Below are 72,089 nucleotides of genomic sequence, written 5' to 3' on the forward strand. Positions count from 1 at the left end.
CGCAAAGTTACCTTTCCTATCCTCTGTCTATTTAGTAAGTCTGGCCTCCCTTTGCTGAAACCTGTTTCATTTCTGCGTTTGTGACTTTCATCTTTACTCACAGTCAATATATGTGGGGGGCTTCCTTTACCTTTGGGGAATTTCTCTGAGGCAAGGTAGGCTTTATTTTCTATCTCTAGGGCTAGATAGTTCTTAGGCTGTGACGAGGCGCCTAGGTCTGGTCAGGAGCGCTCCACGGCTATTTCTAGTGTGTGTGATAGGGTTAGGGCTTGTGGTCAGCAGAGCTCCCACATCCCAGAGCTCCTCCTGTATGAGGTTTAACTATCAGGTCATTCCGGGTGCTCCTAACCACCAGGTCATAACACAACTCTACGCTCCACCCCTCAAACTGTCCACAATCCCACCGCTCTCTCTTGGGAAAACTCCACTTCTCACCTATCACACATTAACATTTCCCATCACCAGATCACACATATAGCCGGCAGCTTTTGTTTTGGCCAAAAGATTTTTTATGCCGCCACCATTACACGGTAGACACTTTTGGCCGGGCCCTACTCTACTGTAACATATTAAATATTTGTTAAGATATGCAATACAATTTAGGTATATTTTTATTTATGATGATGTGTGCAAAACTGTAAAGCGTTGCGGAATATGTTAGGGCTATATAAAAATAAAGATTTATTTATTTATTTTTAAATTTTTAAAATGACCAATAATATCACATACAAGGAACAAATACCGCAACACCATGTCCAGACTACATATTACCACCAGTGACTGAATAATATCACATACAAGGAACAAATACCACAGCACCATGACCAGACCACATATTACTACCGCACCATGACCAGACCACATATTACCACCACATAGTGACTGAATACTACAATTCTGATCAGTAATAAAAAAAAGCACCATACTATCACCATAAGTGCCAGTATTCACAGGAGATCTGTACTTAGTATGCAGTATCTGTGTACAGATAATACAGTGATCACTGGTGACATTACACACAGGAGCTCTGTATATAGTATACAGTGTATAGTGTCAGTGTATAGGTAACACTGACTCACCAGTGACGTCTCTAGGTGAAGTCCTTCATCTTTCATCCAGCACAGACCGCCATCACTTCATCCAGCCAGGACTCGTCTCTGCAGGAAATAACACAGTTATCTCAAGCTCCGCATGTAGAACACATTACTTAATTTTTCCCAACTTCTGCATTACACATGAAGAAAAAGAGGCGACATAGTATCACTGTGCACAGTAACAGGACCGCCCCCTCATTTAAAACAGTATCCTCAAAAAAAATAAATAAATACATCACTGCAGTAATAATATCCCTTAATTAGTCCCTATGGTAATAATATTCCCCATCCTGGCCACCGTGTGTCTCATTCCTGCCGTCAGCCATATGTTCTCCCATCCTGCCCTCATGTCATGAGTATCCATTCTGCCCCATATGATCTCCCCATCATGACCCATCTGTCTCCATCATATCCATCCTGCCCCATGATCCTGCACGATCTGTCTCCAATTCTGCCCCCAGTGTCTCCAATCATGCCCCCATGTCTACAATCCTGCCACTTGTCTCCAATCATGCCTCCTGTGTCTCCAGTCATGCCCCCATGTCTTTCATCCTGCCCGTGTCCAGCATTCTGCCCCTGTGTCCAGCATACTGCCCATGTCCAGCATACTGCCCCTGTGTCCAGCATTCTGCCCCTGTGTCCAGCATTCTGCTCGTGTCCAGCATTCTGCTCCTGTGTCCAGCATACTGCCCCTGTGTCCAGCATACTGCCTCTGTGTCCAGCATTCTGCCCCTGTGTCCAGCATCTCTGCCCGTGTCCAGCATTCTGCCCCTGTGTCCAGCATCTCTGCCCCTGTGTCCAGCATACTGCCCCTGTGTCCAGCATACTGCCCCTGTGTCCAGCATACTGCCCCTGTGTCCAGCATTCTGCCCGTGTCCAGCATAATGCCCCTGTGTCCAGCATCTCTGCCCCGGGCCCCCCACCCCGGATCACCATTCTCAAAAAAAAGTCCTTAACTGGCCGTGCTCCTGTGGCGGGCGAAGCTCCCTCCCTCCAGTGCCTCCACGCAGGTGAAGGACGCACTCGCCGGCGGCTGACAATGACGTCAGATGCCGGCGAAGTGCGACTGCGCACTGCGGCCGCTCAAGTCAGTTGCCAGCATCCGACTGGCTGGCGGCAGCTGTTAACTATTGACGTGTGGGCACGGGCCCGCACGTCAATAGTGTGCCGCAGCGCCTGCAGGGGGGGCCTGGTGAGCAGATGAGATGGGGCCCAATGCGGGCCCCCTCTGCCCACCTGGTCCCATATGCCAGTCATGGCTGTAATGCCCTGATGGCAGCCCTGTTTGGCCGCATCAGTTTTCCACAGTTTACGACGGATCCGTCGATCCATCGGATTGAGCCTGACGGCAAAAAACTGATGTGTGAAAGAAGCCTTAGATGTCGTGTTTCCAGCAGCTAAAATTCTGACCTTGATCCATTTACTGACCATTATCCTGCATAAGAATTTTGTCCCTACCCATACATCCTGGTTCTCGGCTATATGACTATCCTTCCTGCCAGCCTGCATCACCAGTCAGCAGCTGCTCCAACAACTTAACACAACCAGGATCTCTTTACTTCCCTGGGAACTGTTGAAAGAGACAGCACAAAGCCTGTCCATACTTGCCTTTTAAAAGCTGGCACTCAGCCACCAACAGTGGCCCCATTACAGTATGGTACCTAATTTTGACCTTGTGTTTCCCTATGATGCTTTTTAGGGGTATCATAGGAGATTTCAAATATTTATTGCTAAACAACCTGTAAAGGAGTGGAAGATGGCTGATACCTGCTGAAGAATTTTTCTGTATGACATAATACTTTATTTGTATATAGCTGCATGATATTTTATTTTTGCATTGAACTGACGCAAAGCTTTATGATTTTATTGTTACTGCTATAGCTTATGGTGATCCTTTTTATTTGAAAGCAAGGCCTTGCCCCAACTTTTTTGAGCATGTTACTGCCAACAATTTCTAATGAGTTAATTTTTTCAAATGATATTGAAAATGCCTAACTTTCGCTTTCTGATCTATGTCCTATGTTCTGTTGTGAATAAAATAAGTCTATAAGATATTTCCAACTTAATATGTGGTTGCACACCCTTTGGAATAAATAACTGAAATCAATCACTTCCTATAACCATCAGCAAGCTTCTTGCACCTCTCAGCTGGAATTTTGGACAAGACTTCTTTTGCAAACTGCTCCAGTTCTCTCATATTTGAAGGGTGCTTTCTCCCAACAGCAATTTTAGTATCTCCTCCAAGGTGTTCAATGGTAATTAGATCTGGACTCATTGCTGCCAGTTCAGAAATCGCTAGCTCTTTGTTTCCATCCATTTCTGGGTGCTTTTTGAAGTATGTTTGAGGTTATTGTCCTGATGGAAGACCCATGACCTAGGACACAAACCCCGCTTTCTGACACTGGGCACTACATTGCAACCATTATTTGGTTATCTTCAGATTTCATGATACATGGAAGACAGTCAAGGCACCCAACGCCAAAGGCAGCAAAACAATCCCAAAACATCTTTGAACCTCCACCATATTTGACTGTGGGTAATGTGCTCTTTTCTTTGTAGGCCTTATTCTGTTTTCGGTAAACAGTAGAATGATGTGTGTTACGAAAAAGCTCTCTCTTGATCTCATCTGTCTACAAGACATTTTCTCCTCCCCCATGATTATTTCTTGGCATCAGACATCTCAGCAAATCAGGTGCGATGATGTCACTGATGATGTCTGAGATTCAGAGTTCTTGCTGCAGATACCAGTGCATTGGGGAGAAGAGGAGGATAGATGAGTATTGTATTTACATTTTTTTAGAACACTGTGGGGCTAGAATACCATATGGAGGACTATGGGGTGCATTATACTATACAGAGGACTATGGGTTGCATTATGGTGTATGGACTATGGGGTGCATTATACTAAACAGGGGACTATGGGGTGCTTTGTACTGTATGGACTATGGCATGCATTATACTAAATATAGGAGTATATACTATATGGGCTATGGGGTGCATTATACTATACAGAGGACTATGGGATGCATTATACTGTATGGACAGAGAATTATGAGATGCATTCTACCATACAGAGATCTATGGGGTGCTTTGTTCTCTATGGACTATTGGGTGCATTATGCTGTATAAACTATAGAGTGCCTTATACTGTATGGACTATAGGTGTATTATACTGTATGGACTATGGAGTGCAGTGTACTGTATGGACTATGGGATGCATTTTACTGTATAGACAGAGTGCATTTTCTGTATGGACTATGGGGTGCATTATACTATACTGAGGACCATGTTGTGCATTATACTATATGGAGGACTATGGGGTACATTATACTATATGGAGGGCTATTGATAATGCATTATGCTGTATGGACTATGAGGTGCATTATACTGTATGGAGAACTATGGGTGCATTACATTGTATTATTATTATTTATTGTTATAGCGCCATTTATTCCATGGCGCTTTACATGTGAGGAGGGGTATACATAAAAAAACAAGTACAATAAGCAATCATACAGTGTGAAGGTTTGTGTGGGGTCCAACATACTGTATGGAGGGCTGTCAAACAGGCTTAATGAGAGGGGAAGAGGTATTGCATTGTATATTAGTAAAGTGTATATATCTCCACATAGATCCAAACTGTTTGGGTAAGAATACATGGAGAGAAGAACTTGAAAGGACTCTATTATAGGTGTTTATTATAGTCCAACTGGACAGACTGAAGGTATGGATGAACTTTTTTTTTTTTTTTTTTTTTTTACATCAGATGTCTTTGTTTTCAAAAAAGTACTACGTAGTGATCATGGGAGATTTTAGTTATCCAGATATTTGTTGGGAATCTCTCTCAGGCAAAATGTAATGAGTCCAAAAAATTCTCATCTTCTCTAGCTTACAACTTTATCTTTCAAAAGGTAGAAGAATGAGAAAGAAGATCTACCTTATTGGACCCAATTCTTATCAACAGTGAGGAAACAGATGAAGAAATAAAGGTGGCTGGGAATTTAGGTGGCAATCACGCTATCCTCAAATTTTGGATTAAAGGAAGAGAAAGACCCACGAGGACTCAGACTTTAAGGTTGGACTTCAGAAAGGCAAATTTTCATGAATTCAGATAGAGGGTGGGAAAGGTCCAATGGCTGGATGTTCTAAAGGACAGAAATGTCAGAGAAAGATGGGAGTTTTGGCTAAATTAAGTTCTTATTACACAATTCGTAACAATCCTGAAAAGAAGGAAAAATTGGAAACATTTAATGAGACCAGAATGGATGAACACAGAACATAAACACTTACTAAAAAGGAAAAAAAAAGAAATGTATATGAAAGGGAATGAGGGGGCATATCTAAAGAAGTATATAATGTTGTCTGCAGGGAATGCAGGGTAAGTGTTAGAAGAGCTAAAGCCAGTAATAAAGTGAGGCTTGCAAGGGAGACAAAAAAAAATCTTTCTGGAGTACAGGAGAAGTACCAGAAGATTGGAGAAGGGCAAATGTTGTCCCCATCTTCAAAAAGGAAATACGATGGAGCTAGGAAATTACAGTCCAGTGAGCCTTACATCTATACCAGGAAAGATATTTGAACAAATTACTAAACAGCATGTATGTAAGTACTTGGATAAGAATACAGTAATTCACCAGAGCCAGCATGGGATTGTAGCAAGCAAGTCATGCCAGACTAATCTAATTTCCTTCTATGATGGAATCACTAACTGGGTGGATCAGGGAAATGCTATAGATATATGCTATAGATATATATCGACTTCAGCAAAGCATTTGATAAAAGTATGTCATACTATCCTCATTGAAAAAATGACCAAGTATGGAATTGACAAGGCTACGGTTAGGTGGATTCATAACTGGCTTTATGATCATACTCAAGGAATGGTAATAAATGGTAGCACGTTCAATTCAAAAAGTGTTTCAAGTGGGGTACCACAAGGGTCTGTCTTGGCCACAGTGTTGTTCAAAATTTTTATAAATGATCTACATAAGGGACCTGAAGTTAAACTGATCAAATGGACAGACGATGCAGAGCTATGAGGGATAGCCAACACTAAAGAATACAGAGAAAGGATTCAGAAGGATATAGATAAGCCTCAACAATGGGCAGCAACTGATAAAATGGTATTTAACAGGGAGAAATTCAAGATTCTACATCTGGGCAAGAAAAATGAAAATGGGAGGAATGGAACTAAGCAACAGCATGTGTGAAAAATATGGATACACTAGTACATCACAGACTGCATGTGAGTAAACAGTGTGATGCAGCAGCAAAAAAGGCAAACAGTTCTGGGATGTATTAAGATAAAGTATATAGTCTAGATCATGTGAAGTAATTATCCCCCTCTACTTCTCATTGGTCAGACCTCATATAGAATACGGTGTCCACATTTTTGAAAACACATCGAAAAACTGGAGCAAGTTCAGAGAAGAGCTACCAGGATGGTGAGCGAACTGCAAACCAGCATATGTCCTACGAGGAATGGATAAAGGATCTGGGAATGTTTAGCTTGAAAAAAAGACGCTAAGAGGATACTTGAAAGCTGTCTACAAATATCTGAAGGGATTTTACAGTGTAGAGGGACTATCCTTATTCTCATTTGCACATAGAAACACGACACGAGAGGCAGTGGAATGAAACTGAAAGGGAAAAGATACCGACTAGATATTAGAAAAAAAACATTTTGACGGCGAGGGTGATCAAAGAACTCCTTTAATGGAAGTCTTCAAACAGAGGCTGGACAGATATCTGTTTGAGATGGTTTAGTGAATCCTGCATTGAGCAGGCAGTTTGACACGATGACCCTGGAGGTCCCTTCCAACCCTAACACTCAATGACTCTCTTATATCTATAAGTCAATATTGATTGACTGCACCATCCTTGATTGGGGTACACACAATAAAATGATTCTATCAAGTCAAACATACAATCATACCTATGGACAGCAGACTTTACAGCCAAAGGAATTGAGATGATTAATATGGAGGTATATAAGGAACATTGTGATAAAATGAAATAACTTCTATTTACTCATCGTCCATTGTTCCATCTTAGAAACACATAGGTTTTTATTATTCTAAAATATAATTTTGGACATTTAAAAGTGCAACAGTTAACGCATCTGTGGAGTACATCACAGTCAAAACACATATAACAAAGGCAGTGATACAGCTTAACATAATTGTTTGGCAGTATTTAAGGACTATATTGTAATAAAATATACAGATTGATGTATAACATCACATTAGCTTACGTCCTTCATAACAGAGTAGGACTTTTTGACGCAAAACCCATTCAAAAGTATAAATTCCTGTTTCCTGGAGCATATGGGATTGCATTTTCCATGATAAAACAATATGGCAGTACTTTTTCCAATTACTACAACAAATAACGTTATAATAGCTGGTGGAATGTACAACGAAGTCACAATCCGAACACTGTTACATAAAAATTCATTTGGTCCTTTTTTTAACAGGTTCCTTGAACCATTTTCCAGTTTCTATTGTATATCAGCTGGATTGTATTATAAGAACCTGTATTCACATGTGGTTAATGATTAGAAGTATCTGTTTAATAAACTGCAAAAACGTATACAATTGATCGTATATGACATACCCATATGTGCAAAGTATGTATCACTGCTCCTCTTTATGGTCATTGTAAGGCTACGTTCACATTTGCGTTGTGCGGCGATGCGTCAGCGACGTAACGCACAACGCATGCAAAACGCATGCAGGGTTTTGTGATGCATGCGTTCATTTTTTTGCATGATTTTTGGCGCAGAAAAAACTGCATCATGCAGTGTCCTCTGCGCCCTGACAGTTGCGCCACAATGACGCATGCGTCACAAAACGCAAGACAACGCATGTCCATGCACCCCCCATGTTAAATATAGGGGCGCATGACGCATGCGTCGTCGCGGCTGCACCGCACAACGCTAATGTGAACGTAGCCTAAGGTAGCACAATTTTTTTATTTTTAGATATAGTAAAATTCATTTATTCTAGCAACCTGGCGTCCTGATAATTGATCACAAAACTGCAAAACAATCTGGTAACCGTAGAATTGTTAACCAATTGTGAGACTCTCGTTGCTTTTTTCATGTCCGCATTGCACTATTGTCAGCCTTGGAGGTTGTCTATAAATACATGTAAGTTTTATGCATGAATTGATGACCATCTCAATAACCAAAATCAGGTCTGATAATACTAGACTAAAGGAATTTTACCAAATGTTCTTTTTAGAGTCGATAAAAAAATATAAAAAATAATACTGATAACTGTCCTGCTGTATTTTTAAGAACCACAATAACATTTTCAAAATGTTCTCACATTTTAAACCACAAATTCTGGACATTTTTTTTCAATAACCTCTTACTAATAAAAATATAAAAGGTTTATATAACACATTCATCATATTCATTAATTGACCTAGGCTTTTTTTTTAAGTACCCATTAAGGTCATAAAGATTGGAGATCTCAAACCTTTGTAGTAAATGCTCCTGTCTATTGCTATACTAGCTATAGATTCTCGAACAGTCGATGGAGAATAATCCAGTCCACCTTATAAAATGACATATCTATGTAGTTAAGGGTTTAAAATACTATGCTAGAACAAATCACGATCTATTCCCGCTGTTTTTCCTACGGAAGGGGTCAATACTTTACTGCTAAATCAAAAGTCAGTTCTGTTACATATTATTCTGCTTTAACCATTATTTAATCTGTAAGAAGTACCATATTAATGCACAAAAAACACCCACAGGTTCCCGTTAGTTAAGGTAGTCCTTAAAGTCAGTTTGATTAGAAATAATAGTATTGATGATTTACAAAAATAATCGAGTATTAATACTGATATTTGTGTTACTTACACAAAACAACATTAAGGATGGTGCCAATGGCGATTGGGGCATTGACTCGCCCTATTACGCTTATATTTGCCTGTTTGAAGAAATGCATATTTTCTGAGATGTCTTTAGTCCCTTTAAGTGGTTCAAAACGTCTTTGACAATTGTATAACAGCAGCTCCTGGTACAAAACATAGCACATAGAAATCCCGAGTGGTCTCATGAAGTCAGTCCAAATAACACGTCCATTTCTTCATTATTTACATACATACATTGATAAAATTAAGCTGCAGGTTGGTTTCTGTTGGAATCAAGAATGCCCTGGAAGTACAAAGCCACTGTTCTCAATTTCGTCCACAAATGTAAAATATATATATAGGAAAAATATATTGAGATGCTATGATGTACCGTTTGATAAAAATGCACTGGAAACAGTCTAAAAATGCAGCTTCTAAAACAGGCAATATGTCCTTGCTGGTACCTGTGCTCTTGATGAATGGTTGGCAAGGCAAACTGCCCAATCTCATGTTGTCCATTGCAACAAAGTGGTTTTTTTTGAGTAAAAAAATAGAATCCTTGGACTTCACAGTCTTTTCTGTATCATTTCATGATGCGGTTAGTAAAATGACTTCAGAGACATGCATCTTAAAGGAAACTGTCCTCAACTAGATCTGATGAATCTATACCAATGTCATCCATCATCTCAATGTCTTCAATGGTCTCGTCCTCTCTCTTGACAAATGTGGAGCTGCTGGATCCTGTCTCAATTGCACTTTCATCAGATGTTTGGGAGCTGGAAAAGAAGAAGAAATGTGGAAATAAATAAAAATAAATACAGAAATGTTTGATAAATGAACATGATAAAGCAGTTGATACATGCAAGTTTAGGAATCTCGATTTGTGCATCTTCAAGATTCACTTTTTGAATATCAGTTTGTAGGACACATGTTAGACACGCGATATATATGGCTGAATTTACCTTTAAGCATAGTTGGCCTGTGCCTATGGGAGGCCCTGTGGGGTGAGCACTGCTAGAAATGTACATACAAACACAGTGATCCGGGTATAATGCTATATGAGGAGTGCTAGCTAGGCATTAGCATTGGCTACAAGGCTAATAGATTTCGTGATAAAAGGTACTGCTTTATTTTGTAAGAGTAGACTGACACCACTACCACTGATACACGAGATATAACATTTTATATGTGTATTGCACTGATAATAGTAGATTCTGTTTGAGGCTAAAGCAAAATTGTATTCTAGTTACATGTAAACTTGTATTACACCCAAGCGTCTATATGTTTAAAATCAGCCACAAAATCATCCAATAACTGTAGTTAAAGTACCTGTGCCTGTTTCTCTTGCCGGATTCATCTTCTGAAACTGGGTCAATGTCTGGCAGGGGAATGATGTAGCCACTATCAGCACTAAGTCTCTGCTCATCAAAGCCACTTTCTCGGTCCTTCATTTTGTGCTCATTTTTATAGGTCACACCGATATACGAATTGTCACTGTCGCTTCTCATACGAGTGACGGCAGGATGGTCACTTTTTAAGAAGTCATGGAGAACTTTCTCATAACACTATAAAGGGCAAAAAAAAAAAACCACAATTATGAGACTGCATTTTTAATGTCTAAAAATGTAACCTCTAATGCCAAATGCTATACCATTCAACCATTAAGCCTTGTATCTTCTTCTTAGCATCTTTCCAGTAGTGTAATTGGCAGTGAGTGGGGTTAGAACCAGGACCACTCACATGGTGGGGCCCAACCTGAACAACCACCAGTCATGACATGTCAATCTTCATCTGGTATTCCCGACACAGCTTTTGATTATCCACTGCCGACCCAACGATATTTGTACATCACACCGCAATTCGTCCATCTCTATCTAAAGCTGTAATGTAATCTTTTAATGTGTCCTGCAGGACTGGTATCTACCACCATATGTCACCATACGGTGGTGATATCAGTCTAGGTCGAAAGTTGCTCATTTTCTACGATAAAGTGGATAAACCAAGCCATTTTTCATTTGGTTAAGCTTTTAAAGTCTTCCATCATGATGAGAGGCTCCATAAGTGTCCAGCAGCAAAACACCCCTCCATTGATGGAACATAAGTACAAATGGTGATAATGACAGTGTCAGAATACAAGGCTGTTGTACAGCCAAGATATGCAGTCTTATTAATGTAAGTCATTCAGTTGTGTTTTAGTTGCATCATACTGAAATTTGTATGTGATGCTACAATAAGATATATACCAAATTTCTGACAATACATTGGCTCAGGAACACATAAAATGTTTTATGTTAACACTATACAATTTCTATATTATGTAACACTATAATATGTAACTGCAATTATCCCCAAGCCCTGGGCTAATGAAAGGATCAGGTGTAATATGGGCTGACCAAATAACCATAAGATTCCAAATGTCTATGTCCAGATTATGAAGTTTTTATTCCTAGTTTAGTTTACCGAACATCATTTACAGAGTAGCATGCCTCCAAACATCTTGATTTCGACATTCACAACATATGACAAGGACTTAGAAATAGTGAAACCCCGGGCCCCATAGTCTGCCAAGCACTACTTGTTCTTTGGCTTGGATTGATGTAAAGAACAATATAAACCATTATCCATGGGATAGATCATTACCTTTTTGTATTCCCCAGGGAGGAGGCTTTCAGCTATTTCACTCAAATGATAAAACGAGGGTCTCTTCTCTGGCTCACTGTTCCAGCACTTCACCATAATTTCATATCTACAGACACAGAACAACCATGTTGTAGAGATGTATAATTATCACAAGGACTATGGAGCTGTCAGCCTGGTGTTCAGTGGAAGTATCTACTTACACTTCATGAGTAGCGTGATCAGGCTTTGTCATTCTGTAGCCACTTTTAATCTTGTTATAGAAAGTGGAGTCTACAACCATTCCTGGGTATGGGGTGCCACCTAGAAGTAAAGGACATTGTAAAGGCTTTTCGGCAAGTGTGTGACAAATTGTAAAACAGATTTAGAAATGCTGCACTGAAGAAAAAGTCACACAATGAGGTGTAGGTCAATTTGGATAAATGTAACCCAACAACTCATCATACCATATCATAAACAAGCAAAAACACCATCTTCTTACACGAATCATCACTATCTACTCACCAAGAGAGAATATTTCCCAAAGCAGAATACCGAATGACCACACATCACTCAGAGTTGTGTAGAGGTTATCAAAAATACTTTCTGGTGCCATCCACTTCACCGGGAGGAAAGTCTGTGTAGAAGAAGACATCATGAACTTAATGTTACCCAGAGAACACCAACTGTTTGCACACAAATATTTCAGTTTTATGACCAGATTCAATAAACTTTGGGAGTAGTTCTGTACAAGAGTTTTAATGGCATGAATGATTTAGGGTCTGCAGATGAATGACATGTAATTTACTGTACTTTGAACTATGTACACCAGTTATTTCTGTTCTAAAATGAAATGTGGTCATAGTAATGATACTGTTCCCTCTATGTTACATCGTAAATGATGGGTAGCCATGATACCTACACTGCCCTTTGATACGTAATTGGAATCATGCATGATGTCTCTAGCTAGACCAAAGTCACAGATCTTCACAATTTTCCCTTGTGCCAGCAGGACGTTGCGAGCTGCCAAGTCACGATGTACGCACTGCGGGGGCATAAGCAACAACGAGATTAGGGACTTTATATTATAAGGTACACAGAGGATTTCACTTTGTGTACTGTACTTACATTCTTAGATGCTAAAAACTCCATGCCGCGGGCAACCTGGTATGTGAAACTGAGTAAATCCAGTAGAGTCAGGCCCTCAAAGCCATCATCCGACAGGAGGTTTTTCACTTCTATAGAAAGGAAAGCGATAAAGGTCATGGACACAATTTTTGGAAAGTGAAGCTTTATTTACATATGGTTTGCAGCATCTCTTCTATAGCTATCTAATCCATCACATATCTGTCTATCTCATTTATCTATCATCTATCTATCCTTTCTGTCACTCTCATATCTATGTATCCATCTATTGTAACTTTTTCATATCTGTAGATCTATCTATATCTGTCACTCGCTTATATCCATCTGCCTAACTATTTTTTTTTTATCTGTAACTCTCTCGTATCTGTCTAACCAAAAAAGAAGGGCTCATACACATTGAGTCGAAATGTTGCATTGCTTCCTTCCTTTTTTGGTTAGTTATTTATGTTTTTTTTGTAATCTTCTAAAGGCATGCATTTGGCAGCACACTACTATTGCTGCTTAATTTTTTCTATTTTTATCTATCTATCTATCTATCTATCTATCTATCTATCTATCTATCTATCTATCCATTATCTCTCTATCAATCTAGATATATAAAAAGTTGAAAAGCAGCACTAGCAAGCAGTATGTGAAAAATGGGTGCCAGACCTTCCAGGCATAGACCGATCCTCAATACACCTTGAACCGAAACGTCGTAGGAGCCCATATTGTCTTAAAGACCACTATATTTTTTCAAAGGAGTGCTGTCTTCATCTTTTTTGTACTATCTATCTATCTTCATATCTACAGTATATTCTTCAAAATATAAAACATATGCATTAATTTTCATCTACATAGAATTTACCTGCCATAGGTTTCTTCTTGTAAGATGCGGGTCGATCATACAGAGATCTCTGAATGTCAGAATATTTGGAAGCCTCATTCATCTCTAACATAGGCACATATTGGGTGGTGTCCGCCTGCTTCATGTCCATATAGTCACCATTGTTTTCAAAAGATAAAATCACATAGCTGAAATGTAAAGTAATATACTTTTGGAGTTGCTCACCTGGATTGAAAGGCCATACAGAGAGATTATATCGAGTTACAGATTTCCTGTTTTAATTGACTTAACATATAATGTTGGGAGAAATCTGAGAAGCCCCAATCTACTGAAAAGTGCTCCTAGTGAAGCCAGCATAAATTAATAGTGCACGGATCATATCTTACCTCCTTGTGCTCTCATCGACTGGGTTCAAACTAAAGATATCAAGATCTTTCTTTTGCTTTTCTGGGTGTCGACTTTGAAAATTGTCCCGATTCTTGTGCAGATAATTCACCAGATCTCCATAAAAGCAGTATTCAGTAATGATGTAAATAGGTCCTGGAATATAATGAGTCTCATGTTATAAATAAGACTTGTATTAGAACGTTAGTTATTGTGGAAGATAACACACCAGTAGTTTTATCACTACATCCACAATCACGGGAGTTTTATTTATTGTCTTTGTAGCAAGGCAAAAACCAATGACCAGTATTGGGGACCTAGAGGGACTAATACGAGGGGAGAAATGGGAGGAGGCAATGATGGGTTTCTAGGGCAATAAAGGTAATAAATGTAAGTAGTTATTTCCATCTGGACAATGCCCGGTTGGGAGGACACTAGACCAAGATCCAACTTCCACCTCTATCTACTATGAGAAGGTACCACCTGTATGTATATGTCATGACCCAGACATCAGCTCTAATCGCTGATGTCTGGGTCATGACATATACATTCAGGTGGTACCTTCTCACAGTAGATAGAGGTGGAAGTTGGATCTAGGTCTAGTGTCCTCCCAACCGGGCATTGTCCAGACATCAGTGATTGGAGCTGATGTGAATCAATTTGCAGTTCCCGGTTAGATTACAGACAGGACCCTTGGACAGGAGCCCTACGAACCGCTTCTTACTTTATGGCATCCATGTGTTTTCTTTTGTTTAGTGGCTAATCTAGAGAGCCTGGGATGACGTCAAGTAAGAAGCAGTGCTCCGGACTCCCATCCAGTGACTACAGATTATAGACATGGCCACTGGATTGGGTCCTGCAATTCGATTTGCACCAACTCAGCTAGGAATAAAATCTGCTTTTGCGCTAGCTTTCCGTTGTCAAAAAAGTTGAAAATTATGTTTCACACCAGTTTTGCAAGAAAAGTTGCGACTTTTACCTTATTTTCCACCACTGTTTACATATTTGAAAAGTGGGAGTGGTTAGCTATGCAAATAAGCTAAATTCATGATTTACAAATTTAAAAAACAGTTGCAAAAATGTCACAATTCTCACTCCAGTAGGGTGTGGCGAGTAGAGATGCACCAAATTCATTGTTCGACACTTTGATAAATTTGGGGCAAATAAAGGTAATGCAGCCCCAAGAAGGGATGATTTTAATAAAAATTCTTCTCATGATGAAACCCCTTCATGAAGTATTTATGTAGATTATACAGTCATTACTTACCTGACTTAGTACAAGCTCCCAACAAGTTCACTATATTCAGATGAGCGCCGAGATGAGTCATTATCTTGAGTTCAGACATAAGAGCTTGTTTCTCACTTGATCTAGCAGTCGCTGTTGAGAAAAACACAAATCCATAGAGTTAAACTAACTCCAGAAGAATTAGGCTAATGGCCGTACTTCTCAAACTGAGCCTCGAAGGCAAAAGTGAGGCTCAGGGAACCTGCGGTTGTGTGAATTAATTCTAATATGAATAGTAAAATAGATAGATAGATAGATAGATAGATAGATAGATGATCGATAGATAGATAGATAGATGGATACAGAGAGATAGATAGATGATAGATAGATTAATATCAGATAAATTGATGCAAGATAGAATCAATAAATATATAATTTGAACCTACGCTTCAACATTTTAACAGCTACTTTCATCACAGGCTGCGAACGGCTAAGTCCATATGCAGTGCCTTCTACTACTTTGCCAAAGGCACCAGATCCGAGGATTCGACCTGCATAAGATTAAATCATGTACATTAATTAACACTAGAAAATCACAGGTAACGCTACTTATGCTAAAGAAAACAATGTATTTTAATAAAATTTCATTATTAAAAAACTCTCTTACCGAGAACAAGTCCATCTCTTTGAAATTCCCATCGGGAATCATAGGGAAGTTGCATTGGGTCTACGTATATATATTCATGACCGTCAGGGCTAATTGACTCTATGACTCTCCATCTAATTTCATACCTTGGTTTCTGAAAAATGAAAGAAACATTTTATGTTTAATAGTCAATGATATCAACTATGTGCAGGGTGTATAGATAGATCGTTAGATAGATAGATAGATAGATAGATAGATAGATAGATATTAGATAGATAGATAGATAGATAGTTAGATAGATAGATAGATAGATACATAGATAGATAGATAGATAGATAGATAGATAGATAGATAGATAGATAGATAGATATTAGATAGATAGATAGATACATAGATAGATAGATAGATACATAGATAGATAGATAGATATTAGATAGATAGATATTAGATAGATAGATAGATAGATAGATAGATAGATAGATAGATCGTTAGATAGATAGATAGATAGATAGATAGATAGATAGATAGATATTAGATAGATAGATAGATATTAGATAGATAGATACATAGATAGATAGATAGATAGATACATAGATAGATAGATATTAGATAGATAGATATTAGATAGATAGATATTAGATAGATATTAGATAGATAGATAGATAGATAGATATTAGATAGATAGATACATAGATAGATAGATAGATATTAGATAGATAGATATTAGATAGATAGATAGATACATAGATAGATAGATAGATAGATAGATCGTTAGATAGATAGATAGATAGATACATAGATAGATAGATAGATAGATAGATAGATAGATATTAGATAGATAGATAGATAGATAGATACATAGATAGATAGATAGATACATAGATAGATAGATAGATAGATACATAGATAGATAGATAGATAGATAGATATTAGATAGATAGATACATAGATAGATAGATATTAGATAGATAGATATTAGATAGATAGATAGATAGATAGATAGATAGAGATAGATAGATAGATATTAGATAGATAGATATTAGATAGATAGATATTAGATAGATAGATAGATACATAGATAGATAGATAGATAGATCGTTAGATAGATAGATAGATAGATAGATAGATAGATAGATAGATATTAGATAGATAGATAGATACATAGATAGATAGATAGATAGATATTAGATAGATAGATATTAGATAGATAGATAGATAGATAGATAGATAGATAGATAGATAGATAGATAGATATTAGATAGATAGATAGATAGATATTAGATAGATAGATAGATAGATATTGTAGCCAAACTTGTGTCTCTAACCTGTTTCCATATAATGACAAGGACTATGAGTGAGATGATGACTATCACCAGAAGTACCAGCACTGCAGCAGCTACAGTCAGTTCTGAGCGCAGGGCTTCAAAGAAAAGAAATAATAGATTAACCTGCAATTCAGTTCAACAGACAAAATAAAAGTGCAAAAGAAAACTAACATCATAAGCAAATTTAAAGGAGGTTAATCTCAAATATAAAAGTTTCAATCTTTAATAAATAGATTTAACACCTGATGAACCTGGTGTACTTACTTGTAAAATCCATGTCAGAATTTCTTTAAAATGGTTTCCAGCAAAACAGTTAGAGAGCTCATGAGTAGAAGTGTGTTCAGTCTGACTGAGCCTACATAGCCTGACTGATAGCTGCAGCTTGTGCGGAGCGGTGCGAGATCCCAGCAGCTGGAGGAACGCTGAGCAGATGCCAATCAGCCTACGTGTGGAGATTCAATACACTTGGGACAACCAAAGCTTTTCTTTCTTGCTCGACCCCAAGATTACAAATCCATTATGACACTAATTTTTCATAGTAAGTACACCAGCCTCTTTGGGTCTAAGGTTTAATTAATATTATATGTAATCTATTTTGTAAAATTTGGTGTCGGATTCACTTTACTGTGTCACCCCCAATATAGCATTATAGTAGCACTGTGACGGTGAATAACTCACGTCATGCCCTCTTCTTTTAGATTTTAATATAACATGTCTGCAGGTAAGGGTACACTACTCATATATGATTTATACCACAGTGAGAATAATATTTCTGAACAGAGTAATTGGTAAATGACTTACAGGGTGCAACCAACTTCAGCTCCCTTGCAACAGCAGCGAGATCATTCTTTGCTATGCATCGGATTGCCAGGGTTTCCTCCACTTTCTTGAAGTTCACTTGGCTTTTTACTAAGTTGTCATTGTCCTGATGAGTCTCCATTGTGATCTCCGAACCATTGGTTACCAGAATGGACCAGAAGGAATCATTATTGCACCTGTAATATATAACATATTAATTGTTACAAATGTACAGTTCCCCATAATCATAATATAAATATCATTGGCTTAACCTATAAAAGTCAGAATAGTTACTTTTTTATGTCTTTGCAGACCAACCATTCCACATCAGGAACAGGCATTCCTTTAGCCAGACATTCTACAGCTTGGTGACCCGTTGATCCGTGGTGATCATCCGCCAATTGCAATATCAATGCTGGAACTAGAACATTTGGAAATAAGAAAGTTTAAAAGTTTCAGTTTTATTACTTTTTTTTTTACTCTAAGATTTTCTATTAAAAAAAATAATCAAATCACCTTTAATCTGCAATTCAAATGAATGAGTTTTAATTTCGGCATCATTTTGAGCCACAAGTGTGTAAAGTCCGCTGTCTTCTTCCTTGGCACGTATGAGTTGCAACATGGTTATGTATCTGTGTAAAATAAGAACTAGACTGAATTGTAATCATTTACTTATAGTTTTATTATGTCGGTTTTGAACCTAATGACACCTTCATACAGGAAAGAGCATGTGGCAATATACAACTAGAAGACTTTGGCCTATCCATCATCAAAGTATTTCAACGGCACTCATCATCATTTTTTAGGTTCTTTATTTAAATTCAGCATATATACAGTTAGGTCCATATATATTTGGACAGAGACAACATTTTTCTAATTTTGGTTATAGACATTACCACAATGAATTTTAAGCAAAACAATTCAGATGCAGTTGAAGTTCAGACTTTCAGCTTTCATTTGAGGGTATCCACATTAAAATTGGATGAAGGGTTTAGGAGTTTCAGCTCCTTAACATGTGCCACCCTGTTTTTAAAGGGACCAAAATAATTGGACAGATTCAATAATTTTAAATAAAATGTTCATTTTTAGTACTTGGGTTGAAATCCTTTGTTGGCAATGACTGCCTGAAGTGTTGAACTCATGGACATCACCAGATGCTGTGTTTCCTCCTTTTTGAAGCTCGTCCAGGCCTTCGCTGTGGTGGTTTTCAGTTGCTGTTTGTTTGTGGGCCTTTCTGTCTGAAGTTTAGTCTTTAACAAGTGAAATGCATGCTCAATTGGGTTGACATCAGGTGACTGACTTGGCCATTCAAGAATATTCCACTTCTTTGCTTTAATAAACTCCTGGGTTGCTTTGGCTTAATGTTTTGGGTCATTGTCCATCTGTAGTATAAAACGACAACCAATCAGTTTGGCTGCATTTGGCTGGATCTGAGCACACAGTATGGCTCTGAATACCTCAGAATTCATTCGGCTGCTTCTGCCTGTGTCACATCATCAATAAACACAAGTGACCCAGTGCCACTGGCAGCCATGCATGCCCAAGCCATCACACTGCCTCCGCCATGTTTTACAGATGATGTGGTATGCATTGGATCATGAGCTGTACCATGCCTTCGCCATACTTCTCTCTTTCCATCATTCTGGTAGAGGTTGATGTTGGTTTCATCTGTCCAAAGAATGTTCTTCCAGAACTGTGCTGGCTTTTTTAGATGTTTTTTAGCAAAGTCCAGTCTAGCCTTCTTATTCTTGATGCTTATGAGTTGCTTGCACCGTGCAGTGAACCCTCTGTATTTACTTTCATGCAGTCTTCTCTTTATGGTAGATTTGGATATCGATACGCCGACCTCCTGGAGAGTGTTGTTCACTTGGTTGGCTGTTGTGAAGGGGTTTCTCTTCACTATGGAGATTATTCTGCGATCATCCACCACTGTTGTCTTCCGTGGGCGCCCAGGTCTTTTTGCATTGATGAGTTCACCAGTGCTTTCTTTCTTTCTCAGGATGTACCAAACTGTAGATTTTGCCACACCTAATATTGCAGCAATTTCTCGGATGGGTTTTTTCTGTTTTCACAGCTTAAGGATGGCTTGTTTCACCTGCATGGAGAGCTCCTTTGGCCACATGGTTACTTCACTGCAAAACCTTCCAAATGCAAGCACCACACCTCAAATCAACGCCAGGCCATTTATCTGCTTAATTGAGAATGACATAACGAAGGGATTGCCCACACCTGTCCATGAAATAGCCTTGGAGTCAATTGTCCAATAACTTTTGGCCCCTTTAAAAACAGGGTGGCACATGTTAAGGAGCTGAAACTCCTAAACCCTTCATCCAATTTTAATGTGGATACCCTCAAATGAAAGCTGAAAGTCTGAACTTCAAATGCATCTGAATTGTTTTGTTTAAAATTCATTGTGGTAATGTCTATAATCAAAATTAGAAAAATGTTGTCTCTGTCCAAATATATATGGACCTAACTGTAGGTATGAAGGAGGACTGTCGCTTCAGGTTGGCAAACGACGTTTCGCATACAGGAATGCTTCATCAAGGCCTCCTGTGGGAGCTGGGAGTGCCGGTCCTCTTTGGCCCCTGAACATACTGAATTGAAATAAACAATCTAAAAGTTTATGGCGAATGCAGCTAAAATATCTTTTGATGATGGAGGTATGGATTACCGGATGAGCTAAGCAGGCGGATAATTCCTGGGATATCACACTAATATATGCTGATTAGGAAACACGGAATGGTGGAGCTGGTCATATTCTAATTGATGAAGTAGACTCTACCCCATTTTTGGGATCCTCTGGAAAATGGGGAACTGGATCAGGACCGGACACAGACAGAAGATGGCCCCTGTTTGAGAACAGCATGTGGCCCCTTTGCTGTCCAATAGATCATCGTAATTCCACCGACTTTGAAGGTGAAATGGGCCCTCTTACCTCTTGGTCCCCGATTCGTCCGCACTGATTGCACCAATTGTATGTCCTCCCCTGAACTGGATGACTTCCTTGTTTGCTAGTTGCCACAAAAATACGTTAAACGGACTGCGCTAATGCAAGTGCCGACTTTGTCCAGCGCTAGAGCAGATGGAGCATCTGCTAGCTCTATCTGCGCTAGCAGTGACGGACCCGGAAATGCTGCAGCCCGCGTCTCGGGTCAGTCACTCAAATGACTGCATATCGCTAGCGCACGCCCATTGTGAGCGTGCGCTAGTGATTCGTCCGACATTGCATTCAATGGCGGCATTATCGGACTACGTTACACCGCGTTATGCCGCGGTGTAACGTAGTCCATTTAACGGTGTCACTGAACGCAATGTGAACCCAGCCTAATCTCTTGTGTTATCAAGTTCTATATAATGTCATGGTTGCCGCTCTACAGATGCTGCAAAAGCAACAACTCCCAGAAGGTTGTGAGGTGTAGTTTTGCAACATTTGTAGAGCCATAGGTGAGGGAAAAATTGATATGATGTATGCCAATCAGGAACCTATTAGAATAAATACTTCAGATGTGTTGCACTCCCTGTATAAAGCAGAGTATTAGGTCAGTACGTAAAAATCTCCAAACTTACTGGGCTTCCTCTGTGGGCATTGTGCTGGTGGTGATCTCTGTCAGACTCTTATTAAGTGTTACATTGTCTTTTAACCAGTATATTTTGGGGATTGGATAAGCATGGACGTCCACCGAGAAACTTTTCACTTCATGAAGGTTGACAAATTCCAATAATCCAAAATTAGGACTCAAGTCTATAAACCCTTTATCTAGAATTGCAGAAAAAAAATCAATGTTATACCATTTACAATAACCAATATCCCCCCAAAAATAACAATAGTTGTCGATTCCGTTTTAGAATAAAAAAAATATTTATTTTAACATCCAAATCATCATGACTATAATAATTATTAGCTCATAGTAAAGCATAAAAAACAATAATGAAGGATAAAAATGTAATTCAGCAAAACTGATCCAACTGCATGGTGCACACTTCAAACTTTTCACTAATCTTTAATCCGTAGATATTACCAGATTCGTCCAACATTCACTTGAGAATGATGACATGTATATGATTATTGGATTCATTAAAAGGTTTGTCAGATTCATCCGATCTTTTTCGCTGGTTTAAAAAATTGTTAAAGCATTTATCACAGATAAGCAATGTTTTCATTTGCTCAACTATACAATCACCTCTTACTTACCATGAACCGTGATATTGACTTTTTTCACTTCTATAATGTCCTCATCTATAGCACTGGTGACCACACACTCATATTCCCCAGAATCCATGACTGTTGCATTTTGTATGGTAAGAGTATATTCCAGCCTCAACTCAGGAATCTTGGTTTCTTCAACTTTCTTTACACCAACTCCTCGCTACAATCACAGGAAATATTAATTTTATTATACCTTTTAACTTTGTTTTTTTTGCATAGATAGCCAAATGCCCTGCTGAAAAAAAACAACAAAAAACTTTGACTATCTGCAGTCACCACTAGGAGGAGCTCACTGTACGTAGAAATACTGAGCTAGTACTCCGCTCAACAGAACAGAAGTCATAAAAAATCTCTATGTAACGAGCACCCCCTAGTGGTGTCTGCGGGAAAATAGGAATCAGGGAGCAATATCTATCATTTAACGGGAACCTGTCATGTCAAATAATGCTATTAGCTTGCAGATATGGGGTTAATCTGCAGGTTAATAGTGTTATGACATAGCGCCAGGAGGACATTATCTCTACTCCACTCGGCAGCATTCGGCTGCCAGTCACTGAGGCGGCGCTGGCACCGTTTCAGTTACCTCTCTGTGTATAGGGAGCGACCGCTGTAACTGCGCTCCCATCACTAACTGACAGCCGGCTCTAATGCTGAGCTGCTGTCAGTCAGTGCCGGGGGGGGGGCGCAGTTACAGCCGCCGCTCTCTATACACAGAGCAGTGACTGAAGGAGCAAGCAAGGCTGCTGGGGGGGATAACAGTCATTTCCTCCAAGCAGAGGGGCTCTCAGCGCCGGCGCCACGTGGTGTCCGAATGCTGTTAACCTGTACATTAACCCCATATTTGCAGGTTAATAGCATTATTTTACATGACAGGTTCCCTTTAAGCTCCAGTATGAAGACTCCCCTAACCTTACACCATGACTTACCTGCTGTCCTGGATAGTTCCACTGGAATTCAACAACCTCGTTTTCTAGGACAACACAGGAAATAATGATGGTGTCTCCTGATCTGAACACTGTCTTTGTTGCCTGCATCTCCACACTTAGGTTTTCATTTACTGTAAGAAAACAAGAATAACCTTATACATCAGCAATAAAAAGAGTCAAACTTATGAACATTTCTTCCATTATCTGTAGATTAAAAGCCAAAAAGTGAAGAAAAAGTGGGTAGCAGTGGTTAGCAATGCAGCCTTGCAGTGCTGGAGTCCTGGGTTCAAATCCCACCAAGGACAACATCTTCAAGGAGTTTGTATGTTCTCCCTGTGTTTGCGTGGGTTTCCTCCAGGTTCTCCGGTTTCCTCCCACATTCCAAAGACATACTGATAGGGAATTTAGATTGTGAGCCCCATCGGGGACAGTGATGATAATGTGTGCTGCAGATTATGTTAGCGCTATATAAAAATAAAGATTATTATTATTGAAAGGGTCCAAAACCTAGGAGAAACCTTATCAATTCTCCTCTGGCTTCTATTTTATTATGGAGAACATGAACATCATGGCAAGCTGTACTTTAGTACACGAGAAAAATTGAACACTTTACCCACACAAAATTATTTGTTTTTACATTGTTTACATTATAACAGTGTCTAAGGTTACTTATTTACATTTTGATTACTTACTTCCTACCCTTCATGTCAGAAAAGAGATAAGAAAATCTCCTAAAATTTCACTAGATTCAGCTGTCAGATTTGCTTCAGTCCAAACTGAAACTACCGAAATTGCCATTAAAAGACATCTATCATGCCCTGAAGGTCACACAACACCCCCAAAGTATAATAAAAGAAGGGAAGGGCTAATAATAACTAACATGGCTCCTTACGCCACTTCAGCTCCCCAGTCTTCCTCTTTGGTTTATGGCTCTTTCGACATGGAGGACGGATGACTTGTGTCATCCCTAACTTGACTATGTGAGGTCAATCATTGGCCTCAGCACTGGAAGAATTGAATACTGGAGCGAAGAACCAAGGAGCTGTAGCAGCAGTGAAAGCAGTGTAAGGCTACTTTCACACTTCCGTCTTTTCTCCTCCGTTGCAATCCGTCGTTATGGGCAAAAATCGGATCCTGCAAATATGCTTGCAGGATGCGTTTTTTGCCCATAGACTTGTATTAGCAACGGATGGGCACATGACGCATCCGTCGTGCGACGGATCCGTCGTGTTTTAGCGGACGCAACGCACAAAAAAAACCCTTCAATGTAACTTTTTTTGTGCGACGTGTGCCATTTTTGACCGCGCATGTGCGGCCGAAACTCCCCCCCCTCTTTCCCGCTCATCATAATGGGCAGCGGATGCGTTGTAAAACTGCATCCTCTGCCACGTTGTGCTAAATTTAGCACAACGTCAGTCGGTACGTCGGGCCGACGGTTTGCGATGGCCCCGTACCGACGGAAGTGTGAAAGTAGCCTAAGGAGTCAGGTGAGGCATAGGACAAGAGAGTGTAAAATGGTTTTTATGTAACCCCTTCCTGGACCTCAAAAGTATCCAGCAAAATGGTAACCATGAGAATCAAATTTCAAAAAGGTGGGGTCCTCGAGGACCTGATATTTTGGGGAGATTCCGAGCTAATGCAATTTGTTATGCATCAATTTGCTCATCTCCATGACAGATCATACGATTATAGTCCATATAACTACAAAAATTCCTTTATAGATGGTGAAGGGATGTGGACGGCATATCTACAACTTATTTAGTGGATGGATTTTATGTAAGTGAAAGTAGTTTTGTAGATGCTGTATATACCTTTCCAGGTCTGCACTATGAAGTCTTCGGTGTTGATGAACGTGCCATTGATTGTTGTCTCACAGACATAGGCACCCGATGGGAAAAACCCCAGAAAGCCTTGTTTGCTATCATAGACAGCATTTACAATCTTGTTTTCATCTTTGTTCCTTAAAATCACTTGGACATTGGGATCGGTGATCCTGCAGGCAATAGTCGCAATTTCACCTTCTGGTACTAAAATAAAGTGCTCCAACATGCCAGATCGGACAAACGGCACTGCAGGATCTGTAAAAACACAAGCACATTAGGACATGGCATACTTTCTGTCTGTACCAGGACTGCCCCTTGTACAAATGTAATTCTGTTTTCCTCATTTTGGAGAATAAACCAACCTGGAACATAAACATATAAGTCCGTGCCCTGGTTCTCTTCAGTTTGGACATCAGTATAATAACAGGTGTAGTTTCCAGTATGATGGGCAGAAGCGTTCTTCACTTCTAACACAGACACAAATAAGCCACTGTTGTTTTCCTCACTGTGAATTTCCACATCTTCCGAGACGGGATATTCCCAACTTAATTCACTATCCCCAGAGCACTTTATGGAGAAGGAATCACCCAACCGTATGACTGATACGTTAGTTGCTGTCGTGATTACAGGTAAGGAAAGTTGACCACGGATAAGCCACGGACCTAGAATACAAAGCGACAAATGGCAAGTTTAACCCACATTCAATTTATGGTTAATCCATGGCAAAAGCAAACAAGCTGTAATGTGGCACCCCAGGAGTCCGGGTACCACAGTGGTATTGCCTTCCTCTCGGGGAGGGTGATGCTATGCCTGGAAACGAGGAGGATCCCTTTAACAGGTAACCTGTACAGTCAACATGTTCTGACTCCAGGCCAGAAAGGGGAGCTCTAGACCTGGTTTCAGGGGAATTTCCCTATATATGTTCTGGCTTGAAGGAGGAGTTAGTTTAGTCTGTAGAGTGTGTGAAGGAGGAAGGAGCAGAGGAGAAGTGAGGAGCTACAGGAGAGCTACGACTGAGCTCCCTCTATGCAGAAGCGCAGGAACTGGATACCGGGAGTCCGAGACTGTGTGGACTGTATGCCCACAGCAGAAACCGGAGGGCAGGAGATTGAAAGTTACTTGCCCACAACTACACCCGAAGGCACAGCAACATACAGAGCCCAGAGTCACCGTAAATAGAGACACCTGTGGAAAGGCTCGAGTTGCTGTCATGCGGGTACTGTCCTAGGACTGAGAGAGGACCTTGAGAGAAGCCTCAGGCAGCAAGGGACTATAACACAACGCAGTGTGGAAGGCTCCCAATCCCACCAGGCTAAGGGCATTCCTAATCGTTTCCAGGCTGCCTGGACCTCACCATCACCTGTTACCAGAACCCTGGGCTGTGGCTGTTTACCACCAGTAAAAGGTAAAGAGTGCAACTTTGTGTCCTCTGATTCTTTCTGGCACCACACCATCTACCATCTTTGCCTACTACACCGGGAGCCCTGGGGATCCAGCTTCACCTGTGGGAAGCCATACCATCCCTAGTGGACCCCTTAAAGCAGCGTCGGTCATCCCTGACCGAATACCACAGGTGGCGTTACGAACATTTTTTATTCTAAATAACCCCTTTAAAGACCTTCCCTTTAAACTTGGATGTCCAGGGCCACGGACGGGGTGACCGCCACAGTGACTACCCCTTTAATGACCACCGGACCTGGCCCAAGTACCCCACAGCCCTAGCGGGCATTCGAGTAATATATGACCAATGAATCATAATCACGGCTTAATTTCCTTATGTATAGATGTGGGTGGAGATTAATTATTCTATTTGTATTTGTGCATTGTTAAAATAATGCAGTAAATTTAAAAACTAAGAGACATATAGATATATACAGCACTTACCGACAATTAGGACACATCCCAAAATAAGGGACGTCCTTGTGGCGGATGCCATTATTTTTGGAAACTGCAATTAATGAAAATAGAAAAAAATATTAGTACATGTGATTGCATCGACCTGTAATATATATTAAAAGAGGTTGTCCAAACTTAGGACTGCAGACTTGTGAATAATCACATCGTATGGTGTGAGGATTCTCCAGTGCCAGCGTTGGCAGCCGCAGGTATAAGATTTACATACATGCGGTCACATTCCGACTAGACATGTGCCCAACCTCGCTCAATGTAAGGTAATTGAGCGAGATCGAAAACAGTCTAGTTGGAATGTGGCCGGGAGTATGCAAATCACATGATTCTGATCACATGACCGCCCACTCCCGATGTCAGCACCGGAGCATCCTCACAGGCATGCGATGTGAGGATTCACAAGTCTGCAGTCACACACAATGACTGAATATGTATCCTAAGGCCGGACAACCCCTTTAAAGGTAGTATTCACTGACGACAGATCTTATGGCTCACCATTTGCACCATGTGAAATTCTGGGTTCCATATTGAGTACGTACTGTCTACTATTGTGTATTTATTACTACAGATGTAACAGGATAGCATTCATCAGTCACCAGTAACTATAGCCCTACCTCTTCTATCAAGCGTCTTGTTTCTTAAAGGGAACCTGTTCAACCAGGTATATTGTTCTCTGAAACTGTTTCAGAGAAAATATAGATAGAAGATTCGGGACCTTTAGTCAGAGACGTCACTAGTCAGGTGCCTTGACAGACCGACTTCCCCCAGCGCCGCTCCAGTTGATTGACAAATTTCTCATCGGTCAATCACCTGGAGCGGCACATGGAAAAGCTGTACGGGGCTGTTCGGAACTAATCTCATCTATTACTATGGCCCCTCCAAATTCTAACTATGTTTTCTCTGAAATGCTGGGCATGTTTCAGAGAAGAATATACCTGGTTTCACATGACAGATTCCATTTAAGGCCTAGATCACACAGTTTTTTTAGCATTTGTTTTTGAAAAAATCATCATGCATTTCACAGCATTTTTTGTGGATTTTTTTTTTATTTTTTACATTCACTCAAAAAAAGAAACAGATTTTTTTAAAAAATGCTTCGTATGCTGTTCATTTTTCTGTTTCACCACAGACTTTAAAATAATATTTTAGTATTATTAAAGCAATAAACACCTTAAGGCTATGTACACACTTTAAGTATTTGGTGCAGAAATGTCTGTATCTCGTGGCAGGAAAAACGCAGCAGCAAAACTGCGCACTTTTTTTACATGCATTTTTGGTGCAGATTTTTCCCTACTCCTTAGTATGAGTGAAATCTGCAGCAACAACACTGAAAGAATTGACATCCTGCAGATTTAAATCTGCACCAAATCTGCAAGGAAAAAATAAGCAACGTGTGTATGAGACTCAGGATTCTCATTCACTTTGCTGCCATCAGAAAACCCCTCAGATTGTGACAAATACGCATGAAAAAAACGTGTTAGAAATGCAACATGTGCACACAGCCTAACAGTCAAATCCATCAGTGAGCTGGTCTGACTGCATGGACTGTAACCTTTATACCTTGCTCCTCCTGAATAAGCAGAACTTTGATGTGGTCATAACTAAGCTCAGAAATTATTCTTCAGAAGATGGCTAGTTCTTACGAACTCTGCTATTAGATGAGCTCACTGACTAATTCACATTTAACTACTTTTGCAGTTTGCTATGTACAGTGATGCTTAGAGGCTGCAGAAATTAAATGGCCCACAAATTTAATCAAAAGCTAATGTAAAATTGAGTTTTAGCCAAAAATTAAAAATATATATATTTTTAAGGGAAAATGAAGTAGCAGGATTGGCAATATGGTGGCTCAGTGGTTAGCACTGCAGTTTTGGGTCCTGGGTTCAAATCCCACCAAAGACAACATCTGCAAGGAGTTTTGTATATTCTCCGGGTTTCCACCTATTTCCTCCCACAGTCTGAAGACATACTGATAGGGAAACTGGATTGTGAGCCCCAATGGTGATACTTTCTGTATCGTGCTGTTGAATTAATGGTGCAATATAAGCAATGCATAAATAACTAATATTTTATAACAATTTATCATTAATGCTTATGGAAACACGTAACGTTTACATGCTTGGGTCATCACCCTCCATGTAATGACAGAAAAATGTTTTATTTTAACTTTCCATGGACATGACGAGTGTGACCAAAGGGATGCAGCTAACCAGATTGTATATACTGTATATAGTATAACGAGAAGCATTACTAATATGTGGTCCTGTAGAAGCAGGAGGCCATGCTCTGCTGTCATTTACATAAGGGGGGTCTCAGTCCTGGGGAATCATTGTAGTGCCCTCCTCAGAGGAGAATAAACCTCACACCTTTTAATTTTCAATTTCATATATGTATTTTTTTGTTAATGTGATGCGTTTAGAGAGCAGCTCAACAGTCTCTGTCCATATACTATTTTTCTAAGCCCCTTTTGCACGTCTTGGGAGTATGGGGAGAAATCTGGTAGTGACCTGGAGAGGACATACAATACAAAGTCCCAATAAGATCTTGTGCCACATTGCCCCCCTCTATAACAACAAGTAAAATCAGTCTAAATCAGCCAAAAATAAAAAGATCAAAATCTAAAGTAAGAAATTGTGGTTAACCTACATGGAGTAGTTGCGCCCATGGGGTGAGATAACCTCCCCGACTTCAAAGAAGCCCCATGCTGCTCTGTCTCTCTCTTATCATTTTGGCTGCTCTTTATCAACAAAGCAAAATCCTTTATCTAAAAAAAGCCTGGGCACAACTGATCAGATAAAAAATAATTACTACACTGTAATAATAACATGCAAATCAAGATCTAAAGCAATAATTGTGATACGTTGTCAATGTATCATCCATGTTCCTCCGCCTGCTGCATATACCTCACCCAGCGCAGCGGACCACTACACATGGGGACAATTACAATAGTGACAGCCATTCTTTATACACATGTCTGTTGGCTACTAATCAGATCAATTTGGAAAGTTAAAGGGGTTGTCCACTACTAAAGGCCCCGTCACACATAGCGACGCTTAAGCGATCCCGACAACGATACGACCTGTCAGGGATTGTTGCTGCGTCGCTATGTGGTCGCCGGTGAGATGTCACACAGTGCGATCTCCCCAACGACGCAGCAGCGATGCGGCGAACTGTAGCGACCTGTACAACGATGTCACATGGCAGCTATTTCATGATGATTCAATGGGACATCCTGTCAACGAGGTCGTTGGTAAGGTGTCAAACACAGCGATGTGTGCTACCCAGCGGGACCTCAACGATCAAAAAATGGCCCAGGCCATTCCGACACGACCAGCGATCTCACAGCAGGGGCCTGGTCGCTACTGCGTGTCACACATAGCGAGATCGCTACTGAGATCGCTGTTGCGTCACAAAACTTGTGACTCAGCAGCGATCTCGCTATGTGAGACGGGGGCTTAAGACAACTTCTTGAACTAAATGTTTGGCCCTGATAAAATGAATTAAAAAAAAAAAACCTATACTCACCTCCCGTGCCCGCGTCATTCCAGCATTGATGGCACTCACAGTCCTGGAGCTCACGGCGACATGTCAATAACACACACCAGAGCTCCAGGACCACGAGTGCCAACATCGCTGGAACTGTGCCAGCACGGGAGGGGAGTATAGTTTTTTTATTTTATCAGTGTCAAGCATTTAGTTCAAGAAGGTGATGTCCTAGTAATGGACAACCACTTTAAGCCACATTTGCACGTTGAGTATTTGGTCAGTATTTTACCTCAGTATTTGTAAGCCAAAACCAGGAGTGGGTGATAAATACAGAAGTGGTGACTAGTGATGAGCGAATATACTCGTTAATCGAGATTTCTCGAGCACGTTCGGGTGGCCTTCGAGTATTTTTTAGTGCTCGGAGATTTAGTTTTCATCGCCTCGGATGAATGATTTACATCTGTTAGCCAGCTTGATTACATGTGGGGATTCCCTGGCAACAAGGCAACCCCCACATGTACTTATGCTGGCTAACAGATGTAAATCATTCAGCTGAGGCGATGAAAATTAAATCTCCGAGCACTAAAAAATACTCGGAGGACACCCAAGCATTATCAGGAAATCTCGAGTAACGAGTATATTTGCTCATCACTAGTGGTGACGTATTTCTATTATACTTTTCCTCTGATTGTTACACTCCTGGTTTTAACTTACAAATACTGAGGTAAAATACTGACCAAATACTGAACATATGAATTAGGCCCTAAGTGACAGTATTTCTTTGCCTCCACTTTACTAAAAAATTGAATTGATCGTTGACTACAAAAGAAATACACAACCGTTTTTTAGGCCACGTTCACACATTCAGTATTTTGTCAGTATTTCTAAGCCAAAACCAGGACTGGGTGACAAATACAGAAGTGGTGACGTGTTTCTATTATACTTTTCCTCTGACTGTTCCACTCATGGTTTTCGCTTATAAATTCTGAGGTAAAATACTGACCAAATACTGAACGTGCGAATGTGGCCTAACACATACATTCAGCATCAAATTTCAACTATGTATATTACTTGTATATAGTTTTCTTCTTGAACCACAATACAACTCATGGAGGCCTCAATGGAGGAAAAGCAGCTGTCATCATATGATTAACTTTGCAATATACTACTCTCAAAATGTCATCTGCATGTACACTATACCTATGTAATACATGCAGTCCACGGTGATGTACTAGACATTTATTTTTTTCTCTGTTAAATATCCTAAAATGAACCACCGTGAGAAGATTACTTTGTACGATGTATATTCTAAAGCTTTTATACCCTGGGCACGGACCTTGGAGGAAAAAAATGTCATGGAAAACTTTGTAAAGTCGACTGCAGCTGTCCTCACACTAACCACTAGAGGTCACTGTTAACACACATGATAATACAGATGTTCCAGTGCTGGATGCCAGTCAGTGTCTCACCAGGGCGCAGCGCCAACCGAGTCTACTGCTCCCTTATTCTAAAACTACTGGATTGTGCCACTTTCAAATATAACGCCATGTGCTGAGTGAATGAATCCATTAAAAAGAGCATAGTGTAATTATGATGTAAATATAACGGGGTGAAATATTATTACAGATTCATTTATTGTATTCCTATATGATAGGCGCCTATAGGACATCATAAATTTAGAAGGAATTTTTGTAGCTGCTGCACTGCTTGCATCAAGTTACAGGTGCTATAGCCAAACTACCGTATGTAATTATTTTCTGTACATATAAGCAGAGCATAATAAACAATAAATAAATATATAAGCATCCTTTCAACGCAAGCCAATATATTATATAACGAGTCATTTATCATTATGTTTGTACTGAGCGTAAAATATAGACTGGTTTTATATTTCATTATTTAAAACTTCAGGGACCGATGCAAAATATGGAGACTGTTCACACCGCAATCGTTTCCGTTAATAATAATAATTTTTATTTATATAGCTCCAACATATTCCGCAGCACTTTACAAGGAGGCTCCGTTCAGCATTTTTTGCACTATGCGGAATACAGATCTGTTGCAAGTAAAAAAAGAGGAAAGTCCCCCAGAAAATTGTCTGATTTTCGACATGTGTTTGTTTCTTTAGCAGAAAAAGAAAATCAATCCGCATTGGAAAAAAGAAAACAAAAATGTTTTAAAAAAAAATCTAAATGGAATCTCTGCACTGGGGTTTTTAGCATTGTAGCAACAATATATTAAAGAAAAAAACATGAATGTGAAATCCATTTTTAGAAAAAAAAAAACATAAATCCAAGACTACAATGGTTTTCTATGACAGAATCAATCTCACTATTACATTTTAGTAAGCAGTTTGGACATTTCTGTTATCCCAGGGCCGACATTGGGGGATTATATTTGTGTTTTATTGATGTTTTACCACCTAAAAATGGAAGCAGAGGCACACTTCTATTATTTAGTTCAGAGCTGTGTGCCCAGAATAATCTATTTTATGCCATATTTGTGCTTTATGTTTTTATATATTTCCCGACGTTTGCCGTTTACTCAAACTGTAAATAAAATCCCTAAAAAATATGTAATTATGCAATTAGCGGTGGTAACTATGAAATCGGATGCACCTTTCAATATGGGTAATGCATGAGTATACCGACATATGCCAGACGGATATATGCCCAATCACCAATGATAGTGGTAGTGTAGGGAGAGTTTAGATATAACATGGGATATATGGACAGATACATGGTGGTAATGATTAGCGGTCACCACTCACGACATCTATTTTAGGTTGGGTTTAGACGAGCATATGGAAATCATCCAGAAAAAAAAAAATAATGATTTTTCATCCATATATCTATATGCCATCAGTATGTCATCCTTGTGTCCATTTTTACAGATGTCATCCATTAAAAGTTTAAATCCTGTTTTCTATGGTATTAATTGCAATGGATCTGTAAAAAACGGATACCATACGGATGGTGTCCATATATATCTAGCATTTTTTTTTTTTAAACACACCGAGTGTATTGGACAAGTCTGATTGGTAAAGTGGAACAAATTTGTGCAAAAAAATAAAAAATGGTACGAGTGTCGTCAGTGTTTGGATGGCGGTTTTCTAAATGTTTGGTCCGGGTCAGTTTTCACCATCAGCGTTTCATCAGTGATTTTCATATATGAAAAAATAAAAGAATTGCAAATCTTTTCCTACACATTAAATTACAGGCAGCGCGCAGACTCTGCACTGATGGCGTCCGTGCGCCCTCCATGACTTTCACAGACTTGTAATGACACTTCTCATCCGTGATGCTGGTAAAAAAAACAGATCTCCATGACTTCTGCAGGGACATCTGTCTGCAATATTCACTGACTTATAAACAGCCCCATAGGGTATAATGGTTCAAGTATAAAAATCAGACGAGTGCAATGCGTTGTTTTGATGGATAGCACTCGTCCCCCATGTTATTCAATGAGGCCGTACATGTCGCAGCATGCGCGATCTACCTCCGATTCTCGGATCGCACTCGACCATTCAAGTCTATGGGTACGTGGGGCATCCGAGTGGGGTCCGATTTTCATGAACTTACTGAATGGAGAAGGTGGAGACACTTTTTTTTTTTTCCACACTAGTCTGATCAGAGTATGATTAGCATAATTGGCCCAATTTTCTTGGCTGAGAAAACCGGTCATGTGACCCTAACCGAAAAGGTATGTGATGAATCCCTGAAAATCACAGATGGTGCACACTCAAAGCACAGATGTCTGAACTACCTTGACTACATGATTGGCTGGCGTTGGTCCCTGCGCTCTCCGTACGCTGTGACTTTTGTATACGGAGAGAACACACAGACACTCCTGATAAAGCTACATATAGAAATCTGCAGATTTACAGAATACTGAAAAGAATTGATGCAATCTGATACGTTTCCCATCAGTTTGATTAATTGGACGAAAAGCCAAACATCCACTTGAAGCCAATTTTACACGTGTAACGGTTGTATCCTTAATTTATGAACACCATGGAAAAAAAAAAAAAAAAAGGATTTGACCCCAAATCAGAACTTAACGGTCACCTGGGACTTGCGGCTACAAAATAAATGGATTGAGCAGAGGCAGTAAAGAACTGGACATTGTCCTGCTGCTTGAAGCTTCTCCCAGCTGAGAAAACATGAGGAATCCGGATTCATTCTCCAGGTGTCTGTTTACTGCCAGGCTGCTCTGAGCTGAAGTCAGCGGACCCCTAATAAATCAGGTCAGCGCCATGTAACGATTTCAGGTTCCCACTTTAATTAATAATAATTATTATTTCTATAGCGCCAACATATTCCCCCAAAACAACGTAGAGGTGACATGTACAGATAATAAAGACATTAGCGTAAGGCTGTATTCACACATCAGTATTTGTATCCCAAAACCAGGAGTGTCTCCAAAACGCAGAGCAGGTGTCAATATTTCAATTATAATTTTTCTCTTTAAGTTATAATTCTGGTTTTGGCATACAAACAGGGATGCAAAATACTGAGGGGTGAATAAGCCCTTAGGCCAGTCTCACGCGTCCAGATAATTCCGGTACCGGAGTTATCCGTGTCCGTGTGCTCACGTAGGCCATCCGTGTGGGATCCCTGTGATGTCCGTTAGTATGTTTTTAGGGTCCGTGTGCTGTACGTGTGTCCGTGTAGTGCAACAATTTTTACAATTTTAACCCTATGACAGGAAAAACGCACACGGATGGCACACGGACAGCATCCGTGTGCGGTACGTGTTTACACGGACCCATTGACTTTAATGGGTCCGTGTGATCCGTGCGCTCCCACGAACACTGACACGTCTCCGTGTTTTTCAAACGGGCACACGGTCCGTGAAAACACGCTGACATGTGCAGAGACACGTTGATTTTAATGTGTCTACGTGAGTCAGTGTCTCCGGCACGTGAGGAAACTGTCACCTCACGTACCGGAGCCACTGACGTGTGAAACCGGCCTAACATATAGTTCAACAGGTACCAAATGTGTGAGGGTCCTGAGCCCAAGCTTCCAACCCAAGAATTATTAGATTTTTGTAAATTACTCACTTGGGAATGCTACAAAATACCCTACAAGAACCATTACTATAGAATGAATAAAAGGGCACAAAAACAAAAAACCTGTAGCAACAAGTAGAAATAAGTGTTTGGAATAAATTGAAAAATATGGAAAAATGTATAAGTAAATAAAAACAATTACATATAAAATAAGATAATATTTATAAAATGTCACATAAACCATATATAATATCTTCAGATGATATAAATAAATCCTAGTAATAGGTGACTATAATACATATGTAAAAACAACGGAAAATAGAATTAAAAAAATAAATAAAAACTACCTGCTGTGCAAAGAAGGTAAACTTCACCTTCATGACCACTAGGTGGCGGCATAACCCTGCGTAAGATGCTATCAGCAGGGTGTTAAAGTTAGCGCAGAGTTCTCTCCAGGGAACTTTTGTGCTCTGGCTCCAGTGTTATCCAGCACATCCGCCAGGCACCACCCTGACTTATAGCTGTGCCTCACTTTATCATTGTGTTAGCTGCCCACACAACTGTGTTGGGTAATTTGTTTTTCTTATTCACCCCCCCTCTCTCAAGAACTACTGTATATCTCAACTGGAGCCAAAATGTCCATCATTATCCATTTCATTCAATTGTTCTTATAGTTATTACCAACAAGGTATAACAAAAAAAAAGCTAAATAAATAAACTAAGTTGAGAATGTTACCCGCTGTTCTGTAGAATAGGTAATTTCCTGGAATAAAATGTTCCAAACACCTTGGACTATAAACAAGAACTATTCCCCACCTCCCTTTCTGGAGTACCCAAAATGTAAGTAGAGCCAGTCCAGGCGCAGGCATCCCCCTCCCCCTCCGCAGTGTGGCACATCTGGAAGCAGGGGGAGTAAATTGGACCCTCTCATAATGTTTTCCATACCCCAGATCTGGCGTCTCCTTCTAGATCAGTCTGCTGCAATGTCCAGAGCCAACTTTAATGCCATCAATTTGTTTACGCACAGAAGTTTCCATCAGCGACACCCCAAAAAGTTTCCCCAAAAACATCTAATATTGTAGTGATTTTATGGATTGCACCAGTTCAGGATTATTATTATTATCAGTGGCCATATAAATCCTATTTCACCCTGATACAATCATATGTAAGTATTGTATTATCCCTGCCAGAAAAAAATACTGAATAAACTGATTTCCCTGCCTTTCATCCATCATCTTCCATCATCCTCATGGTTCTAAATGACTCCATATTTAATGTTATCCAAAATCTGAGTACTCCATTCTACCCCTCTCCGCCAAAAAGGTAGATAATGAAACCAGTTGTTCCAGTATTTCTGGTCCCATTTTACTTCTTTCTATAAATTTGCTAGATGTAGTCCAATATCAGCCAATTATTGTGACTTAATAGGGACCACCCAAATAAATTAGGGTCTTATCCATCTCATCTAATTCCATCCCCAGTGTCTGGGCACAATACACATATCCAGATGGAGCAGAGCTTAATTTGTTTCACATAGTATGTGATGGGTGAAAAGTCACTTATGGTAATGTTACTTATGGTAATGCGGCATTGTCATGTAAAACTGGAGCAAATGCAGGGGGATGTGATAAACTCAGCTCTCCTACAACTCTGCACAGGCAGCACAGCAATGTATAGATCTGGAGGAAGAGGTGTGAATGGCAGCAGTGTCCTGCTGCTCACAGTCCCATAAGAGGGCTCAGCTGAAGACAGATGTTCTGTTTCTTGTTGGAACCTTTATATAGAACTCAAGGAGGCTCCTAAAATGTTCTTATCTTATCTATCCCTCTTCTCTGGGAGTAATGGAATAGACAGGGTAGCTCTAGATTAGGCTGAGAATAGATGTAGGTAATAGGAGTCACCAAAGTGATGACAACATGACATCTATGGACTTTTCTTCCAGGGAAAGTTTTGGGTCTTCAGCCTAGAAGATACATCATTGACCATTACCAACCCCCAAACAAATCTCCATAATAAGCTTTGAAGACTAGTTATTAACAGTGCATTATAATCTTTATTTTCTCTTAAAAGGACAATATTCTGGATCCACCAACTTTCCAAGTTCTTAGCTCTGGTGGACTTTACATGAAATATCACAGTGTTAGGCTGCCGTCACACTAGCAGTATTTGGTCAGTATTTTACATCAGTATTTGTAAGCCAAAACCAGAAGTGGAACAATTAGAGGAAAAGTATAACAGAGACCTATGCACCACTTCTGTATTTATCACACGCTCCTGGTTTTGGCTTACAAATACTGAGGTAAAATACTGACCAAATACTCAACGTGTGATGGCAGCCTTACTTGGATGTTGACCTACAGAAGGAGCATCCAACAATGTTCTGCATAGCGTACACCAGCCAACTAGCCTGGCCCATTTCTATAGGGTTCCTGCCAAACCGAGCACAATTGTAAAAGCCTGATCCATTGGTAAACCTTCCCCACAGATCAGCCACCTCATTACTGCTTGCATGTAAACTGCCATCCTCCACCATTGCATAGGATTAATGATCTCCAGGATAAAAGGAGATGGCAACCAAAGATTCCCAATGTGGACAAAAAAATGGAGGTTGTAGTTAACGGCTTCTGGTGGGATCTGAAAATACCATACATGCACCAGATAATTCCTTTCAAGTCCTCTAATTGTTGTAAAAAGAATAAACATGGCAAGAAGATGCAAACAAATGGTGGTTGGAGACCACAAAGTACAAGGGCGCAAAGAAGAAAAGTCACAATCATTGGGAGGAGATCTGGATGGAAACTTTACAAAAGGAATATCTTTCCATGGTGAAGCAGAATGGAACAGTCTTACCTTAGGTCTTTGATGGGAGATCACCACAGAATCCCATAAGGCTGCTATGTCCCCTAATAGTTGGTGCTTTCCCTGATGTATGGTTTACAAGAGATATTAAGAAAAAGTTGGGAACAATCCTCAAAATACTAAAAAAAAATAAAGTTTGCAATCCAGTTCTGAATTCCAGAAATCCACGTTCCAAAAACTATGCATGGAGCATTCCCTTCACAATGTGGTTATCATTAGCCGCAAATCGCTTATGCCCCAAAGTAGAATGTGCATGCAAGCCTTAAAGAAGAACCATCCACAGGACCCCCAGGCAGATGTAGTCCTTCCTGAGACCTTCACCAGCATGAAATCATCTTCTTAGCTCCAGCAAGGCAATTGCTCATCATTGTACATCCAGAGGATCCTAGTAAGATGATATCCTTGCACAGTAGACTTTCTGTAGGCATCTCAGCAGCATCAGCCATCAGCCATTCCAAGTAGCAGATCCAAAGTTAGACTGAAAAAAAAGCCTTTTTCTGGTCCTTTGTGTCTTAAACTTTCCACTTGGTAAAGGGGCAAGGAGGTTAACCCATTGTTCTACCTAATGTCAGAACCTCAGAAGGTTAACAACTTAGCTATAAAGCTGTAGGTCAATTATAAGGTTCCAAGCTAACAACCCCTGGAGTGAATTGTGTCATGTCTAGGAAATGTATGACTGCAGAAGAGAAATAGCTTTCATGCAAACTGTATGATTAGAATGTGTGCAGATTTATAAAAAGCTACCTTACCTTTTCAGTATATGATGTATGTCAATATGAAATCTACTGGGCATAAAATAAGTATAATCCCGAGAATCCTGTGGATCACCTTCCTCTAGATTGCACTGTAATAGACTGGAGTTTAGAGTCTTGCAATTGATCCAATGCTATAGCCCATCCTTCAAAAAAAAAAAAAAAAAAATCATCCTGAGAGATGTCAGAAAAGCAAGACCTCCTCTTTATACAAAAAAGTTACTCCCCCTGTAGACTAGCTGACTTTCCTACACAAACACGTCCCTTTACAAAAAGCCTTGCTATAAACAAGCTGCTCTTAGTACTATGTGGATGGAGGGGCTTTACCATAAACAATGGCGGTGCGGCCCCCGCAAAGGGTTAAAACTCAATCTTGTTACTTTTTGTAGTATGTGATGATAAGGTATAGCAAAAAAAAATGATGGAAAAGAAAAAAAAAAAGTCTATAAAAACTGATAACTATTTAGGCTATTTTCACACTAGCAGTATTTGGTCAGTATTTTACATCAGTATTCCTCAGCCAAAATCATGAGAGGAACAATCCGAGGAAAATTATAATAGAAACATATGCACCACTTCTAGATTTATCACCCGTTCTTGGTTTTGGCTACAAATACTGATGTAAAATACTGACCACATACCAAACATGTGAACGTGGCCTTGCATTTATGATCGAAGTGAGTCTATTAGGCCACGTTCACACGCTCAGTATTTGGTCAGTATTTTACATCAGTATTTGTGATAAATACAGAAGTGGTGCATATGTTTCTATTATACTTTTCCTCGGATTGTTCCACTCCTGGTTTTGATACGGATTTAAAATACTGACCAAATACTGAACGTATGAACGTGGCCTTACAACTCCTATCAGTGGCATCACTTACAGCTCCAATGCTGCCCCAAATTATTGCAAGTCTCTAAGTCTTTTTTTTTTTTTTTATCGAAATGGGCTTTTGGGTCCCTCAAGGCTCCAGGGCCAAGGTGCGATTCCAGCCCTTCACTAATTATCGTTACGACCCTGATTCCAATCACTATGAAGAATTGCATTTACTGCAGCTGAAGCACAAAACCCATCAGTCTGAAATCTGAATGCAAACCCAACGTTCCTGTTTCGATAGGCAGGGGGCGCTATTGCTCCAACATTGTGAAAGTACAAGCAGAATAAGAATAATTGTAAACATGTGTTTCAAAAAAATCAGTCAAGTTTGGACGCAGCATTTTAATACATGATGTTGGATGTAACCTGTAAGCCATAAAAAAAGGTTTCAGACCCATAGTGGAGCTCTGTGCATAATATCACCTACCTATGGGATGGTGTTGTGGAGTTGCATTTCTTGTATACATAATATTTTATTGTTTTAATTTTTTTTTTGCATTATGCAAACTTCTGGACTTCCGGGAGAATGATATTATTATAAGCATACATAATATAATGAATTAAGTGAACAATTGATGTGCTGAATATATATATTTAGTTTTTCCTAGATGGCCAGCATATCGCCTCCAGCTTTTTTTTTTTTTGCTTACTCCCCGCTAATATATCTTCGGCTTGGGTGACTGCAGAAACACGCTATTGCTTCCATATGCTTTTTCAGGAAATCATTGGAGGCTAATGTATGAGTAGATTTCACTTTGGAATGCTAACAGGATACCGTACTCTTTCTAAACAATGTGCATGAACGTGGCACTGCGGCTTGTGTGAACGGGGCATTACTAGATACTGGAGAAAGGCTGTCATTTAACTGTTTAGTAATTATCAGTGACTGCGGAAAACCCACAGATAATACTTAATGATGCAGAAATAGTTGCCATGGGTTAATCTATACTTTGTGTCCTCTCATCCTGATTTATTCATGCACACAATGTTGTGGTCCACATGCTAATGTCAGTATCACCAACGTGTGAATTGGTACAAGAAGAAAAAATAATGTCAATGTGGCCTCACTCCCAGCTCAGATAAGAAAAAAATCACACATGGATGATGAGAATTAGGCCGGGATCACGCATGCGAGAAATATGTCACGCATGATAATACCCGGCATTGCCACCGTCACTCAGGAGCGGAGCGTGCGGCTCCATGTATTGCTATGTGGCCGACACTCCGCTCCTGAGTCACGGCGGCAATGCCGGGTATTACCATGCGAGACTCGGACGTATTTCTCGCATGTGTGATCCCGGCCTTAAGTTGATTCTTTTTTCCTAACACATTTTGGGATGTGTACCCCTTCTTCAGACTTACTATGTTGTGCCAGTTCCGAGCTTGGTGTTCTTACAAGTGAGAACCGAGTGCAGTCTCTTGCAGCAGAAGTTATCTTTAGCGATGAGCGACCATGCTCGGGTAAGGTGTCCTAATCGAGTATTTTTGGCGTGCTCAAAAAATAATGCCCAAGTCGCAGCGGCGGCGGCAGTGCCAGGTATTGAGGCAAGATACTCGCGAGAATTTCTCAAATTGCAGTTGCAAGCGGGACAACAGCCTAATTCTAACTACGTCTTGCAGAATTCAACAACCCACGTTGATCATGTTTTCAAAACAACCTTATACAGAGATGTGAGAGAAATCATCTCTTATGATATTTTGATTCCTTGTGAGATATTACATAAAGTATTATGTAAAAAGAGCCAACCCCATAAGTACATGGACCTTTGAGCAATAGATCTGCAATGAGACTGTCTTTTGTACCATGTGTTTGACAAATGTACGGCATGCTTTTAGGGTAGAGTCACACAACCGTTTTCTCCACATCCAAGAAAACCGGTCTGATTATTTTGATCAGAGTTTGATCAGAGGGGCATCAGTTTTTCTTGGAAATGGAGAGAAAAAAAAATTCTCCACTCTCTCAATCCTGTCAGTCTGCAAAAATCAGACTACACTTGGACGTCATCCTAGTACTATCTGATTTTTTTGACAAACTCATTGACTTGCATTGCCAATTAATGATCTGACACTCAAATCAAGGACATGTCTCTAATCTTTTCCGTGGACCACTAGGTCCGAGGTAAAATCAGACATGTGCACAGCCACATAGAATATCATAGGTACAGGCTCTATCCATTAAAACCACGCATAGCACTCTTACGAGGAAGTTGATCATGTGCATGAGCCCTTTCCAAGATCAACATTGGTGGCTCATACTCATCTGCATGAAAAAACAGTGCAAAACAATAAAAGGATTGGATTTTGCTCTGGCTAAAGTTATTCAATGATTCCCTGCTCATTTGCAATTTGTTTTCTCAGCTCAGATTAGCCTGAGAAAAAAAATCGCAATGTGCTGTGATTGGCCACGTATATCAGAAGAGACTCACCATTTCACGTCAATGGTTGCGAGAAAAAAAAATTGCATGGCACACCAACCATGCTTGTGCCGCACATCTCCTAGAAAACCTGACATTTCATCAGCTGAGTGTAATAAATTCACTGTGACCTGTCAGAACAGAGTAGAATAGATATACAGTACACATAGAATAAATAGATAGAAAAATGTCAGCGACATATATATAGTGTGTGTGTAGTTTAATGTTCATGTATTTAGCTAATAGTTTAATAATTAAAAAAAAAATGGTATGGGGCCCCCCCAAATTTTAATAACCAGCAGAGGTAAAGCCGATAGCGGGGGGCAGATGTTTATAGCCTGGGAAGGGGGTAATTAACATGGAGCTTCTCAGCTTATTAATATCAGCAAACAGCTGTTTACTTAGCCTTTACTGGTTATTAAAATGGGAGACCCCACCAAAAAAAGACGTGGGGCCCACCTTTAATTAATAAATAGCAAAAGCTAGGCAGACAGCTTTGGGCTGATATTAATAGGCTAGGATATTATCTCTTAGCCACCCCAGAAATGGCGCATCCATAAGATTGTAAGAGTTTTTATTTTAAATAAAGGACTCAAGCTGTGTATTTTTACAATTTGACTATGGGGTTAGTAATGGGGGCGTCTTATAGATACCTCTCCATTACTAACCACTGGGTTTGATGTCAGCTGCTAATACAAAAATGACTTCATCACCAATACTATTACCCCACTTGCCCCTGCACCAGGAAAAGTGGGAAGAGTGGAGGCTAAGAGCCAGAATTGGCGAATCTTATGAATGCGCTATTTCTGAGGTGGCTGAGAGCTGATGTTTTTAGTCTCGGATGGGGCCAATATCCATGGCTCCTTCCTAGCCTATTAATATCAGCCTGCAGCTGTCTGCATAGCTTTTGCTGGTTATGAATTATGGGGGCCCTTTGTCTTTTTTGAGGGGTAGGGTCCCCCTTTTTATTAGCAGTGAAGGCTAAGTACCGTATAAACTCGAGTATAAGCCACCCCGAGTATAAGCCAAGGCACCTAATTTTGCCACAGAAAACTGGGTAAGCTTATTGACTCGAGTATAAGCCGGGTATGTATTGTCCCCTCATCCCTGTCCTGCTATGTGTGGCTCCCTTATCCTGTCCTGCTCCGTGTGGCTCCCCTTGTTGTATGCATGACTCCTCCGGTCCCCTTGTGTGCATGGGTCCCCCATCCCATCTTGTATGCATGGCTCGACTCCCCCCATACCATCATTGTATGCATAGCTAGGCTCCCCATCCCATCCTTGCATGAATGGCTGGGCTGCCCTATCCCATCCTTGTATGCATGGCTCGGCTCAGCTCGGCTCCCCCGTCCTCCCCGTCATACTCCCTCTCCTCACGCCATCGCTGTACGTCCCTGCATCTCTGTTGTCCTGATGCGGCAGCTCTTCCTGTGCTGAGCGGTCACGTGGTACTGCTCATTAAGGTAATGAATATGTGCTCCACGCCTATGGGAGTAGATACGCGTGCATATTCATTACCTTAATGAGCGGTAGCACATCAGCGGTAGCACGTGACCGCATAGCAGAGGAAGCGCTTCCGCACTGGGATGATGGAGTTGCAGGGACGTTCAGCTACGGCGCAAGGAGGGTGAGTATGATGTCATAGCTGCCAGCTCCTGCTGCTGCTCCACCGCTCCCCTCCCCCTCCCCGCTGGCTTTATGGACAATGACTCATGTATAAACCAAGGGGGGGATCGTTTTCAGCACAAAAAAAGTGCTGAAAATCTTGGCTTATACATGAGTATATACAGTATATACTTGTGAGCTGATATTAATAGCCTGGGAAGCTCTGTGTTTTTTACTCCCTTCCCAGGCTATAAACATCTGCCTCAGCTGTCGGCTTTCCCTCAGCTGGCTATTAAAATTTCAGGGAGAACCTACACTATTTTTTCTTTTCACAATTCATTTATAACTTAAATACATGTACAATAAGATACACACGCAAAGCAATGATTATATATCTCATTGACATATTTCAACCTATGTATGCATGTATGTATTGAAGAATACTTTATTAGAAAACTATCTTTAACCCCTTCTCGACATACGCCATATACACTGCTCTGCGGGAGATATTTTCCCGCAAAGAGAAGTATATAGACTTGTGCAATGAGAGCTGAGCTGTATCTGAGCTGACACCCTGCAGCAATGCCCATGATCGGTGCTAGCACCAATGACGGGTGTTTAACCCCTCTGATGTCGCTGTCAATAGTGACAGCGACATCGTGGGGCATTGCAGATGGAGGGAGCTCCCTCTGTGCTTCCATTGGCCCAACGCGATTGTTATGCCGATGGCTTCCATGGTGACCCTGGGCCGAAAGATGGCCACGGAGTCACCCAGGGACATGCCTCCTCCCTGCATGGCAGAAGCTGATCTAATGCTCTGTAATACAGAAGCTATTGCAGAGAATTAAATCGCCGATTTGTCAGTATGAAGTTGATGTTCCATCCTGGGACAATGTAAAAAAAGTTATAAAAAGTTAATTAAAATTGCAAAAAATTATTTTTTTTAAATCACAAAATAAAGAACAAAAAAACACCTAAAATATTAATCCAATAAATGCATTAATTTATGTAGAAAAAAAGTACTCATATTTGGTATACCGGCATCCGGGATGACCCAACCTATAAACCTGTCCCACTAGTTAACACATTCAGTGAACACAGTTATAAAAAAAACTAGTCAAAAAATTATCATCATACCATTGAACAAAAAGGTGTAATAAAATGCAATTAAATGTCGATGTAAATGTATGTCTGAATGTATGTCATCTTGTTCTGCAAAAATCAAGCTGCCATACAGCTCCATCAGCAGAAAAGTAAAAAAGTTATACAGTAGATCTCAAAATAAAGCAATGCAAAAATAATTATTTTTTTTATAAAATAGTTTTTGTGTAAAAGTGCCAAAACATTAAAAAAAATCGTACTGACCTGAAGAATAAAACAGCCTTATCAATTTTACCACAAGCGGAACGACATACAAAAAGTTCCTGAATTGCTGATTTTTGTTCTTCCAAAAATCAGAATCGAAAGCGATCAAAACATGTCATGTGCCCAAAAATGGTACTAATAAAAACATCAACTCTTCCAACAAAAAAAACACTCACATGACTCTCTCAGCCAACATATGGAAAAATTGTAGCTGTCCAAATATGGCAATGCAAAAACTTGCAATAGAAAACGTTTTTTAATGTGTGTGACAGCAGCCAAAGATAAAAAAAAAAAAAGCTAGAAATCTGGTATCTTTGAAATTGCATCGACCCAAACAATGAAGTAATATAATCACTTATACTGCACGAAGAACGGTGCAAAAAAATATAAAACCAAGTCTTCACCTGCTTTTGATTTGTTCATTCTGCCTCCCAAAGATTGCAGTAAGGCTCGGGTCACATTTATCCTGCACTCTACGCTGAGCGCTTACATCGGGGTTTCCATGTAAATCTCTGAAATATGTGATTCAGAAGGAACCCCGGCAGAAGATTCTCTATAATGAGGCAGATGGATGCACTGTGGACACCGTCTGGTCACCTATGATCCAGCAGTGTCTGGCTTTCTATTTAGACATGCATAAAAGCATGGTCCGCTACCTCAGAAAAAAAGGTCAATGCTGATGAGAGGCCAGATGGAGTCCAGAATAACTCTGCTACCGCATTATAGTGAATGGATACCGTGGGGGATTTAATCTGAATCACGTCACTTTAGATGGAAACCCCGATATGCTTACCATAAAGCGTCGTAAAAATGTGATCCCAAACATTATGTAAAATGTTCCCAATTAAAAGCTTCAATTCAATCCACAAAAAAAGCAAGTTCCCACTCAGGATCGTCATCTGTTAATGGAAGTTTAGGGGGCTTCCACAATACTGGTAGTACAAAGGCTCTTGAAAAGCGCCATAACTCCTCGCCCCCAAAAGAAATTCAGAAAATTCTGCTCTCCCAAATCCAAATGTCCCCCTCCCTTCTGAGACCCTGTGTGCCTAAACCACATTTACCATATTTTTCGGATTATAAGACGCTCCGGATTATATGACGCACCCCAAATTTTGAGAAGAAAAATAAGAAAAAAATATTTTTTAATAAAATGGTGATGCTTCATATAATCCACACTTCTTATTGCTTACCGGGGGTGGTGGATCGGTGAAGCGGGGTCCCAGGTTCACTGCTGGAGGAGGCAGGAGTGGGGTGATGCTGTAGGCCGCAGGGTAGAATGAGGGGGGTTCCGATGTGTGGCGTGCTGGTGCGGGGGTCTTGTGCTGGTGCATGTCCAGTGCTGGTGCATGTCCGGTGCTGCTGTCGGGTGTCTCCAGTGCCTATCGGTGCTGCATGGGTGTCTCATCTCTCGAGATCTTGGTCCCAAGATCACCATCTATGCATGTGCCGCCCCCTGCAGCGGCCATATTTCCGGAGTTCACTGCACACGCACAGGGTACCCTGGAATTACCGGGGCTCTGGCCTGTTGCAAAATGTCAGCGGAGCCCTGGGCAGCGCCGGACACCCACGCAGCACCGCTGAGCACCAGAGACACCCGCAGCACTGGCCAGCAACCGACGGGCACTCGGAGACACCTGCATGCCCCCCTCATCCCAGCCTGCGGCCTACACCCACAGTATCGGTAAGGCATGTCCACTTTGTAAGATGCACCCCCCATTTTCCCCCCATCTTTGAGGGAAAAAAAGTGCATCTTACAAAGCGAAAAAAGCGGTAGCTTCCGCATGTTTTGCATTTCTGTAGCGATGACAGCCAATCAAATTTACAGGTGCATGTCTCCAGAAGCAAGAACTGGCCATCACAACATACAATGTTGTACACTGCAATGTACTGGTGACTACAACCTATTGGTAACTGCAACATACTGGGCACTACAATGGCACTTTGCAATTTTCACTCAGCAACATCCACTGCTGCTTGTTTCTAGAAATATACCCATGGAGTCAAAATCTTCAATACACTTGTAAATAAAGGCCTAAATTGGTATAATTTCCAAGATGGGGTCACTAGAGGGGGGAATTCTGCTCTTTTAGCACTTAGGGGATTTGTGTATGGAGTCCGCAAACTATTCTAGCAAAATCTGTGCACCAGGAGGAAACTAGCGCTCTGTCAATCCCAAGTCTCGCTGTGTGGCTAAGCAGTACTGTACATTTTTACCCGTTTCCCAGTGTGAAAAATGTAAAATCTGGGGCTAAAACTAAATTTTGGTGGTAAAAATATAATTATTTTTTGTTCACTGATATAAAATTTTGTGTCACACCTGTGGTGTCAATATGAACACTGCACTCGTAGATTAATTAATTGAAAGGTGTAGTTTGTAAACGAAGATCCCAGAGCGAATCGTGCGTCGGGTGTAGTGGGCACCTGGATAGCTATATTTCTAAGGTAAACATGCATTGCTTTATTTGACCTTTTGTCATGTATCACCTGTGTCCTGACAACATCTACAGGACCTTTGGTCCGAATCATATGACATTGTATTTCATTATCACTGATAGGGAGGGTTCTACTGTTTTGGCACCTCAGGGGCTCTACCAATGTGACATGGCACCCTCAAACCATGCCAGCAAAATATGAACCCCAATATGGTGCTTCTTCTCTTCTGAGCCTTGCACTGTGCTTCAAAAGTAGTTGTTGACCACATGGGGAGTGTTGGAGAAATTGCACAACAGATTTTGGGGTCAAGTTTCCCATGTCAACTTTGTGAAAATGAAAAATTGGAGGCTAAAAACATTTTTTGTGGAAAAAATTAGATTTTTTTATTTTCATTGCTCAATGTTATAAGCTTCTGTGAAGCACCTGTGGGTTCAAGGTGCTCACCACACATCTAAATACATTTCTTGAGGGGCCTAGTTTCTAGAATAAGGCAACTTGTGGGGGATTTCCAAATGTGACATGACACCCAACAGAACATTTCTTTCTGAGCCCTGTTGTGCAACCAAACAGTAGTTTTCCCTCACTTTTGGGGTTTCTGCATACTCAGGAGAAATTGCACAACAAATCTTGGAGCCAATTTTCTCCTGTTACCCTTGTGAAAATAAAAAAAATGTGGGGCTGAAAAAACAGTTTTATGTGAAAAATGTGATTTTTTTTTTTTAATTTTCACAGCTCAAGGTTCTAAACTTCTGTAAGACACCTGAGGGTTCAAAGTGCTCTGAATACATCTAGATATATTCCCTGAGGGGTCTGACTTCCAAAATGGTATCACTTGTGAGCAGTTTCCACTGTTTAGGCACATTAGGGGCTCTCCAAACCCTATGTGGTATCTGCTAATGATTTCAGAAAATTTTGCATTCAAAAAGTCAAATGGCGCTCCTTCTCTTCTGAGCCCTGCTGTGCACCCGAACAGTAGATTTCCTCCATATATTGGGTATCCTTGTACTCAGAAGATATTGCACAACAAATTAAGGCTAAAAAACATTTTTATGGGAAAAAATTTGATTTTTGTGGCTCAACATAATAAACTTCTATGAAGCACCTGGGGGTTCAACATGCCCACCACACATTTAGATAAGTTACATGAGGGTTCTAGTTCCCAAAATGGGGTCATTTGTGGGGGGTCTCTACTGTTTAGGTACATCAGTGGCTCCCCAAATGCAATATGGCATTCGCTAATGATTCCAGCAAATTCTGCATTCAAAAAGTCAAATGGTGCTGCTTCCTTTCCAAGCCCTGTATTAAAACAGTAGTTTTCCTCCACATAAACACATACCCCACATGGAGTATGGGCTTACTCAGGAAATATTGCACAACAAATTGTATGGTGAAATTTCTCTTGTTATCCTTGTGAAAGTGCTAAATTTATGGCTAAAAAACATTTTTGTGTAGAAAATGTGATTTTTTTTTAAAAAAAATTTGCGGTCAACTTTATAAACTTCTGTGAAGCTCCTGAGGGTTTAAGTTGATCGATTACCACACATTTAGATAAGTTCCCTGAGGGGTCTAGTTTCCAAAATTGTGTCACTTATGAGCGGTTTCCACTGTTTAGGCACATCAGGGGCTCTCCAAATGCAACATGGAACCACTAATGATTCCAGCACATTTAGCATTCAAAAAGTCAAATGGCACTCCTTCCCTTATGAGCCCTGCTGTGCGCCAAAACAGTAGTTTTTACCCACATATGAGGTATCAGCGTACTCAGGAGAAATTGCACAACAAATTTTGGGGACCATTTTTTTCTGTTACCCTTGTGAAAATAAAAAACAGTTGGGTCTAAAGTAAAATTTTTGTGAAAAAAAGTTCATCTTCATTTTTTCCTTCCTCATCCATTAATTGCTGTAAAGCACCTGAATGGTTAATACATTTCTTAAATGTGGTTTTGAACACTATTAGTAAAACAGGATGATACCGCGCTAAAGGGAATTGTCTGTGCTGAGGAATCAATATACCAACAGGTGGAGTATACCAAAGTTACCCCTATTAGTAAACTCCCCGTTGAGTCCCTGCTACATAAAATGAAAAAAGAAAAAAAAAAAAAAGGAAGGATAAGTGCACTGTGATAAATACTATGCTGAGCACAACGTGGTACCAGGGGTGTTGGCATTAACCAATACAAGTCTGACTCACCGAAGTCTGGTGTTAGACGTAGTGCCAGAGGTACCAAGGATCCGAGTGCCCAGAAAAAGAGTCCGGCACATGAGACGCTGATCCTGAGGAACAAGTACTGGGCGAGGAGGCTAGCGCCAGGTGGCAGCAGCCAAACAGGAAGGCGGTGAGTCGGCGTGGAAACCAGGAACGCCCCGGCCGGTGGCATCCCTGGAGACACTGAAGGAAAAGAAAAAATGGCCGACGGGAGCGCTCACTGTGTGATGTCACAAAAAGCATGGAGCAACACTGGGACCAAGCAAACAACCGACGCATTTCGAAGGAACGCAGTCCTTCTTCATCAGGGTGGTTTTGAACACCTTGAGGGGTGCAATATTTAGAATGGTGTCACTTTTGACTATTGTCTGTCATATAGGTCCCTCAAAGTCTTTTCAAATGTGGTCCCTGAATAATTGGCTTGTAAATTTTGTTGGAAAAATTAGAAATTGCTGGTCAACTTTTGATCCTTATAACTCCTGTGGTGCACTAAAAGGTGTAGTGCTGGACGGAAGATATGTTTCTCCCAGCAGGATAAGTTTTGGCATGTTATTTCCCTAAGGTTGAGGACCTGCAGTGATGTCACGATCATGTGATCAGCCCATGTGATGGATACCTCACCTGTGGGTGTGGCTATAGACTATGTAATGGAGTTTCTTTTGTTTGGCACATGTTATTCTGGGGATGGAACTAGGCTGGAAGGAGCCTGAACTGTTTTCTCTCCCACACATGTCACAAAGGTTGGTGACACGACTGTTAGCAGCCCTAGGAATGGCACCTGGCGGAGGCCGCTGACCTGGCAGCCGCTTAGTTAAGCCCGTCCCATATAAGGGTGAGTCTGAGACCAGTGGTTCTCCAAGCTGGAGTATGTTTGGTTTTTCTCTTACTTTTTGTCACGGACTGTTTAAAGTGCCAATAAACCACTGAAGTTTGGACTGCAAGCCTGTGTGTTGCCTCATTACTGCGGCCCTGCCATTGCTCACCTGAGCTAATCCCTACAATTTGGTGTTTCGAATGCGGGCATACGCAGTGAGGCCAGGCTATTTTTGCTTATTTTTACTCCAGCTTATGTCCTAGGATAGACAGCCCCCCACAAACTTTAGCGGTGAGTCGGAGAGGAAAAAACATACACAGGCAGAAAAACAGGATTAGCACAGGAGGCCACTCTAGCTAGATAGGACAGGATGGGACAGAGTTCTGTGCGGTCAGTATAAAAACCCTTCAAAACATCCACAGCAGAATATACAAAAACTTCCTACATCTTACTAAAAGATGTAGGAGCGTAAATCTGCAACTCCAGTGAATCCTACAATCAGAGCAGGAATAAAACTGAAACAAGCACACTGGCAGTGTGCCACAAAAACAAAAACCAAACACTTATCTTTGCTGAAATTGGCAGCGAGCAGGAGAAGCCAGAAAGTGATCCAACACTTCACAAGGAACATTGACTACTGGCAAGGGCTAAAGGATCCTGCCCACTTAAATATCCCAGTCAGAATTGTAATCATCCGATACACCTGGCCAGGTCTGTGACTCAGAGACAACTGTATTCCCACCTACAACCACTGGAGGGAACCCAATAGCAGAATTCACAACACAGGCCCAAACCCCGATGATGCCTTAACCATGTTTGACCGTGGGGATGGAGTGTTCAGGGTGATGAGCTGTGTTGCCTTTATGCCAAACATACCGTTTGGCATTGTTGCCAAAAAGTTCGATTTTGGTTTCATCTGACCAGAGCACCTTCTTCCACATGTTTGGTGTGTCTCCCAGGTGGCAGGTTGCAAGCTTTAAACGACACTTTTTATGGATATCTTTGAGAAATGGCTTTCTTCTTGCCACTCATCCATAAAGGTTAGATTTGTGCAGTGTACGACTGATTGTTGTCCTATGGTCAGACTGTCCCACCTCAGCTGTAGATCTCTGCAGTTCATCCAGAGTGATCATGGGCCTCTTGGCTGCATCTCTGATCAGTCTTCTCCTTGTTTGATATGAAAGTTTAGAGGGATGGCCGGGTCTTTTGTAGTTTTGCCGTGGTATGATACTCCTTCCATTTCAATATGATCGCTTGCACAGTGCTCCTGTTTAGGAAATCATTTTGTATCCAAATCCGGCTTTAAACTTCTCCACAACAGTATCACGGACCTGCCTGTTGTGTTCCTTGGTCTTCATGATGCTCTATGTGCTTCAAAAAGAACCCTGAGATTACCACAGAGCAGGTGCATTTATACGGAGACTTGATTACACACAGGTGGATTATATTTACCATGATTAGGCATTTAGGACAACATTGGATCATTCAGAGATCCACAATGAACTTCTGGAGTGAGTTTGCTGCACTGAAAGTAAAGGGGCTGGATAATATCGCACGCCCCACTTTTCAGTTTTTGAATTTCCACAAAAATTTAAAATAATCAATAAATTTCGTTCAACTGCACAATTATGTTCCACTTGTTGTTGATTCTTCACCATAAATTTACATTTGGTATCTTTATGTTTGAAGCATATGTGGGAAAAGGTTGAAAAGATCTAGCGGCCAAATACTTTTGCAAGGCACTGTATCCTAGAGATGCTTACTTTAAAATGTTACGTTGTTAACATTCGGTACCATTTTTCAGCATAGCCATAAGTTTCCAATGAACAATTCTGCCTTCTCTGACATGTAAAGATGTTCATACACTAACATTAACTCTTAATTTAAGTTTTTTTTAAACGCCGGTTGTACCATCACAGGAGAGAAAATGTCTATTTCTGTACAATGCAATTAACAGATGTCGGTCATAATGAATTTACAATATGTTACAAAGTCATTTGACAGATGCTTATTTGACACAGATATTATCAATGTACTGTACATGATTATTTGCACATTATGGTTACTGTACACAGCATGGTGGCGCAGTGGTTAGCACAGCAGCCTTGCAGCACTGGGTCTGGGGTTCAAACCCCACCTTGGACAACATCTGCAAAGAGTTTGTATGTTCTCTCCGTGTTCGCGTGGGTTTCCTCCGGATTCTCCGGTTTCCTCCCACATTCCAAAGACATACTGATAGGGACTTTAGATTGTGAGCCCCATTGGGGACAGTGATGATAATGTGTGCAAATTGTAAAGCGCTCCGGAATATGTTAGCGCTATATAAAAATAAAGATTATTATTATTATTACATAAAAGAAATCTGCTACTGATCAATGTGAAAGAATAATTGATCATGCCTAACTTTGAGAGATATATTTTTTAATTCATGATCATTAATTGGATTCATTTGTGGTAGCAATTGGAAATCTGTGCTCTAGAGTTCTCAATTATAGTGTACGCACTCTGGAGAACTGCAATAGCTTTTCCTGTATAAAATCTGTATGTGCCATGTAAGTACAAAGTAGTTTTCAGCAGTCACTAGTTGTCACCAGAATGGATGGCACAGCACTGTTAAAGGCTACGTTCACATTTGCGGTGCGTCGGGCGCAACCGCGGCGACGCATGCGCCATGCGCCCCTATGTTTAACATGGGGGGCGCATGGACATGCGTTGTGTTGCGTTTTGTGACGCATGCGTTTTTTGGGCGCAAGCATCAGGGCGCAGAGGCCGCAGCAAGTTGCATTTTTTTTGTGCTATAAAAATGAACGCATGCATCACAAAACGCAGCGTTTTGCATGCGTTTTTGCGTGCGTTGTGCGTTGCATCGCCGACGCAGCACACAACAACGCAAATGTGAACGTAGCGTTTAAGGAGTGTGTCACTGACTGCGGTTCCCCCCCTCGCCCATTCCATTCACTTGGCCTCTCCCTCTCTCCCTTCCCCCCCTCTTTTCGTTTATGTGTTGAATGGTTTGGCCCATTTTTTTGGTTGGCCAATGGTAGCTCTTAGGGCTATTTTCAGCCCCCCCACTTGTACCTGGTATAACGCATCAGTAGCTGCGTGGATCCTCCTCTTCCCCTTTGGGTCCCGGAGGTGCTCCTCTCACCCTCCCTCCCCTATGTTTGGGTAGTTTTAATAGTTGTTTGTTACAGAATAAATGTCACAGCGGCGGTTTCAACAATAGGAAGCACCGGAAGGTTGAAGTTAAGTAGATGTTACAGGGCATTTGGCTACTGGTCTGTTGTGAAGTTGAAAGTGCTTCCTTCCATTGTTATAGATGTTATATATGAAAAAAGAAAGTAAAGCTGTGACCCTCACCCAGCAATTACTTGTGTTGTCTCTTTATTGGGAGATGGAATCCGATGCGGGAGGGGGAGGGAAAGTGGTTTTGCTGGGGGGGTGTTTATTGGGGGTCGTCGCAGTCTTATTATTTTGAAAAAAAAACAAATGTTTGGTATAGTTGTATGGTATTCATGCAGGTATAAGGAGAGCTACAGTAAATCACCAGTGCAAATATACTTATTACCCATTATCAATATACCCCTTTATGTGACATTTGCATTGATGCCTGCCTCTCCTGTCTCTGCCAGGCGGTGCTGTGCTTTGGATGTTGCTAGTCCTGTGTTCATTGGCACGTGTAGTATCGTCTGAGAGTTCCGGAGTTCATTTCTATTTGTGTTGCTCCCTGCTGCTTAGACTGGGTGGGACTGCAAGCTATTTAAATGGGTTGTCTAATACCTATAATGCCCTTTATAAATATCTGTCTTTTAGTCCTAACAAAATTTGTAATTTGATTTATTATAAAATACCGGAGGGAGCCCAAGAGCAGAATTCACAACACCCTGCCTCTATCACCAACCACTAATTACATCTCATTTAAAGGAAAGCGACAGCGGATTTAGAAGCAATTTTGTTATGATGGCGACTGAAGATGCAGGCAGCGGTGAGAGAAGTGGAGAAGTGTGGTAGTAAACACTAAGCATGCTGGTGGTGGGGATAGAAGAAGTGTGCTGGTGGCCACTGAAGCAGGGTTGCCAATCATTTCAGGACAGTCCATAAAATAGGTCACTTTCTTGCCCTGTCCGTAAAAAAAAAAAAAATTAAAGTGTCGGTGATTTTTTTTTTTAAAGCTGGAAAACTTATGCAGATTATGCTGACAATAATTATTATTTTACATTTCAAAGTGAATGCAAATAATGTCTTCATATCAGAATTCTGGGCTGTTGAGATGTATCACTTCTAAGTTCTAACCGTAATGATTTATTATAGTTTTCCAATGTGTCCACAAATTTTTTTGTATGTCTGTATTTTTTTGATAAGCTGTCCAGAAAAAATAAAAAGGGAATTTGGCAACCCTGCACTGAAGCTGTCACTTCTCCATCACCCCTCCCCCAAAAAACAGGATGTCATCTGGTGGTGAGTGACAGGAGCTGTGGTAAGTGACCGCCCCCTGATGATGTTCTGTTCCAGTGGAGGACATCCCGCTGTGACATCCCATTTAATATTTCCCTTAAACGAAATGTTACTTTATAAGAAGCAAAGAAAAATAAAACAAATATAAGGATTAACTGCTTAGGGAGAAAGGTAGGGAATGCTATATTAGAGCAAATTACAATAGTGGCTAGGGTTTAAAGATAGTTATTTATAAAAGACATCATAGGTATTGGACATCCCCTTTAATCTCCTTTAATCCTGCTATTCCCTGCCAGTTTATAGTTGTACTAGCTCTGGTGAACTCCTGTGTGTCTTAACTCCTATGTTTCCAATAGATATTCTTGATTCTGACATCAGCTCATTCACTGACCTTTCTTCTACCTGACAATTTTGTCCCTGTGAATACTGGGCCTGATCTGGCTATTTGACTATTCTTCCTGCCAGCCTGCACCACCGACCTGCAGCTACTTTAATTAAGGGCTTAGCCCGATTCAGTATGTAAGTCCACATACCTGTACAAGGTTTAAAGGGTGAAGGCCAGTGCTCTTGTGGCACCTGATAGTCTAAGGATTCAGCGCAAAGCCTGTCTGTGGTTGCCCTTTGTAGTGCTGCCAGAGAATCACTAACAATTTTCCCGTACAAATTTGACTGTATAAATGTGTTTTTGCTGTCTCTGTAATCGTCTGTATGAGATGCAATGCATTTGGGTAAAAAATGTAATACTAATTGCCATCATTATACCTTTCTGTTGCACTTCAAATCAAAAGGATATACACTCCTCAACATGAAAATTGAAGCACCAAATAGGAAAAGTTATACAATTATGGAAATCACAGGATGGATATGTGATGCACCAGGGTCCTGGTCATCACAGTGGCATTGTTTTCCTCCAAAGGGAAGAGTGATGTCAGAAAGTTATAGAGCAATCTGTCAGAGGACAGAGATGAAGGCAGATGGACTTAGAGTGTCAAAAGGTCTGAAGGGGCCGTGTAGTCAGAGGTACTACAGCCCCTGGAGAGAGGAAACTTAGAAGGAAAGAACAACTTGTGGAAAGTGTGCAGGAGAGAAAAGGCACAAGAGAGTAACACCAGGGGAGCAGAGCAGTGATTTGGCTACCTCCCTGGCTAGCGCAAATTCCGGTAGCCAGAAGACAGAGGCCGTGCCAGAATCTAAGGGGCATAGCAGAAACCGGCAGGACAGCTAGACTTTAAGTTACCTGTCTGCGTTTACACCCAGGAGGCACACTGACATATAGGGCCTAGGTCATGATGGAGACCCTGTAAAAAGGCTCAAATCACATGCCATATGGGTTTGCGTTCTAACCTATGTGGGGACAGAGAGGAACTGTGAGGACCTTATCAAAAGCCATAGGCAGTAAGGGACTACAACACCACTTTGCACACCGCACTTTGAGGAAGGCTTTCATCTCCACCTGGTAAAGAGGACTCTGGATTCACTTCCAAGCCGGCCGGACCCTGCCTGTACCTGTAATCTGGTGCCCTGGACTGCGGTTGCCTGAAGCTACAGTAAACCAGGTAAAGAGACTGCAAACCTGTGTCCTCCATTTCATATCGCACCACTCACCATCTTCACCTATACATGGGGAGCCCTGGGGATCTACTTCACCTGTGGGAAGTAATACCATCTAGCTGCCATAACATCACCCCAGGGGACTCCTTTAAGCAGCGTCGGTCCCTACTGACCGAATACCACAGGTGGCATCACGAACATAAACTTTAATCAATTTCCCTTTTATATGGGTGCCCAGGACCACAGACCCGGTCGCCGCCGTGACACGTCACCTTAAGTACTGGACCCGGTACCCAGTACCCCACGGCCCAGGCGGGCGTTCCAGATACACATGTTAATGATATGCAAATGATGAAAAAAGGGGAAACAAAATTTTGAAAAAATCTTGATTTATTCATTATAAAGGTATAGGCAAGATGCACAGAATTCCATGCACAGAATTCCACGCACTTAGCCTTGGCTGCTATCAATGATATTATTCATGCTTGGCTGTGGAATCTTCTACCATGTTGAATGCACTTGGTCATGCAAATGATCAAGATCCACTTATTGCCGCTCCTTTTGCAACTGCCGACCAATGTTGTCCCAGATGTGCTCTATGGGCAAGAAGTAAGAAGACACTGCATATCATGGCAGCACATTTAGGCCACGCATTTTGCACACAGCAGCACGAGTAACATGCGTCCTGTCGTTGTCATTCTGGAAAATGGCTCTTGGAACACTTTGGAGAAATGGCCATTCCATTATTTCCTCAAATTATTGTAGCACATAGCTGTTGCTGTACTTTGAATGAAGACTAGAGGGGTCTATCTATCATAAAATTTGCCACCCTACACCATAATCTCAGGAGTAGGACTGGTATGATATTCCCTCGTAAACACCTCTTTATGGCGTTGCCCACAAGGTCACATCACATTTCAAGAATGACACATAATGATCTATTTTGTACTGTAAGTGAAATCAGATGTCACATACCGGCATCACACAGTGTGTACACAAATCATCAGAAGGTGTTTTCACAATGTAGGGCTAGAAGCCAGAAGTCCAGCTATAGCAGGTCTATTGATTTCAAACTGCTGCTGTCCAAGGCTAGCATGGTGCAGAACAAGACAGCAATGCTGGCTGGAATGGAGATCTAGGACTGCTGACTAGTCCAATTCTTTTCCCTTTGCAGATCCTCATAATGGACAGGTCTCTTCCTATATACAAAAATAGTAGCTGGAGCAGGGTGAGGAGAAGTCTGCTGGATATCGCATTGGACTAGTTAGCAAAGACGCATAGTCCCCGGTTTTTCAGAATGGGTTTTACCATGAAACACCGCAATGTTTCAGAGTAAAATATACTTGGCTACATCCCTGCAGACAGTGACTGATAATTGGTGCTTGTAGATTGGGCAGCAGGAATCTAATGACAAGTTTTCTTTTTAGAGGTTTTAAGAGTTTCATGCTGATGAAAGTTTTAGCATGTGGCTGTAGAATGGGAAGGGACCATATTTGTGAAAAAGGTAGTTTTGACCCTTCTATGACCTTATACAGCCATCTGGATGCCTCCCTAACCTAAGGTTAATATGTTCTAACACTGATATAGTTTCTGTAATGTTTGATTACAAGCATTTTGAAAAAACGATACAAAGTGTATATGTTAAAAGAGAATAGAGAAATGAATGGGTTGTCATGCTTCATCCTTCCTACATGGCAGCACAGATGTAACCCAGTTGTTTCTCCATTATCTGCACTTTCATCTTCTCATGGGTCTGCAGCAGTCTAAAGGTACCTTCACACTGAGCAACTTTAGAACGATAACGATAGCGATCTGTGACATTGCAGCGTCCTGGATAGCGATCTCGTTGTGTTTGACACGCAGCAGCGATCAGGATCCTGCTGTGACATCGCTGGTCGGAGCTAGCAGTCCAGAACTTTATTTTGTCGCTGGATCACCCGCTGGCATCGCTGAATCGGCGTGTGTGACGTCGATCCAGCGATGTGTTCACTTGTAACCAGGGTAAACATTGGGTTACTAAGCGCAGGGCCGCGCTTAGTAACCCGATATTTACCCTGGTTACCATTGTAAATGTAAAATGTCGCGTCCCCCGGAGTCAGCTTCCCTGCACTGTGTCAGTGCCGGCCGGCCGTAAAGCAGAGGACAGCGGTGACGTCACCGCTCTGCTTTACGGCCGGTGCTTACACAGTGCAGGGAAGCTGACGCCGGGGGACGCGACAGACACCAGAATGTAAGTATGTAGTGTTTTTTTTTTTTTACATTTACAATGGTAACCAGGGTGAACATCAGGTTACTAAGCGCGGCGCTGCGCTTAGTAACCCGATGTTTACCCTGGTTACCCGGGGACTTCGGCATCGTTGGTCGCTGGAGAGCTGTCTGTGTGACAGCTCTCCAGCGACCACACAACGGCTAAACAGCGATGTTGCAGCGATCGGCATCGTTGTCTATATCGCTGCAGCGTCGCTTAATGTGATGGTACCTTAAGCACTTTCAGTGGTTGTGGGCTCACAACCTGACCAGGCGAGCACCATTAGACATTTCTTTTGACATTTTTACCCAGATAAAACCCTATTTGCGCTTTGTGTTTTTCCAGCCTTTTATGCTGAGAGGGAGAGGAGGCAACCTTCAAAGCACATGTTTACTGAACACTACCATATGGCCTTAGGAGATGATGTCACTGGAGAGAATGGCCATAGTAGAAATGAGCAGGGGCCGGTGACAGTGGAGAGATAGGTGCATAACATTGGGTCTGCTATGGTGAGGTATGACATTCTGGGGAAGCAACATTAACTCATGGCCTCTGTAGCTTTAGAATCATAGAATGTTACAGATAGAAGGGATCTCCAGAGTCATCATGTCCAACCCACTGCTCAGTACAGGATTCACTAAATCATCTCAGACAGATGTCTATCCAGCTTCTGTTTAAAGACTTCCATTGAAGGAGAACTCACCACCTTTTGTGGCAACTTGTTCCACTCTTTGATCACTCTCACTGTCAGAAAAGTTTTTTCTAATACCTAATCTGTATCTTTTCCCTTTCAGTTTCATTCTATTGCTTCTCATGTTTCCATATGCAAAAGAGAATAAAGATGATCCCTCTACACTGTGACATCCCTTCAGATATTTGTCAACAGTTAATAAGTCTCCTCTAAAGGTACCTTCACACTCAGCAACGCTGCAGCGATACCGACAACGATGTCGATCGCTGCAGCGTCGCTGTTTGGTCGCTGGAGAGCTGTCACACAGACAGCTCTCCAGTGACCAACGATGCCGGTAACCAGGGTAAACATCGGGTTACTAAGCGCAGGGCCGCGCTTAGTAACCCGATGTTTACCCTGGTTACCATCGTAAAAGTAAAAAAAACAAACACTACATACTTACCTTCCGCTGTCTGTCCTCGGCGCTGTGCTTTCCTGCACTGACTGTGAGCACAGCGGCCGGAAAGCAGAGCGGTGACGTCACCGCTGTGCTTTCCGGCTGGCCGGCGCTCACAGCCAGTGCAGAGAAGCACAGCGCCGAGGACAGACAGCGGAAGGTAAGTGTGTAGTTTTTGTTTTTTTTACTTTTACGATGGTAACCAGGGTAAACATGGGGTTACTAAGCGCGGCCCTGCGCTTAGTAACCCGATGTTTACCCTGGTTACCAGTGAAGACATCGCTGAATCGGCGTCACACACGCCGATTCAGCGATGTCTGCAGGAGGTCCAGCGACGAAATAAAGTGCTGGACTTTCTGCAGCGACCAACGACATCACAGCAGGATCCTGATCGCTGCTGCCTGTCAAACTGAATGATATCGCTAGCCAGGACGCTGCAACGTCACGGATCGCCAGCGATATCGTTCAGTGTGACGGTACCTTTAGTTTTCTTTTTTGCAAGCTAATCATTTCCAGATCCTTTAACTGTTCTTCATATGACATAGTTTGCAATCCGCTCACCTTCCTAGTAGCTCTTCTTTGAACTTGCTCCAGTTTTTCAATGTCTCTTTAAAATGTGGTGCCCAGAACTGGACACAGTATTCCAGATGAGGCCTGACTAAGGAGGAGTATAGGGGGATAATTACTTTAGATGACCTAGACTCTGTTTCTCTTAATACATCACACAACTGTGTTGTCACAGGGTTGCCAGGATAGAGAGGAGCCAGAAGACCACGCCGTCTGATTTCTCCCACTCCTGCACTGATTAGAAGCACTTCATCTTCGTATTAAATGGTGCATGTTTCTTCAAGCAGTGCAGAGTTTAATTTACTCAGTTGAGAATTCTTGGAAGATGACCTGCCTTAAGACTCTCAGCTGTTACCTGTTGGCCACTTCCCTCTCCTATCTAAACTGGACTCTGGCAATCAGGAAATGCCATAGTTAGCTTCACTGCTACATGGTTCAGGAGTTGGTGGTTTGTTGTTTGAGAAGGCACTTGGTGGATTTACAAGTGCTTTTCAATAAAGTAGAATATTATCAACGTTAATTTATTTCAGTTCTTCAATACAAAAAGTAAAACTCATATATTACATGGGGAAAAAGTATTTAGTCAGCCACCAATTGTGCATGTTCTCCCACTTAAAAAGATGAGAGAGGCCTGTAATTGACATCTTAGGTAGACCACAACTCCACAACTATGAGAGTCAAAATTGAGAAAACAAATCCAGAAAATCACCTTGTCTGATTTGGCAACATTTATTTTTAAAATTATGGTGGAAAATAAGTATTTGGTCATTAACAAAAGATCATCTCAATATTTTGTTGACAATGACTGAGGTCAAACATTTTCTCTAAGTTTTCTCAAGGTTGGCACACACTGTTGGTGGAATGTTGGCCCATTCTTCCATGCAGATCTCCTCTAGAGCAGTGATGTTTTGGGCCTGTCACTGAGCAACACAGACTTTCAACTCCTTCCAAAGGTTTTCTATGGGGTTAAAATCTAGAGACTGGCTAGGCCGCTCCAGGACCTTCATATGATTCTTACGAAGCCACTCCTTTATTGCCCTGGTGGTGTGCTTGGGATCATTATTGTGCTGAAAGACCCATCCACATTTCATCTTCAATGCCCTTGCTGATGGAAGGAGATTTGCACTCAAAATCTCACTATACATGGCCCCATTCATTCTTTCATGTACACGGATCAGTCATCCTGGTAGCTTTGCAGAGAAACAGACCCAAAGCATGATGTTGCCACCCCTATACTTCATAGTATGTATGGTGTTCTTTGGATGCAACTCAGTATTCTGTCTCCTCCAAACACGATGAGTTTGGTTTCTACTTTGGTTTCATCAGACCATATGACATTCTCCCAATACTCTTCTCGATAATCCAAATGCTCTCTAGCAAACTTCAGACGGGCCCAGACATGTACTGGCTTAAGCAGGGGGACACGTCTGGCAATGCAGGATCTGAGTCCCTTCAGGTATAGTGTGTTACTGATAGTAGCCGTTGTTACGGTGGTCCCAGCTCTATTCAGGTCATCCACTAGGTCCCCCTGTGTGATTTCATCACACCAAGCTGCTTGCCTATTGCAGTCTTCCCAGCCTCGTGCAGGGCTACAATTTTGTTTCTGGTGTCACTTGACAGCTCTTTGGTCTTCACAATAGTGGAGTTTGGAGTGTAACTGTTTGAGATTGTGGACAGGTGTCTTTTATACTGATAAGTTCAAACAGGTGCATTTACTACAGGTAATGAATGGAGGACAGAGGAGCCTCTTAAAGAAGAAATTACAAGTCTGTGAGCCAGAAATCTTGTATACTTTTAGGTGACCAAATACTTATTTTCCACCATAATATGCAAAATAAATCTTGCCAAATCAGACAAGGTGATTTTCTGGATTTGCTTTCTCAATTTTGACTCTCATATAGTTGTGGTCTATCTATGATGTCAATTACTGGCCTCCCTCATCTTTTTAAGTGGGAGAACTTGCACAATTGGTGGCTGACTAAATACTTTTTGCCCACTGTATATAGAGTCATTACAGACAGAGTGATCTATTTCACGTGTTTATTTCTGTTTATGTTGATGATTATGGCTTACAGCCAATGAAAACCCAAAAGTCATTATCTCAGTAAATTAGAATAATTAACACAAAATAACACCTGCAAAGGCTCCCTAAGTGTTGAAAAAGGTCCCTTAGTCTGTTTCAGTAGGCTCCACAATCATGGGGAAGACTGCTGACTTGACAGATGTCCAGAATGCAGTCACTGACACACTCCACAAGGAGGGTAAGCTGTTGTGAATTCTGTGGCAGAGCTCCCTCCTGTGGTCACAAGTGGTACTTCGGCTGGTTCTCTCTGTGAGCTTCCGTTGGTGGAGGAAAGTGGTACTGCGGCTTCTAAGTTTCCTTCCTCAGGTGATGTGGTGAAGTCGTTAGGTGCTGCTCTATTTAACTCCACCTAGTGCTTTGATCCTGGCCTCCAGTCAATGTTCTAGTATTGGACCTGTTTCCTCCTGGATCGTTCCTGTGGCCTGCTGCTCTGCATAGCTAAGTTACTCTTTGCTATTTGTTTGCTGTTTTTTCTGTCCAGCTTGTCAATTTGTTTTTTACTGCTTGCTGGAAGCTCTGGGACGCAGAGGGTGTACCTCCGTGCCGTTAGTTCGGTACGGAGGGTCTTTTTGCCCCCTTTGCGTGGTTTTTTGTAGGGTTTTGTGTTGACCGCAAAGTTACCTTTTCTATCCTCGCTCTGTTCAGAAAGTTGGGCCTCACTTTGCTAAATCTATTTCATCTCTACGTTTGTCTTTTCATCTTAACTCACAGTCATTATATGTGGGGGCTGCCTTTTCCTTTGGGGTATTTCTCTGAGGCAAGGTAGGCTTATTTTCTATCTTCAGGCTAGCTAGTTTCTCAGGCCGTGCCGAGTTGCATAGGGAGCGTTAGGCGCAATCCACGGCTGCCTTTAGTGTGGTTGGAGAGGATTAGGGATTGCGGTCAACAGAATTCCCACATCTCAGAGCTCGTTCTTGTTTTTTGGGTTATTGCCAGGTCACTGTATGTGCGCTTACCTCTATGTCCATTGTGGTACTGAATTACCTTTCATAACAGTACTGGAGGCCAAAAGTACTAATGATTCTCAATAGAGGGAAAAAAGAAGTTCTGAGACCATTTTTTTTTCTTTGCACTGTGTTTTGCCTTTTTTTTCCCCTAGACATTTGGGTGGTTCAGGACACAGGTGTAGCAATGGACATTAAAGGTCTGTCTTCATGTGTGGATCAGCTCACGGCAAGAGTACAAAGTATTCAAGACTTTGTGGTTCAGAATTCTATGTTAGAACCGAGAATTCCTATTCCTGATTTGTTTTTTGGAGATAGAACTAAATTTCTGAGTTTCAAAAATAATTGTAAACTATTTCTGGCTTTGAAACCTCGCTCCTCTGGTGACCCAGTTCAACAAGTTAGGATCGTTATTTCTTTTTTGCGTGGCGACCCTCAGGACTGGGCATTTTCTCTTGCGTCAGGAGATCCTGCATTAAGTAATATCGATGCATTTTTCCTGGCGCTCGGATTGCTGTACGATGAGCCTAATTCTGTGGATCAGGCACAGAAGAATTTGCTGGCTCTGTGTCAGGGTCAGGATGAAATAGAGGTATATTGTCAGAAATTTAGAAAGTGGTCCGTACTCACTCAGTGGAATGAAGGTGCGCTCGCAGCTATTTTCAGAAAAGGTCTCTCTGAAGCCCTTAAGGATGTCATGGTGGGATTTCCTATGCCTGCTGGTCTGAATGAGTCTATGTCTTTGGCCATTCAGATCGGTCGACGCTTGCGCGAGCGTAAATCTGTGCACCATTTGGCGGTATTACCTGAGCTTAAACCTGAGCCTATGCAGTGCGATAGGACTTTGACCAGAGTTGAACGGCAAGAACACAGACGTCTGAATGGGCTGTGTTTCTACTGTGGTGATTCCACTCATGCTATCTCTGATTGTCCTAAGCGCACTAAGCGGTTCGCTAGGTCTGCCACCATTGGTACGGTACAGTCAAAATTTCTTCTGTCTGTTACCTTGATCTGCTCTTTGTCATCATATTCTGTCATGGCATTTGTGGACTCAGGCGCTGCTCTGAATTTGATGGACTTGGAGTATGCTAGGCGTTGTGGGTTTTTCTTGGAGCCCTTGCAGTGTCCTATTCCATTGAGAGGAATTGATGCTACGCCTTTGGCCAAGAATAAGCCTCAGTACTGTACCCAGCTGACCATGTGCATGGCTCCTGCACATCAGGAGGTTATTCGCTTTCTGGTGTTGCATAATCTGCATGATGTGGTCGTGTTGGGGTTGCCATGGCTACAAGTTCATAATCCAGTATTAGATTGGAAATCCATGTCTGTGTCCAGCTGGGATTGTCAGGGGGTACATGGTGATGTCCCATTTCTGACTATTTCATCATCCACCCCTTCTGAGGTTCCTGAGTTCTTGTATGATTACCGGGATTTATTTGATGAGCCCAAGTCCGATACCCTACCTCCGCATAGGGATTGTGATTGTGCTATCGATTTGATTCCTGGTAGTAAATTCCCAAAAGGTTGACTGTTTAATTTATCTGTGCCTGAGCACGCCGCTATGCGGAGTTATGTGAAGGAGTCTTTAGAGAAGGGGCATATTCGCCCGTCATCGTCGCCATTAGGAGCAGGGTTCTTTTTTGTAGCCAAGAAGGATGGTTCACTGAGACCTTGTATAGATTACCGCCTTCTAAATAAGATCACGGTTAAATTTCAGTACCCCTTGCCATTGTTATCTGATTTGTTTGCTCGGATTAAGGGGGCTAGTTGGTTCACCAAGATAGATCTTCATGGTGCGTATAATCTTGTGCGTATTAAGCGAGGCGATGAGTGGAAAACTGCATTTAATACACCCGAGGGCCATTTTGAGTATCTAGTAATGCCGTTCGGACTTGCCAATGCTCCATCAGTGTTTCAGTCTTTTATGCATGACATCTTCCGAGAGTACCTGGATAAATTCCTGATTGTGTACTTAGATGACATTTTGATCTTCTCGGATGATTGGGAGTCTCATGTGAAGCAGGTCAGAACGGTGTTTCAGGTCCTGCGTGCTAATTCTTTGTTTGTGAAGGGATCAAAGTGTCTCTTTGGTGTTCAGAAGGTTTCATTTTTGGGGTTCATCTTTTCCCCTTCTACTATCGAGATGGACCCTGTTAAGGTCCAAGCCATCCATAATTGGACTCAGCCGACATCTCTGAAAAGTCTGCAAAAGTTCCTGGGCTTTGCTAATTTTTATTGTCGCTTCATCTGCAATTTTTCTAGTATTGCTAAACCATTGACCGATTTGACCAAGAAAGGTGCTGATGTGGTCAATTGGTCTTCTGCTGCGGTGGAAGCTTTTCAAGAGTTGAAGCGACGTTTTTCTTCTGCCCCTGTGTTATGTCAACCAGATGTTTCGCTTCCGTTCCAGGTCGAGGTTGATGCTTCTGAGATTGGAGCAGGGGCTGTTTTGTCGCAGAGAGGTTCTGATTGCTCAGTGATGAAACCATGCGCCTTCTTTTCCAGGAAGTTTTCGCCTGCTGAGCGAAATTATGATGTGGGCAATCGAGAGTTGCTGGCCATGAAGTGGGCATTCGAGGAGTGGCGTCATTGGCTTGAAGGAGCTAAGCATCGCGTGGTGGTCTTGACTGATCATAAGAACTTGACTTATCTCGAGTCCGCCAAGCGGTTGAATCCTAGACAAGCTCGTTGGTCGTTGTTTTTTGCCCGTTTTGACTTTGTGATTTCATACCTTCCGGGTTCTAAAAATGTGAAGGCGGATGCTCTGTCTAGGAGTTTTGTGCCCGACTCTTCGGGTGTATCTGAGCCGGCGGGTATCCTCAAAGAGGGAGTAATTGTGTCTGCCATCTCCCCTGATTTGCGGCGGGTGCTGCAAAAATTTCAGGCTAATAAACCTGATCGCTGCCCAGCGGAGAAACTGTTTGTCCCTGATAGGTGGACAAATAAAGTGATCTCTGAGGTTCATTGTTCGGTGTTGGCTGGTCATCCTGGAATCTTTGGTACCAGAGAGTTAGTGGCTAGATCCTTTTGGTGGCCATCTCTGTCGCGGGATGTGCGTACTTTTGTGCAGTCCTGTGGGATTTGTGCTCAGGCTAAGCCCTGCTGTTCTCGTGCCAGTGGGTTGCTTTTGCCCTTGCCGGTCCCGAAGAGGCCTTGGACACATATCTCTATGGATTTTATTTCGGATCTTCAAGTCTCTCAAAAGATGTCGGTCATTTGGGTGGTCTGTGATCGCTTCTCTAAGATGGTCCATTTGGTACCCTTGTCTAAATTGCCTTCCTCCTCTGATTTGGTGCCATTGTTTTTCCAGCATGTGGTTCGTTTACATGGCATTCCAGAGAATATCGTTTCTGACAGAGGTTCCCAGTTTGTTTCGAGGTTTTGGCGGGCCTTTTGTGGTAGGATGGGCATTGACTTGTCTTTTTCCTCGGCTTTCCATCCTCAGACTAATGGCCAGACCGAACGAACCAATCAGACCTTGGAAACATATCTGAGATGCTTTGTTTCTGCTGATCAGGATGACTGGGTGTCCTTTTTGTCTTTGGCTGAGTTCGCCCTTAATAATCGGGCCAGCTCGGCTACCTTGGTTTCACCGTTTTTCTGCAACTCTGGGTTCCATCCTCGTTTCTCTTCAGGGCAGGTTGAGTCTTCGGACTGTCCTGGTGTGGATACTGTGGTGGACAGGTTGCAGCAGATTTGGACTCATGTAGTGGACAATTTGACTTTGTCCCAGGAGAAGGCTCAACGTTTCGCTAATCGCAGACGCTGTGTGGGTCCCCGACTTCGGGTTGGGGACTTGGTTTGGTTATCTTCTCGTCATATTCCTATGAAGGTTTCCTCTCCTAAGTTTAAACCTCGTTTTATTGGTCCATATAGGATTTCTGAGGTTCTTAATCCTGTGTCTTTTCGTCTGACCCTTCCAGATTCTTTTTCCATGCATAACGTATTCCATAGGTCGTTGTTGCGGAGATACGTGGCACCTATGGTTCCATCTGTTGATCCTCCTGCCCCGGTTTTGGTGGAGGGGGAGTTGGAGTATATTGTGGAGAAGATTTTGGATTCTCGTGTTTCAAGGCGGAAACTCCAGTATCTGGTTAAGTGGAAGGGTTATGCTCAGGAAGATAATTCCTGGGTCTTTGCCTCTGATGTCCATGCTCCCGATCTTGTTTGTGCCTTTCATATGGCTCATCCTGGTTGTCCTGGGAGCTCTGGTGAGGGTTCGGTGACCCCTCCTCAAGGGGGGGGTACTGTTGTGAATTCTGTGGCAGAGCTCCCTCCTGTGGTCACAAGTGGTACTTCGGCTGGTTCTCTCTGTGAGCTTCCGTTGGTGGAGGAAAGTGGTACTGCGGCTTCTGAGTTTCCTTCCTCAGGTGATGTGGTGAAGTCGTTAGGTGCTGCTCTATTTAACTCCACCTAGTGCTTTGATCCTGGCCTCCAGTCAATGTTCTAGTATTGGACCTGTTTCCTCCTGGATCGTTCCTGTGGCCTGCTGCTCTGCATAGTTAAGTTACTCTTTGCTATTTGTTTGCTGTTTTTTTCTGTCCAGCTTGTCAATTTGTTTTTTACTGCTTGCTGGAAGCTCTGGGACGCAGAGGGTGTACCTCCGTGCCGTTAGTTCGGTACGGAGGGTCTTTTTGCCCCCTTTGCGTGGTTTTTTGTAGGGTTTTGTGTTGACCGCAAAGTTACCTTTTCTATCCTCGCTCTGTTCAGAAAGTTGGGCCTCACTTTGCTAAATCTATTTCATCTCTACGTTTGTCTTTTCATCTTAACTCACAGTCATTATATGTGGGGGCTGCCTTTTCCTTTGGGGTATTTCTCTGAGGCAATGTAGGCTTATTTTCTATCTTCAGGCTAGCTAGTTTCTCAGGCCGTGCCGAGTTGCATAGGGAGCGTTAGGCGCAATCCACGGCTGCCTTTAGTGTGGTTGGAGAGGATTAGGGATTGCGGTCAACAGAGTTCCCACGTCTCAGAGCTCGTTCTTGTTTTTTGGGTTATTGCCAGGTCACTGTATGTGCGCTTACCTCTATGTCCATTGTAGTACTGAATTACCTTTCATAAAAGTAAGCCACAAAAGGTCATTGCTAAAGACGCTGGCTGTTCACAGAGTGCTGTATCCAAGCATATTAATGGAAAGTTGAGTAGAAGGAAAAAGTGTGGTAGAAAAAGATTTACAAGCAACCGGGATAACCGCAGCCTTGAAAGGATTGTTAAAGGGACACTGTCACCTGAATTTGGAGGGAACAATCTTCAGCCATGGAGGCGGGGTTTTGGGGTTTTTGATTCACCCTTTCCTTACCCGCTGGCTGCATGCTGGCTGCAATATTGGATTGAAGTTAATTCTCTGTCCCCCGTAGTACATGCCTGCACAAGCCAATCTTGCTTTGCGCAGGTGTGTACTATGGAGGACAGATAATGAACTTCAATCCAATATTGCAGCCAGCATGCAGCCAGCAGGTAAGGAAAGGGTGAATCAAACACCCAAAAACCCCGCCTCCATGGCTGAAGATTGTTCCCTCCAAATTCAGGTGACAGTGTCCCTTTAAGAAAAGGCCATTCAAAAATTTGAGTGGACTGCTGCTGGAGTCATTGCTTCAAGAGCCACCACACACAGACGTATCGAAGACCTGGGCTACAAGTGTTGCATTCATTGTCTCAAGCCACTCATGACCAATAGACAACGCCAAGAGAGTCTTAAGCTACGTTCACATTAGCGTTGCGCCGCCGTGCGTCGGCGACGCAACGCGCGACGCACGCTAAAACGCACGCAAACGCGCGCAAAAACGCGCGCGTTTTGCGACGCGTGCGTCGTTTTCCGACGAAAATCGGACGCACAGAAAATGCTACATGTAGCGTTTCCTTGCGTCCGACGCTAGCGTCGGAAACGACGCACGTGGCGAAAAACGCCACCAAAACGACGCACGCGTCCCCTATGTTAAACATAGGGGCGCGTCGCCGCTGCGTCGCCGGCGCAACAGCGACGCACATTGGCGGAACGCCAATGTGAACGTAGCCTTACTTGGGCCAAGGAGAAAAAGAACTGAACTGTTGCTCAGTGGTCCAAGGTGTTGTTTTCAGATGAAAGTAAATTTTGCATTTCATTTGGAAATCAAGGTCCCAGAATATGGGGGAAGAGTGGAGAGGCACACAATCCAAGCAGCTTGAGGTCTAGTGTGAAGTTTCCACAATCAGTGATGGTTTGGGGAGCCATATCATTGCTGGTGTGGGTCCACTGTGTTTTACCAAGACCAAAGCTTCCCTCTGCCGACAAGCTTTTTGAAGATGGAAATTTAATTCTCCTGCAGGACTTGGAACCTGTCCACAGTGCCAAAAGTACCAACACGTTGTTTAAAAACAACAGTATCACTGTGCTTGACTGGCAAGCATACTTGCCTGACTTTAACCTCATGTAGAATCTATGTGGTATTGTCAGGAGGAAGATGAGAGACACTAGACCCAGCAATGCAGAGGAGCTAAAGGCTGCTATCAAAGCAACCTGGGCTTCCATAACACCTCAGCAGTTCCACAGGCTGATCGCCTCCATGCCACGCCGCATTGATGCAGTAATTGATGCAAAATGAGCCGCGACCAAGTATGTTGTGCATTTACTGAACATACATTTCAGTAGGCCAACATTTTGGATTTTAAAATCATTTTTCAAGCTGGTGTTATAAAGTATTCTAATTTACTGAGATAATGACTTTTGGGTTTTAATTGGCTGTAAGCTATAAAAATTCATAGAAATAAACACTTGAAATAGATTATTCTGTTTTTAATTACTTCATATTATGAGTTTTACTTTTTGTATTGAAGAACTGCAATACATGCAACTTTTTGATATTCTTATTTAGTGAGAAGCACTTGTATCTAAGATTGTTGCAAATCCTCTCCTTCTCCTGCTTTGCTTTTTCCAATTCCTCACTCCCCGATGTCTCCCTTTGTTGTTTGTGTGTGCATTTTTGCATGATTGGTATTTTCCTTTATCCCTTATTATCTTATTAGTCTTGTTGGTGTATAGCCATACACTCACCTGCTCACCTCTTCCTTGGGCGGGGTAGGGAATAGACTAAGGGTGTATTCAGGAACTCGGCAAGGTAAGTGACCCTGGTGTCTTCACCATTAGAAGTAATCCAAGGAACAGTGATAGCTAAGGCGCCCCTAGCATTAGGGACAGAGGAGGAGCCATGGCCCCCCGATACCCGACAATGGAGCCATGACATGTGTTTTCCTTTTTTGCTGCTGCATCTCACTGTTGACTCATATGCAGTCTGTGATCGATCAGTATACCCAAGTCTTTTTCACGTGTACTGTTGCTTAGTTCTTCCTCCCATTCTGTAGATGAAATTCTTGTTTTTCTTGCCCAGATGTAGAATCTTGCATTTCTCCCTGATAAATACCATTCTATTAGTCACTGCCCATTGTTCAAGCTTATCTAGATCCCTCTGAATCCATTCTCTGTTTTGCATCGTCTTCAAATTTATCTTCAGCTCCTTTTATTTAGATCATTTGTAAAAATGTTGACATAGCCTTGTGGTACCCCACTTGAAACACTTTTCCAATTGGATGTGTAACCAACCATTTACTACCACTCGGAGTACGATCACTGAGCTCGATATGAATCCTCCTAGCTGTAGGCTTATAAATCCCATTACATGAAAAAGAAGAAATGTTCCAGCTTCTAGTAACATTTTCAAAGTAATCTTTATCCCATTAAAAAACAATTGAAAAAATATAGTGGACAGGAACAAGAGCAAGCTACGCGTTTCGAACACGGTTGTTCTTACTGGTAAGCTTGATAAAGAACAACCGTGTTCGAAACACGTCGCTTGCTCCTGTTCCTATCCACTATATTTTTTTTAATTGTTGTTGATGGAATAAAGATTACGCAGAAAATTTTACCAGAACCTGGAACATTTCTTCTTTTTCCTGCAATTGCTATACATGAGTGGTCGGCTCGTGGGTCCGTGCACGTTGGACTCCTATAAACTTCAAAGGTGAGCTGGCACTATCCTTTTATGTTTTCTTTTCAATCCCATACGTGGTCATTTTTTTCAATAAGGATAGTATGAGATACTTTATCAAATGCTTTGCTGAAGTCAAGACATACTATAGCTACCGCATTTACTTGATCCACCAAGTCATTGATTCCATTAAACACTGTTCTGACTATGGGCTTGTGCAGACGGCAGTAGATTCTCTCATCCGATTATGTGGATGAGAGAATCGGAGCAGACTGTGTCCACTGAAAAAAATCAGACATGTGCATAGCCCCATAAACTAACATTGGTCCAGGTGCGATCTGATATTTTGCTGGATCGCACTCGGACCAATACAGTTTGCTGCATGAGCCCTAAGACTGAATTGTTTAGTTGTGAAAGTTTATTGAGTGAAGTTTTACAATGTTCCAGTATGGCTACTACCATGTGTGACCAGAAACCGCCGACCCTTTCATTTAGAGTGTTGTGCCACTTTTCAATGAGCATGAAATATTTGGTAGTGATTGGCC

The 72,089-nt window shown here is 41.6% G+C and overlaps 1 protein-coding gene across 1 annotated transcript; it reads right to left on the bottom strand.

The window, feature by feature from the left end:
• Nucleotides 1-7,129: 7,129 nt before the first annotated feature.
• On the bottom strand, nucleotides 7,130-39,004 carry PDGFRA (platelet derived growth factor receptor alpha). Its single transcript, XM_069744468.1, has 23 exons — nucleotides 38,896-39,004; nucleotides 26,764-26,827; nucleotides 25,242-25,541; nucleotides 24,868-25,134; nucleotides 23,057-23,187; nucleotides 22,116-22,290; nucleotides 21,491-21,680; nucleotides 18,437-18,552; nucleotides 18,215-18,341; nucleotides 17,924-18,117; nucleotides 17,123-17,217; nucleotides 15,819-15,951; nucleotides 15,598-15,702; nucleotides 15,194-15,304; nucleotides 13,929-14,082; nucleotides 13,564-13,730; nucleotides 12,699-12,808; nucleotides 12,493-12,615; nucleotides 12,096-12,207; nucleotides 11,795-11,894; nucleotides 11,595-11,700; nucleotides 10,284-10,519; nucleotides 7,130-9,730 (listed from the first exon to the last, which is right to left on the bottom strand). Exons 2-23 carry the CDS (start codon nucleotides 26,813-26,815, stop codon nucleotides 9,583-9,585), a joined length of 3,252 nt encoding a protein of 1,083 aa, XP_069600569.1. The 5' UTR covers nucleotides 26,816-26,827; nucleotides 38,896-39,004; the 3' UTR covers nucleotides 7,130-9,582.
• Between the last annotated feature and the right edge of the window lie 33,085 nt (nucleotides 39,005-72,089).

Source organism: Ranitomeya imitator, chromosome 1 (genome assembly GCF_032444005.1).
Source record: "Ranitomeya imitator isolate aRanImi1 chromosome 1, aRanImi1.pri, whole genome shotgun sequence".
NCBI lineage: Eukaryota > Metazoa > Chordata > Amphibia > Anura > Dendrobatidae > Ranitomeya > Ranitomeya imitator.

Excerpts from the sequence above, each read along its gene's own strand:
- PDGFRA (XM_069744468.1), bottom strand. The coding sequence starts at position 26,815 with ATGGCATCCGCCACAAGGACGTCCCTTATTTTGGGATGTGTCCTAATT. Across the intron at positions 21,681-22,115 it reads AGTCAATATCACGGTTCATG|ATAAAGGGTTTATAGACTTG; the intron begins GTAAGTAAGAGG and ends CTGCAATTCTAG. Across the intron at positions 18,118-18,214 it reads GTCTGCAAAGACATAAAAAA|GTGCAATAATGATTCCTTCT; the intron begins GTAACTATTCTG and ends TATATATTACAG.